The sequence below is a fragment of the Hypomesus nipponensis genome, chromosome 17, assembly GCF_054491055.1.
Source record: "Hypomesus nipponensis isolate SF chromosome 17, ASM5449105v1, whole genome shotgun sequence".
NCBI lineage: Eukaryota > Metazoa > Chordata > Actinopteri > Osmeriformes > Osmeridae > Hypomesus > Hypomesus nipponensis.
The window spans coordinates 5,969,211-6,035,000 of record NC_140377.1 but is presented as its reverse complement, the minus strand read 5'-3'; the positions used below and the strand labels follow the sequence as shown (position 1 = coordinate 6,035,000).

Below are 65,790 nucleotides of genomic sequence, written 5' to 3'. Positions count from 1 at the left end.
CACACACACACACACACACACACACACGCGCGCTCACACACCCCTGTTCCCCTATCAGCCCTGCTCAGCTATTGTGTTCAGATGTGACATTTACAGTAAGTGTGTTATCTCTGTTAAGGCTCAACAAAAGCGTTGTCCACGCTGTTTGTCGTGTTTGTCGTTTTAGAGACATCTTGGATTCATTAAATGTGCACTGCATACTTTATTGTCTGATGTGCTCACAAATATGCATTCTAGTTGTACGTTACTTTCGATAAAAACATCTGCTAATTGAATACATGTAAATGTTGGCTCATTAAATCATTCATTGGGAGACTGGACCTGTAGGCTACAGTAAGAAGGTCAAATCATTTCTCTAGCATAGAGGTTTGGCTAAGTTACCCAATAATGACAAGTGTGTCAAGTTGTCTTACAGGATAATGGCAACTGTAACCAAACACACACCCAGGCCCTTTCACTGCCAGTACTATCCTGCTGTGTGATTGGTGGTGGAAGCTGTCAATCCCAATATGATTGGCAGCTTGCGTGTAAAGGATATTGTTTCTTGGATATAGCTCCAGGGCACCTGCGGTCAGTACTGTATGTGTACTATAAATAATTTGGGTGTGTGTGAAGGGGTAGGTGTGTGTATGCTTGTCAGCAGGTCAAAGTGTGTGTCTATGTGTGTGTGTGTGTGAGGATGTCTGTGTGTGTGTGCACATCAATACGTGTATGCGCGTGCGTGTGTCCCTATCTGCGTGTGTGTGTGTGTGCGTGCATGTGTGCGTGCAAGCAGGTATAAGACCGTGCGTGTGTACAGTATGTATGTATGTGTGCGAGTGCGTGTGCTTGTGTGTGTGTGTGTGTGTGCGTGTGTGTGTGTGTGTCCATGTGTGTGAGGCACCGCACCTCTGCCTCCTGGCCAGGGTTCCCTGTCCTTGTAAGCGTCTGCAGGAAGAGAGCAGGTACAATAGTGAGCATTGTTCAGCAGGCAGGCCCCTGCGTGCCGACTCCCCCTCCCTACCTGAGCGCAGAGACAGGTGTATTTCTCCTAGTCACGCATAGCCCAGCCACACTCTCCCAGCTGCCTGGCTGACAGCACCGGCACGGGGCTGCAGGAAGGCAGCGTTCAAGACTCCCGTCGTCTGGGTGTGCTGCCATAAACATGCCACACACACACACGCTGTTCCTACAGCAGCCCCAGATGTTCCTCTGCTAGGTTCCGACGTTTTTACGAGCGTTGGCCTTTGACATAGGAACCTGATAAAGTGGCGAAGCCGGAGATAAATACGTACGTCAGGACTTTGAATCAGTGAGGGCTGTTGCCACTGTGAAAAACAAACAGGCTTTACAGAAACCCTCTGAAAAACGAGTTTGATCTCGAATTCCGGGGTTTGAGATGAACTCTTTTCAGCTCTGTAAGGCGCTGAAGGTCGAAATCATTCTTTCAGAATTGAGAGTGGATTTGCAATGGATCTTTAATGGTTCTCTGAGGAACCTTTTCCGTATGAAATAGTGCTCCAGCATCTGTTTTATTTAGCATCTGTTTTATTGAGCAAAAGAGTCAGTCACATCATCATTATCATGATCGTCATGATCGGGGTGTCTAGATCTTCTCCAGGTTTCTCTACCTAGAATAGACCTGTAGTATACCCTACAGTGAGCTCCATCATCTCAGCAGTGGTGTTTGAACATGACTAAATAAACACAGTGCACTCCCAAGTAAGTTGATGAGGAGAGCAGGCTGAACGTAACCTTAGTCAGCCCAGGACCTCCTCGCAGACCCCAGCACTGCGGGCCAACTGTTCATTACATTTCTGCCATGTCGGAAAACCTATTTAAGTCAATATCAGACCCCTGCCGTTTCCTGAAGCCCTAATGAGAGAGAGGGAGGAAGAGAGAGAGAGAGAGAGAGAGAGAGAGAGAGAGAGAGAGAGAGAGAGAGAGAGAGAGAGAGAGAGAGAGAGAGAGAGAGAGAGAGAGAGAGAGAGAGAGAGAGAGAGAGAGAGAGAGAGAGAGAGAGAGAGAGAGAGAGAGAGAGACATAGAGAGAGAGAAAAGGAGGGGGTAGACTAAATGATTCGGCCCAAACCATGGGGGCGCACTCTGAACGAAAGCAAAGAACAACAAGGTAGCAGGGGGGTCATCGATCATGTGGTTTCCTCTGGAAGTGGTTCACCCCAGGAGACCAGGTCTCCTTCGTCCCAAACACAGCCCTCCACTGACCTGCCTCACGCTCCAGTGCCTGGACCCCGGGTTATACATGCTGGCCTGTAGCGTGGATGTTTAACTGGATTGGTGAAAGCCAGAATCAAAATCATGACCCTAACAAAGACAGACCATGAGTAACAGCCACACCTACGTTACCATGGACACGGTGTACCATAAAGTCACCTTTATTTAGAAACCGGAGCAACACTGCCTGGGAAACATTTGACTTGTTAATTCTCCCACTGTCGAAAGATTACTTTGAGACCTCTGTGTGACCTTGTGTCAAGTCGCAGAGAGCTCAGCCAAGCCCTCTGTTCCAGAGGGAGGACAAACGGTGGAAGTCCGCATGCCGGCCAACCGTCACGAGTGGAGGAGCAGCCAACATGGAACCCAAGCTCAGGTTTCCTGGTTGATATTTAAATTCCCTCATGGAGGTAGAAATGGTTGCGGCCGCAGAAGGGGACGGTGCGACCTCAGCAAAGGGGAAATGTCTGTTATGATGTTGGATGATGTCATCATCTTGCATAGTAACGGCTCGGTTTCTAGGCTCCCTTTGAATATGCTACTGTAAGGACTGGTTGGTAGGTAGCTATGGTATGCTCAAATAGCCCAGCTTGTATCTCTCTGTCTCTCTATTTCTATTGCTCCCTTTCACACTTTTAGCATCTCTCTCTCTTTCTGTCCCTCTTTCTCTCTCTCTCTCTCTCTCTCTCTCTCTCTCTCTCTCTCTCTCTCTCTCTCTCTTCTCTCTCTCTCTCTCTCTCTCTCGCGCGCGCTCTCTTTCATATGAGAGGCTCGCTTGCCTGACACTAAGGCTAGGCCCTCGGAGCCACATAAGGAAACATTTGTTCCCGCCGAGGCCTGGGTGAATGGAGCCTTGTGAGGGAGGTAGTCAAAGAGATACAAGGCTTGGGACATCTAAACAGTCCAAAACAAGAGCTGAGAAGGCCCTCTGTCTACGAGCTGTAATGAATGAATGTCCTCCAGTCTTAATAATTCCCTCCCTCTCTCCTTCCCTCCCTGCTCTCTTTCTAGTCTTCTTTCTTTCTCTCTCTCTCTCTCTCTCTCTCTCTCTCTCTCTCTCTCTCTCTCTCTCTCTCTCTCTCTCCCTCCCCTACTCTCTTCTTCCTCTCTCTTCTCTCTTTTCTCTCTCTCTCTCTTCCTCACTTTCTTCTTCTCTCTTTTTCTTCCTCTATCTCGCCGCACACAGAGATTTGACTGTCTCCATTGTCCCCCGCTGAACTTCTTGTATGTGGAAGGGACAAAAGCTGTGGGGCCTCGGGTCATGATGCCCAGTTCCTATTCGATTTGTTTCAACCGCACCAGATGATCGTCCATGGCTGCTCCAGGCTTGCCACCGCCACTGAGGATACAGCAGACCATTGGACCACCTCACGAGGCACCACTTACCGTCCTGGGTAGCTGTTTTGTCATGTTTCTCCTCCGCCAATCGACTCGCATGGTTTCTCCTGATTTCTCTGATGTCTTCCTCTTGTTCCTCCCATCTGTATGTGTGTGTGTATGTATTTGCGTATGTGCGTGCATCTGTGTGTGTGTGTGTGTTTGTGTGTGTGTGTGTGTGCTGCATTCAGAGGCTGCTCTCTGGATTGGATTACTGTGGTACTCCAGTCTGGAAAACATTGAGTGCACATTAGTGCATGAATGTGTACGTGAGCTTGTACACACACACGTACACACACACGTACACGCACGCACACACACACACACACACACACACACACACACACACCCCACACACACACCCACACACACACACACACACACACACACACACAGAAGGTCCCCTGTAGCATGTAAGTGGAAGTTACATATCTCAGATCCCAATAATGGCATCTAGAATGAATTCAACTAATGATTATTAATTATAAAGAATTACCACGAAGTTAATGACTTAGTGTCTATTTGCATGATTTACAGCATTAATACGAGAACCACATTCAAAACGTGAAACGCTTTATCTCTATTTCTTCCCGCTAATCGCTTAAGGGAAAAAAAAAAAAACTTTTCACAGCAGCGGTGATTTAGGAATGCGAGACAGGAATGCCGTTGAGTTGCTATAAAGAGGGTTTGATCGTTGAAAACAATGTCTTTGTGTTTTCACCCCGGGCCCTAGTCACGCAACGCTGTGTGCGCGAACCCCCTGCAACTTTTCAACCCGGCATACAACAAAGCGATCAGGTACCTGCAATTGACAGAATTGCGTGCAATCCAGGTACTCCAGGATTGTGCTGGACAGGAGCCAAATGAGGCGCGAAGGAAAAGACGGAGTGGATCTCATAGTGGATCTTTTTATTAACGGGCTCAGCTGTGACGTTTCTGATGAGTGTAATCATTAATGCTGAATTGACATCATTAATCTGGCTCAAACATTATATTATGATATTAGCTATGCGGTGATATTACTAGCTATAATACAATGTATAAATATACTAGACTGAATTACCAATGTCAAACGTAGAATGCTGTTCATTGTATGCTTACAATATCGCTCTTAAGGGTCTGGGGAATTTATAGAGTTGCCAGATAGAGTTCACTTTATTTTGTTTCAGATCATTTTTTGTATTGTCCACTGAACGACACTGGACGTATTATAGCATAACTGTTAAAAACATGTTGAGTGGAATGACAGATCATTACAATTGGCAGAGGAAGAAGTAAATGTGTTTAATTTGACACGTTCACAAAAATCTAAACATGTAAAAAAAAAAAAAAAAAGATTAAAAATACATATTTTTAGTTATAAAGCAGATTGAAGAACAAGAGTAAATGCCCAAGATACAGAATACATAATCCAGATAATCCGTTCCTAAGAATCCATTTATCATCTTCATGTCTCTAGTCTAAAGCAGGCCTGGAGGTGGTTAGGGTTTGAACGTGAGGTGCGGAAGACAAGTGAGTCTTTCATGGGAAGGTGATTCAAAGCACTCTATCTCCCGGTAACGACTGTAGATCATGATTACTCAGAGCCCTGACATCGGCCGCTCACACGCTATGTTCCGTCAGACTGACGCACAGATGAATGCCGGCTGCTGGAAACATTAATTTCGCGTTAAATCATGAGGTAGTTGAAGTAATTAACGTCAATGTCAATTCTAAATAGTTGTTAATAACATTCAGTATTATATTCAAACGAAACCGCTTTTAGGTTACATTCATCATCAAATAGTTGTCTTTTACCAATAAACGGTATTTAGCCTATATCAATATAACAACATGTGCTCGACCTACTCTAGCCTAATCTATTCCCCAAACATAGGCTAAAGGATATTATAATCATATCGCTATAGTAAAAAAGTATTTATAAACTACATTTACCATCATGCTTTGCTCCCCTGCGATTGGTACCTCGCATCTGCGCCACTTCAAGCATGGCTCATTCCTACTCTGACTCTCCGAGAGTACAGTAGGGTGAGTGCACAAGAGGCTGTGTGATTCCAAGGCGCACTGATGTAGACCTACTCTACCATCTGTCGAGAAGGATTCTATTACTCCCAATGATGGAATTGACCATATAGATTTATCCGCTCAACAACAGGAGTTTGTAAAGTGTTTTTTTTTTTTAAAGCTTCTCCGTGATCATACGTGGTGGATTGTTCGTTCCCGTTATGGGAGGAAAACACGTGGGGAGTTGTTATTATTTTAACTTTATCTTGTGACTGCAGGTTACCTTTTGTGGATTGATTTTCTGGATATTGGCTGCTGCTCTGTCATTGTCTACCTATAATGAACCTGCAGGATCGTAGTCTACTCCAACCTCCCGCCAAGAGAGGTTCAGGGCAGGGCAGTGATCCCAGCGGTCAGTCACCACCGGTCTACGAGTCTCCAAAGGGTATCACCGTTGCCGCTGGTTCAATTTCAGCGGAAGTTGTCAACTTATTGATGGGCAATGTCATGTCACGTTTTTTGGTGACTTTCCTGGATGTTCTGAGCGCTCTGGATGATAATGGATGATATTGTTATGAGCTATTGGAAATACCGTTCTGAGGGGATGGTAGAAATTGTACCAACGTTTCATGGATTAGCAGCTGGTGATGTGATCATTCTGAGAGGTAAGTTGACAAAGAAAAGCTATATTCGCAGTTGTCTTTTTACCCATCAAATGTGATGTTCATACTGCCGTATTTCAATCGCTAATTAAAAGGTGTTGTACAACTATCCACTTCAATGGTGTGACCGCTTTGTACGTCCGAAGTGGGAATTTTTCAGACGCTGGGAAGTTCTTCCCGTTCACCTGCACCGTGATCCGTTATTCCACTCTAAACGTTGAGACAGAGCGCACCTGCGCAAGTCTCGAGAATGAAATAAGTTCAACAAATGTCAGACTTTTTGCAAGTGTTTTAAACTTCTACCCATTGTCGGCAGCAGAGTAGGTACATTGTTGTCAGACCTTGTCATAAACTCGTGCGTAAAGTATTTATGAATACACCTGCACCAGGTGTTTCAGTGCTACAAGAGCGAAACCAAAAGAGTGCTGAGTGGTCGGTTGCGGTCAGTTTCAAAACTAGCGGATATTCGCTAGCAAGTGTGCACTCTACTTCAACTGTCCTCAGGTGTGACTGCTTATGTGTGGTTGAAATCAAGGGAAGTCTTTAAGTGTTGGCAATACCAGGGGCAAATGCTTCCCTGAGGCAAAACAACCAGCTCGCTGTTCTGCTCTCATACGCACTCCTGTCATATAAAGATCATGACATCATCGTCAGTGACCCCTGTATTCCCCAGAATTTTATACCAGTATGCTGGTGCTGTCTGGGAGGGAGCTGAAAGCATGAATGGAGCTCTGAGGCAGCTGGCTGGAGATGGTCGTCCATGTGGCTCCCATCTGCTTATGAAGCATCTCTGTCTGGTGTTACACCCTGGTTCACCCTTGATGCTGTGTGTGTGTGTGTGTTTTTGTGTGCGTGTGTGTGTTGTCTGTAGACTTCTGGATATGTTAACCTGCTTTCCTGAATGCACAAGTGGAATCCACATTGTTAGGATGTGAAGGATGTTGTGCTCCTGTCACGCACACTAGAGTCACCCTCGTTAAATAGTTGACAGTGACAACGCGTGCGATCGTGTGTGTGTGCTTCTGTGTATGTATTGTGTTTTAAGAGCTTCCTACATCCTTAAGCCCGAAACACACACACACAAACACACACACTCATTTCTCCAGTTCCTCCGCACTAAATCATTCCTTCTATTGTTTGACGAGGGGACAGAACCCCCACTATATGTCAGTATACAGCACACAACCCCCCCTCTCCCTGCACCCCCTCCTCCATTAAAACCTTCTCCAAACAAGACCCCCTTTCTCCTCTGAAGAGGGACCCTGTCCGACGCCAAGTGACTCTCATGGCCAGCATTGATGCAGGGACACTTGCTCCACAAAAGGAGCTGAAGTGTCAAATCAACTCGGTCAGAACCCCCCCGACACACAAGAATTCCTTTATCTGCCTCCCCGGGAGGAAGACAAAGGCAGACTCTGTGTCAGCGAGCGGGCCTTGCCTCGACACTGCCTCTCTTTTTCACCCAGCACTCGTCTCGCCTCTTCCTCCTACTCTTCGCGTCCGTTTTTTGTTCTGGGACGAGGGAACGAGGCGATGGGCGTCTGTTTACGTGACCTCTCTCCAGCCAAGTCTCTGCCCAGCACAAGGCCTACACCTTGCTCTGACACGCTCTCTCTCTGACACACACACACACACACGCCGAGAGGCATGCTAATACTCATCGAGTATAAGATTGCAGGAGATCTTATTTTGGTGGCTATGTTTTTGTCTTTGCCCCAGACCATGAAATGTCCGGAATGAAGGAGAGAAAGAGGGAGAGAGAAAGACATACATACAGACACACAAGACAGACACACAGAGAGACCGAGAGAGACAGAGAGAGACACAGACAGAAACGGACATACAAACAGAGAGAGAGAGGAAGAGAGAGAGAGAGAGAGAGCGAGCAGTTAAAGAGGAATGCCCGTCTCTCTGTTGCTGAGCTAAGCGAGCTGCTTGCGATGCCATTCGATATCCTTGTGGTGAGCCGCAGAGCAGAGCAATCCATGACAGGGTCAGACTCACTTAACAAGTCTGGATTTACTCCACTCAGGAACTCATTCCCTCATCCCCCGGCCCTCTTGTTCTGAGCTTGTCTGAAACCCTCACCCTACCCCACACAGGATCGACAGGGTTGCCAAGTCGAGCTTGAATCCTTCAGGTGAGGCGTGCTCTCTCTCATGTTCACCACTCCATAGACACAGCCGCATTCCAAACACGATACGAAAAGAAGACGCTCTCTCGCAGGATGGCCAATGGCAGAGTGGACGCACACGCAGTCTGTCACTCATCCAAGTGACATAGTCTTTGAGTCTAGAAAATACGAAAACAACCTCATCTCACAAACACTGGGACAACGTCTTAAGACAGCGCTGTACACACAACTCTTGAACAGGCCAAGCAGGGCCAGATAGAGCTGGGTCTACCCCAGTGACAGGCCAGTGCACCCAGCCCCAGGAGGTGTCCTTGGCTGAGGGTGAGGAGGGGGAGCCCTAACCCTGGTGTCCAGGCACCCTGGAGGTGTCCTGGCCCAGGGGTGAGGAGGGGGACCCCTGGTGTCCAGGACCCCTGGAGGTGTCCTGGCCCAGGGGTGAGGAGGGGGACCCCTGGTGTCCAGGACCCCTGGAGGTGTCCTGGCCCAGGGGTGAGGAGGGGGACCCCTGGTGTCCAGGACCCCTGGAGGTGTCCTGGCCCAGGGGTGAGGAGGGGGACCCCTGGTGTCCAGGCCCCCTGGAGGTGTGCTGAGCTGAGCCTGGGATGTGGAGAGGGAGCCCCTAGCCGTGGCCTCCAGGCCCCCTTAGAGGGTGGACAAGGTAAACAGATCGAGTTCCTGCGGTCCAGCCTGTTAATGATGTGTTTATGGCTTCAGGTTGAGCAGTGATTCATCATGTCCCACCACCTTAGGTTCACCTCACGCCTGGACCTGCTCCTTCCCAGTGCCCTGACTGTGTACGTATTGTGTGTGTGTGTGTGTTGGTGCCACATGACCTCTTCGTGAACTTGGGGTGGCTGTCATGACTGTTTCAAAGGGCTGAGCGATGGAGGAAGAGAACACTTCATGAATGACCTAACGGCCTGTTTTCAAAATCAGCGGGATTTCTTGATGACCTCATTTGAATCGACCGGGGAAATACTGGTTTGACTTGGAATGCAGAAATTCCCCTTGTCGAAGAAATGAGACACTTGTCGAATGATCTCACCCCGGCTTGAATCAACAATCCCATGACTATCAATTGAACTAGCAAAACATATCCGAATATCACTATGTCCCCACGTTGGATATCCACACTATCCATCCATCCACTTGTTCTTTGTATGTTGTGTGTGTGTGTGTGTGTGTGTTTGTGTGTGTGTTTGGAGTAGTCTCTAAAGTCTGAACAGGAGAACTATCATTTATTAGTGGTGGGGGAACAATGGGCAGCTTGTCTCCGGGGTGGTGGGGGCTGGTGGTGGAGTCAGGGGGGCCTGGGGGGGGGGGGGGGGCGGGGGGGGGGATGGTGGCTGAGATTGGGCAGCAGCCTCCGACCAAGAACAAGCCCCTGTCTGATGAAGGGAACTGCTGACCCTTCCTGAGCAAAATGGCACCTTTGTTCTGAGGTGTATGTGTTTGCGTGTGTGTGTGTGTGTGTGTGTGTGTGTGTGTGTTGGAGAGAGAGGGTCTGAAAAGCTGGGAAGGTTGTGTAAAGCGCCTTTTTTCCCCCTCTCCCAGAGAGGAAAAAAGTTTTGTGATTTTCACTCCATTTCGGATTTTCTCATGCTGAGCTGTTAGGTGTGTGTGGGGGGCGGGCGGGGGGGAGGGGGAGGGTAGGGGGGTATGTTTTCTACAGCCTGTGCATCTCAGAGAGCTCTGTCAATCCCTGTCCATTCAGGGCACACAGGAGTGGATAGGAGACATTTTCCCTGTAGAGAGAGAGAGAGAGAGACAGAGAGAGAGACAGAGAGAGAGAGAGAGAGAGACAGAGAGAGAGACAGAGAGAGAGAGAGAGAGAGAGAGAGAGAGAGAGAGAGAGAGAGAGAGAGAGAGAGAGAGAGAGAGAGAGAGAGAGAGAGAGAGAGAGAGAGAGAGAGAGAGAGAGAGAGAGAGAGAGAGAGAGAGAGAGAGAGAGAGAGAGAGAGAGAGAGAGAGAGAGAGAGAGAGAGAGACACCCATCAGAACACTAGACCACAACATCACCCCTCCACCAGAACACCTCCGCAATCACACCGCCAGAAACACATACACTTCCTTATGTTTACACTGGCTGGTTGCCAGACTCTGAGAGGTGTATCCCTCCTTGAAGCTCAGGGAAAACGATTGTCTTCACCTGCTGTTGTTACTCATGAGGGAGTGAGGTGTTGTTTAAACAGGGGTGTGTGTTTGTGCTTGTGTAGCGTCACATTGGTTATTTACCACAGGATAGCACAGTAGGAGAGGTGGCCCCACCTTGAGCCAGCAGGGACATCATGGAGGTGTGTGTGGGAATGGGGCCGGTAATTATAATGGGAGTGGGGAGGATGTGGCGAAACCATAATGAGGGCTTAGAATGACTCTGCAGGGTTAAAACAAGATGCGGTTGGTTCACAGTCCCTTTCATACGGCCCTGGGTCATCGTTTAACTAGCTGCCTCGACCGGTCAACCTCCAGTTCCCCAGACCCATGCTGCCGGGCTAGAACCGTGACCAGGCTGGCTCCTTGGTTTCCCACAGCATCCTCACACACAGCAGAAGCCCCGAGGGCGGGCCGAGAGATAGCAGAGGAGAGAGGGCTTTGACTGGGAAGCTTGTCTCCGTGGAGATCATCTCCTGACTGGAGGAGCTCTTCAGTGTCTCACCTCTCCTCTCTATCACTTACTTCTGTCTCTCTGTCTCTCTTTCTCTATTTCTCTCTCTCTCTCTCTCTCTCTCTCTCTCTCTCTCTCTCTCTCTCTCTCTCTCTCTCTCTCTCTCTCTCTCTCACTCTCACTCTCACTCTCACTCTCACTCTCACTCTCACTCTCACTCTCACTCTGTCTCTCTCTCTCTCTCTCTCTCTCTCTCTCTCTGTCTCTCTCTGTGTCTCTGTCTTGCACACTTGCAGTCTCTATCTCCGTGAATCTCTCTCCCTCACCTCGTCTCTCTCTCTCTCTCTGCCCTCACCCCGAGCGCTGAGACAGACAGTGAGCGAGGGAGAGTACAGGACCATCTCTGTCATGCCGGACAGACAGTGTTTCATTCAGACAGGCAGCGCTGGAAGGGCCCCAGCCAGGGCCCCTGGAACGGAGCTGAATGAAGGATGCTGTCCTGTGCAGCCAGGAGTTAGACAAACACTATCTCTGTCTGACAGACCTGGGAAGAGTCTGGGCCGAGGTGAGCTACTCCACCTGGCTGCTGAGAAACTGTGTGTGTGTGTGTGTATGTGTGCCATGTACCTCCTTATGTGCCTAGTGCTCCTTCACAGTCTGGATAAGACCAAGGTGTTCTGGGAGTGTGTGTGTGTGTGTGTGTGTGCGCTCTTCTCAAGAGACTCCCAGGCCTTCTCTGGGTTAAAGGCATTCTACATACCTGGAATTCCAGCAACACACACGCACAATATATCTCTGTCTTTCTCTTTATCTTCGTTGGTGTCTTTTCATTCTCTTGTTTTGGAGGGAAAATTCCTGTCTTTATATCACAGTGTTCTGCTCTCACGAACATCACATTCCTGTGGACATGTGACCACACAGACACACACACACACACACGCCTCCACTTGGTGTGTTTTTGCCATGGGAAAGCAGGGTAGATAGTTCTACCTAATGTGAGTGAGAAAGCCCCCCCTCCACCCCCCGCATGGCCTCCTTGGCTTCCTCAGTGTCTTTCTACTGATCCCTCTGTCCCCTCCTCGGTCCCTTTATCTCAGCCTCCGTGGGAGCAGAAAGGAGACATTTTTAGTGTGAAGAGGAGCGTGTAATGTCCTGTGCCCCCCCCCCCCCCCTTCCTCCTATGACCTCCCAGAGGACAGAGCAGACCACCCCCACGCAAGAGCACCCACGCCGGCTCATAGAGAGGCCCAGAGCATCCGTGTGTGTGTGTGTGTGTGTGCGCGCGCGCAAGCATGTGTGTGTGTGTGTGACCCATGGTGGTTAGCAACAGGTGTCTCAGGTTGACACAGTCGCAATGTGATCAAGGCTCTGAAATGACTTGACATTCACTTTTAGTAAATACAGTTGGTCATGTGACTGCTTTTAGCGATGTTTAGTACTTGTTGAGCCATGTCTAAGTTGAAATGTATAGTGGTTGAACGAAACAGGAATGCTGGTCATTATTCAGCTCTGGTGATGCGGAGTCGGGTCATTTAGAAGTCGGACATGCCCTGTAGTTTTGCTTAGTTAATGTTAGTCTTTGATGTCATCTAGTGGTTTAAGTTTGCAATAACACTCACTAAACGTTCTGCTGCAGTACCCAGTATGGCCACTACAATATTCAGGAGCCATACCTGTGAAAAATCATCCCTAAACAAATACAGAATGGTTTTATTGACTCTTATAATGTATCCAATTACGAACTCGTTTGGAGAACACCTGTTCCCTGGTCAACACTACTCTGGACGTTTTGAAGGGTTTGCACAACACACACGTGCTTTGCAGATGGCCCACTCCTGCACATGATGTGTCCAAAGACAGGGGTGGACTGACAGAGTGTGAGGCCTATCAGAGAATGTTGAAGGGGAGAACTTCCACTCTCGGGAAAACCTCCAGCTTCTGATCGCCTGCGATCACCCCCCGTGGAACTCTGGTGGAACTGCAACCGAATTCGGTACAATGGGGCTTACAGTTTTTCACGACTGCTAAAACACATTTCTTGAAACAGTCAACCATTTTCTCAAATCTATAAACACAAAACCAAATATTCCAACTCAATTTCCTAAACCTCTGACTATTCTGGCAAAATCAAACACTCGCCCCTAAACCATTTAATGGACCAATCATTAGACACGACACAAATAAACACAGCATCCAGGCCATGTAGTTACATGTAAAGACAAATGTGTTTATGTATACACAGTAAATGCATTTACGTAGCAATAGAGCATATGGATTTTGGATTTTTAAACCCTGGATTTTGGTGATTCAACACCCATTGACACTTCCTTGCTGTGTGACTATGTTACAGTAAGCCTGTGTTCTGCGCCTCTCTTTCACCAACCGTCTCTGGAGGAGGGGATCCCTCACTGAATTGCTCCTTCCAAGGTTTCTTCCATTATTTCTCCTCTAGTGAGTTTTTTCTGGGAGTTTTTCCCTGTCTTCCTTGAGGGTTGAGGTTGGCTGAGGGGCAGTTCTATGGGCGTATGTGAAGCCTTCTGTGACATAATGCCATTGCTTGTAAAAAGGGCTTTACAAATCTGTACATTTTATTTGATTTGCGTAAAAATATTACAGTAACCATCCCGACTGTACTGTCAGTACTGTCAACAATGAAAAACGGGGTGAAAACCCTCTGGTGTGCTGGATCCAGCCTTCAAAACACTCTGCATCTATGTCGCCATTTCCATTGCCTGTAGGAGATTTACCCTGGTATATGGGTTTCGGTCATAGACCTTCCACCGCCACACAGAGAAAAACATTTACAGTAAAAAATGCTTGTTGATGTGGAACTATTATTGTATTCGGACACCTCGGTGAGAGCTGACATTGTTCCATACCACCATTAGAAATAAGAGTGAACAATTTTGAGTCATCATGTTTTACAGATGACAGCTTTGTCGTAGTTGTGGTTACTGTTTGCAGCACAAGTGCATCACAGTGCAAAATGTGTTTAGTGAATGAGAATGTGTTTAGAGTTTTGCCAAAAGAGTGTCTGATTTGACAAATTGGTTTAGTTCACTGAACATTTGAATCAGAGAATGGGTTTAGTCTTTTAGGAATTGTGAAAAACCGTAATAGGACCGAACAGGCCAGGGGTGAATCTAGGTTCCCACGTTTGGGGGGGCTAAACCCCTAGATAAAACCCTAGATAAAACCTATAATTTTTCCTGTGACCCAGAAAAACTAGAGGGGTCTGGGGGCATGTTCCCCCAGAGGATATTTGTGAAAATATAATAATAATATATTCATATGAATCACTCTTCCCTACTTTGGGGATCCAGAGCCCCTGGTGGTCATATAGAATAACTCCTCTTGTGCCGAAAGAGTCTCATCAATCTCCTGAGTATGTAACAAAGTCCATACAGCAGACAGGAAGTATTTACTACCTGGCACTCTTCCACTCACTAACCACTCACACAACAACGTTAGAAAGGTCATATATGTTTGTTTTAACTCCAGTGGACTAAACTGTTTTGGACTAAACAATCACAGTCCTGTAGTAAAACAAAAACAGCAGTGCAATTCTACAATGTTGGTTGTAGGTGAGCTTCCTTAGTTAAGTCTAGTGCTGTTCACTGCTAGCGGACAAGTCAAACGGGATGAATTTCCATGTAGTTTAGTTAAATCCCATTTCATGTTGAGGTGTGCTACAGGAAATAATCCACTAGGTGTCTCTCTTGTTTCACTTCCCAAAGCACCATGCGTTGCCAGGCTGGTTCAGGGGAGTTTAGTTCCAACATTTCACCCTCTTTTCTCAACTGGGCCTCACCTACCTTCCTCCTGGAGAGCTACCATCTAGTACTTCATCAAACTGTATCCAACATGATTCACCTTATCAACCAGCGTATTAGAATCAGGCGCACTAAACCTAAAAAACAGCAAGAACCTACGGAACAGTAGCAGCCTCTAACCAATGTCTGAGTTTTAATGAGGTCAAACCACAGACATAAATCATAGCCCTGGCACATTTGAATAGTTGGAGTCGGGAAATGGTCCAATACATAGTTGGGTGTGTTTTTTGAATTTATTATTTGAGATTTGAACCTTGAGTACATGGTGTTACTACTCATGGTGTTACTGCTGTGGACGGTAGCTCTCCAGGAACACAAATTAAGAGCTGCAGTCTCGAAAGTGACCACTAGATGGCAATGTGGGACCACGGAAGAGAGCTGTGCGCGGCATGGTCTCTGTGATGTATGCACTAATGCATCTGAATTGGCTTCATTATCGTCTTATTGACCCTGATTGAGGCTCATCTCTCTTTGAAGATCAAAGAAGCGAACAATCTCTGAGAGTACCGGCGCTGATAAACCTCGTCTGAAACCACCATAAAGTCAACCGTGCCCTCTGGACATCTGTTGTTGTTCCTTTCTGGACCCCTCGGATCCTTCTGGAACATGAGGGCCTGCTGCCGCTGCCGACACTCAGTCTTTTATCTGGATTGGACCAATGTCGTTCGATCCGAGTTTAGTTTGAACATTATGTCAGGAAGTATAACAGAGGGCTTTTAAAGACATGCTTAGAAGCGAAAGTGTAGGTCTTACAGGTAAAGTAGAGCCAACTGTTCTGTCAGAAACCCAGTCAGGTTGCGCCTGTTTTGTTTGTTCCAGGAAACACACGGAAACTTGGCACCCGTCTGGTTCTCTGTTGGACCAGGTCCAGCTCCTTGTCTGAACTTCAGACAAGAGAAAAGAGAGAGAGAGAGAGAAAGAGAAAGAGAGAGAGAAAAAGAGAGAGAGAGAGTCGATGCTGCAGGTGACAGGGTTGGGAAGCAGGTGGGACAGCTTATGATTGGGTGACTAATAGCTCTGGTATAAATACTGCTGCTCATAGTTTAGTTCCCACAGGTGTCCTGTGTGGGTGTGTGTGTGTGTGTGCGTGCGCGTGTGTGTGTGGGTGTTCTGGAACGGAACCCATTCAGGAGGGCCACAGTGTTCCTCAGTGTACCTTCTATGTAGATCATGTTTTTGTTGTACTCTCGCTCCACTCATAGATTTCTGCTTGTAGATTTGATATGAGCCCATTCTGGCCCTGGCTGCTTCTGTCAAATAGTCCAACCTGATTGGACAGGAAGGAATGTCCTCTTGTGCTGAGTAAACAGCCCCCCCGTCCCCCCGCCCCCCCACTCCATGTTCCTGTGGGAACGATCTCTCTGTCAGGAGTCTTTGATAGGCCCTGAACTCAATACTTTCAGATCGGTTTTAACTCTCTTCAGATTGAGTTTGTGTTGAAACAAGTAACATTGTTCGTGTGACGATGCCAGGGGCTGTTTGAATAAACACCACTGGGTCTCTGGTAGAGTAGACATTCTTGAACGGCGACCAAATTTGCTTTCAACAAATCAGATTTTGTATTATTCAGAACTTTTGGTCATGCCCGTTTTCTGGTGTTTGGAGATTATAAGTAGGGTAAGTGTGGGCATGACGATAAGAGAGAGAGTGAAAGTCTTCTTGTAGAACACAAACAAATACACACACACACACACATATACACACACATATACACACAGATGTAAATGCCGAAAGAAAAAAATCTCTGAACCCAGTCTTATCAACATTCTCTCCTATCTCAACTTAACTCAAAAAACAAATACCACATCATACGGTATATCAGAGATACAGCTTACCAGCATTTGTGAAAATTCTCTCTCTTTTTCCCTTTGTTTTATTAACTATTTCACTCTCTCTCTGTTTATTTCTCTCTGTCATTGTTCTCTTGCCCTAATCAGTAAAAGTACAAACTTGTCTTGGCCTCTCGTATCCCTAAGTCCTTGTTTGTATGGAGAGTGTTGGCAGCTTTGACATACCTGTTCCTTCTACAATGGCTGTTCCAGCCTCTACCTGCATCTCATCTCCACCTGCACACCAACCCTAACCCCACCAGAACAATCTTTCACACAGCCTAATCCCTCTGCAGCTTCACATAAATGCTAGCAAGCTAGCTACTACAGGCTATTCCCCTCAGAACCTGATGGGACATGTCTGTGACAGGCAAGGAGGGAGATAGACAGGCAGGCAGGCAGACAGACAAGCAGGCTGACAGGGAAACAGGCAGGCAGACAGACAAGCAGGCTGACAGGGAAACAGGCAGGCAGACAGACAAGCAGGCTGACAGGGAAACAGGCAGGCAGAAGGGGAGACGGGAAAAGGGACAGGGAGGGAAACAGGGAGACAAGCAAGCATGGAGATTTGCAGGAATATTGTGTGTGCAGAGGCAGCTGTTGACCAGGCCCGTGGCTTGGCTGGTTGCTGCTAGAGCTGCCTCCCTGGCTGCCCTTAATGGGACCAGCCCCCCACCTCCCCTCCTCTGCCCCCCCAGAAAACCCCCTCAAGCCCTGGCTAACCTTCCTGTAAAAGTGGGGCCTCCATGGTGGATGTGGTGGTGGTGGTGTGTGTGTCTGTGGGGGTGGGAGGGGGGTGCTACCTCTGTTACAGGAGGGGAAGCCCTTCCATAATGAACACGAACAACCCCCGTCCCCCTGCACCGCCACCCTCCATCTCCATCCTCAGCAGCCCCAGACGAGGTGCACATGTGGAGGGGGGGAGGAGGAGGAGGGGGGGTGGGTCACAGCTGTGGAAAGGGGTCCTATCCACATATGTGCATGCACACGTATACCCGTTTGATTTGACACAAATCCATACACGCCTGCACACACACATACACACACACTTACTATATGCATAAGGATTAGGGGTGTGCAAGCAGGGGAGGGGCTGAGGTTTTGTGTGTGTGTGTGTGTTTCCTCGTACTCCTGGCCTGTAAACTGTGCCAGCCGGGCATCTCCCATCCACCCACCCATCTGTCTGTCCAGACCCCAGAGTCCTCCCCAGCCTCAGCCTCCACACCCACCTCTCCTCCCCAACACCCAACACTCGCCCAGACAGAAGAGACCCCATGCTAACGCAAATTTAGAAAAGCAGGTCCAGCCGTATCAATTGGGCTTCACTGGCTGTGCTTGGCCAGTAAACACTGGGAGGTATTGGGGGGGGGGGGGGGGGGGGGTGGCGGGTAGCCACTCTGATGTCATGGGGGCCTGATCCTTCCCCCCCCGAGGACCCAACGCAGGGCGGGGTTGCCTTTAGGTGGTGCCTTACTTTTCCACTCCTCCCAGCAGTCCGGCCTCACGATTGGCTGGATGTGCCGTGTTCTAAGAGCAGTGGCTCTGGTTCTGGCTCGGGTTCGGGGGGCCAGGCACGGTCGAGCCTGTTGCGTGTGTGCTGGGAACCTCGGAAAGGCAGCGGGAGAAGGTTCTGGAAAAAGTGAGCGGTCGGACGACGGTCCGAGGGACCGTGATTGCTTTGTGGCCGGCTGCCCTGGCGCTGGCTGCCAGCTTATCGACTTTAACGACGCAGGCGAGCGAGGGGGATCGCCAGACGCCGTGCCCCCGGGGTCTCTGGGTCCTCCACACCCACCGACGCACCACGGAGCCGGGCACAGCGGCCCAGCGCCTAGTAAAGACCACATGGACCTGATAGAGAGCTCCCTCCCTTCCCCACCCCCTATTTCTCTCTCTCTCTCTCTCTCTCTCTCCTCTCACTCCCCTCTTCTCTCTCTGTCTCTCTCTCTTTCTGCCATTCTTTCCCCCTCCTAATCTTCTCTCCCCGCACTCCTTGTTCTCTGTTCACTTTCTGCTCCCCCCCTGAGCCCGGTTCCTATTAACACGCACCCGGACTTGACCCGCTGAAGTGGGACAGCAGCATTTTCAAGGTTTCAGTTGTGAAAAGAACGGAAGACTCTCTCGCTCGCTCTCTCTCTCTCTGACACACACACACACAAACACTTTCTCTCCTTCTCTCTCTCTCTCTCTCTCTCTCTCTCCCTCTCTCTGTCTGTCTCTCTCTCTCCCCTCTCTCTGTAAGCCAGTGCTGGTGTTGTTGAAGTCCCGTTCTATCCAAACACCCTGTTCAGTTCTCACCACCTTACGTCCTTCCAGTCAAACCTTTCTGTTGGGACGGTGATAGGAGAGTTACAGACACCATCTCTTCTCTCGCCATCCTCCAGCCTGCGTTGTGTTAGAAGGAGCTGGGGGTGCAGTCTTTAAGAGGGAGATATAAACAGGCATTAAAAGGCAGCATGGTCTTAATTAGGCGAAGCTGTTCACGTGGTGTGTGTGTGTGTTTCATGTTGATGCCTCTAGTGTGTCTAATTGTTTGTGTATGCATGTGTGTGCAGCATGAGGCCAGTGTGCTAATCACCTAGCTTGCGTTTTATAGCTCAACACAATCATTTAACGATGCCTGAATGAGACATGCTCAGTACGCTCCCTTCAGAGCTGAGGGGTTGAGGCGCCTCCTCCAATCTGGATCTCCAATCCAATGTCTCGCCTTATTTCTTGTCCCTGTCACCGTGGTTATCTGCATAATGTCCCCTAATATTTCCCAACGTTAACATGCCCTAGGTTGTGCATTCAGTTTGTATATCACAGGATCACGGAACAAGTTGGAGGTGAGAAATAAGCCAAACAGCCAGGGAAATAGATTCTTTTTTCCAAACACAAAGAGACAGGCCACAGATTGGTTTCAGGGCCTTTCCAGAAGGTTCCGTTGAATGTGTAGCTTGGCTTTGGTCTTGTTCAGTTGTTTTTGTTCTGGCTTTGACAGGCAACAGAAAACACATGAGCTGGCAGGCTGTGCAAGGCAGGACCTACTGTAAGGCAGTTTGGACCAGCGTCAGATGAGCCCGGTTCCTATTAACACGCACCCGGACTTGACCCGCTGAAGTGGGACAGCAGCATTTTCAAGGTTTCAGTTGTGAAAAGAACGGAAGACTCTCTCGCTCTCTCTCTGTGTCTCTCTCACACACACACACACACACACACTCCTCTCTCTCTCTCTCTCTCTCTCTCTCTCTCTCTCTCTCTCTCTCTCTCTCTCTCTCTCTCTCTCTCCCTTTTCTCTCTCTTTCTCCCCCTATCTCTCTCTCTCTCTCTCTCTCTCTCTCTCTCTCTCTCTCTCTCTCTCTCTCTCTCTCACTCACTCACTCACTCACTCACTCACTCACTCACTCACTCACTCACTCACTCACTCACTCACTCACCCACCAGTACCTGCCCCGTACTGTACTACTGTATGTAAAGCATGACACTTGGCCCCGGAACAAAAGCAGTTCAGCCCCATAAAAACAGCTTACAACGTCTGGGTTTCTGTAGCGGGGCTATTAAGCTGTAAGATCCTATTGTAAAAACCTAGATCAGGTTGATAGAGGCTAGGAGAAGGCAGGGGAGATAAAAAGACACTCGCTCAGCATCACCTTCATAAACCTGGCGGTGGACTACAGTAGGTATGTTTTTTTTCTTTTTTCTCATGAAAACCTACGGTAAATTCTCGGAATTCCCCGTTCTCACACCCTGGCGCTATTTGTGGCGTTGTGTGGTCAAGGCCTCAGGCTTGCCAGTGTTGTTTGTGGAATGTGTTTGACGTCACTAACAGTGCAATTGGATTATTTAAATGGCAGAGCTGGTTTTCCTTCCTGCTTCCTTCTCTGATTGGCTCCCTTGTGTGTTGACCTTGCTCGTTGGATTAGCAGGTTAGAGATTGTATACACGACTGGATGCAGTGTACTGCACACACACACACACACACACATACCACGGTGTGCACAGGTGTGCCCAATCACTTGCGTAGAGTATACCAATGCATGCACAGTGGGTTTTCATAATATCTATCAAATGTTTCCCCTTTTCACCCCCTATCAGCCTTTCTCCCTCCCTCTCTCCCCCTCTGTCTTTCCTTGTGTAGTAGTAGTAGTAGTAGTAGTAAAGAGGGGGTGGTAGTGGTGGTGGTGGTGGTGGTGGTGGAGAAGGGAGGGGGGGAGCATGGTCCCAGACCCAGACATGTCCATAAATAAACCTGCCCCCCACCACCATCAGCCCCGCCTCGGCCCTGTTTATGTTCCAGGACAGAGGCCTGGGGGTGGGAGCCTCTGTCGGGGTCTCAGGAGGGCCTGAGATGGGCCTCATAAGTCCTCATCTCCTCTGGTGGGTGGCAATCAGCATAGGGCTGCATAGACACCTAACCAGGCCCATGGGTGAAAGGTACAGAGGCACAATAACAATACGAGCAGCTGGATATCCCAGATGTGGATTATGGCAGCTTCTTGTGGTGCGGAGAGTGGCTGTTGAGCCCTGCACATCAGGTGAGATGTTTTCCATGACAAATATAGAGATTTAAAGAAGGTACCGGAACCTTCGAGCAACAGCTCCCCTCCTTTCCTTTCATCCCTTCCTCTCTTTAACCACCGTCTGTGCTTCTTCTGCCAAGCTGAAATGAAAGAGAGAACCAAAAGGAGCCGAGAAGGAGATCTGGGTTTATTTACATGAACCTGATGTGGTCTTTGATTCTCCGTTTGGTTTCGTACAGGAGCCAGGCTATTAAAACTAATGAACACTTATTAACAGGAGTTGGATCCTGGGCTCCACACTAAACATACCATCGCTAGCTGTTTGTTTGAGTTGTACCTTATTAGCCAAACACTCCCGAGCTGTAAATCACGTGACCCTGGGCTCTGTTCCTTATTGGTAGCCGAGGAAATATGGTGTGAAATGGAGCAGTCTTGTTGGACAGATTCACAAAGTTTTTCTCCAGATACAAGCAAAATATGGGTGGTCTTCTGCTTTTGGAATCATCATTTTTGATGGAATCCAGAATTTCTGTTATTTACACTGTGCAGTCGGTATGGAACTACAAAGTACAAATGATTAGCCAGTCATGACATTGATTAACGCAATGTGGAAATGTTCATCTGTAGAGAAATATGCCCTTCAAACCTAGTAACTTATGTAAATTTGACATTCCCTCAGGGATGCAAATCTTTTCGGTTCCTCCTGTCGTTGTAGGGGGGACCGAATGCCTGGTGTGCCCTTATCAGGACATCTGCTGAGCAAATGTGAGGGAAACAATGAGTGGAATCCCTGGAACTAAACTAAAGCAGTTTGATGTATTCTGATGTCAAACACAGGCGATATCTCGAGTGGTGTGTTATTTCGGAATAAGCTCCACTTTGGTCGTAAATGTACAGACATAAGATCCAAGTTACAGCTAAGCTTATGATTGGCCTACCAGCACACCAGATTGAATCAGATTGAGTCACAGACCTCATTATATTGATATCTTTACTGTTTGCTGACAACCAGGAGGTGAGATCCCTTATAGGACGAGGAAGATAACCATTAGTAGCCAAGGGTGTGTGCGCGCGTGTTTAGCTTCTTCTGAACTTCCGCAAAGTGTGACAGACACATAAAAGAGTGAGCGCGTTCCCTCCTGCGAGACCTTTGTGTTGCATAAATCACCCTGAACAGCTCTGTCATTGTTCTGCGGAGGAAAGAGGATTTTTTTTTTTGTTCTTTTTCTGCGATCCTCTCCCCTCTTTCGCGGTGGCGAATATGATATGCGCGTACGGAAAGCGTGGTCAAATAAACAGCGTGTTGAGTTTCCCCTGTCTGCACCGATCTGTCAGACAGGGATGGAGCTCCACTTACAAACCCTCCACCACCCTCCCAACCCCCTCCACCCCCCCCCCCCCCCCCCTCCTCCCCCGTCACCTCACCCCCACCCCACTCCTCATCTGGAATTTCCCTAGATCCAGATTTGGCCACTGCCGCCCCCCCCCCCCCCCCACCACCCTCTCGTTTTAACCTAATTAAATATTGTCAGAGGCAAGCCACTTAATAGCACCTTTGTTTGGGAAATGCCAGATAAATAAATGTGTGCCTTTGAGAACAAGGGCAAAGGTAGAGGCGGCAGTGGGGGGGGTGGGGGGGGAAAGAAAAGAAAAGAAAGGAGAGAAAGAGGGAAGGAGGGGAAACCGAGGGAGAGAGGCATGTCAAAGAGGGTGTGCAATATAGACAGGAAAGAGAGCGGGAGAGACTGATTGAAGAGTAGATAAGGGGGGCAGAAACAGGTACGATATTCTGGAGCTTTCCTGTCTGCCAGGGAGGTGGAAGTACGGCAGGTTCCTTTGAAAGAAGGAAGGATGGTCCTACCTCTATGGTGAAACTCTAGAACTATACGTTAAAGGACAGGGAGGAATCCTTGGGTTGCCATGTCTAGGTCACGAGTACGTCTCTTGTCCTAACACTCCTGTCTAACAATTCACCGAACATGCTGTCATTATGAAAATCTGTAATGAGATATAAAGCCCAGCGCACCACACCTATAAATCCGGGACAATTATGAAAAGCCTGTTTTGGCTTCAAACCCAGTCTCCTCCTATGTTGCTGCTACAGTTGGCAGTCTGTCAGCCCCTGTGTTTGTTTCCCAGTGTGTGTTTGTGTGTACACAGGTCATTACGCTCGCTAGCTGGTACACTGCTCTCTGAGATCTCACAGCCGCGCGGCTATTCTGTTGTTCTAAGCGTTATTTGGCCCGGTTCTGCTCCGTGTGTTTAGAAACAAGGAACAAACTGCGCTGGCAGAACCAGGTAAACAACGGACATGTGAGACAGAACGCAGGAGCGCCCTCCTTCTGGAGACGGGTGACAGAGCGATGGGCTGTGAGGCTGGAGCAGGTGGGCCTCGAACCAACAACCTTCCGTCTAGAAAGCCAAGGACCACGAGGTCTGACGATGCAACGCAGACATCCCGTGATGGAGGAGCTCAGCAGGGGCCCCTGCCGGGTCCTCAGAAGGCCCCAGGTCACCGCGAGAGGAAGAAGAGGCTCCGGCCTCAACACAGGGTCCTTCCTCTGCCCCGGGCCCCCCGAGAGAGGCTGTCCCCCACCCGGCCAGATAACCGGGGTTTGTCTTGGAGCCCTCACAAAGGCCCCCCCCCCCCACACACACACTCGGGGCCCCCCCCCCACCTCCATCCTCAAACATCTGAGGAGTTATTTTGAACCCGGAGGCAGATGACAGAGCGCTGGTCCTCCAGTGTCTTGCCGCCTCCCGGCCCACACGCTATTTCCTGTCTCTCCTTTTCTTTCATCCCGTTTCTCTGTCTCTTTCCTGCCTCCTCTCTGTTTCCCAGTCTCATCCTGTCGTCCCCTAGAGACCGGCCAATTAAGCAGCTTAGCCAATTGAATCAGGCCTCGTTTTGGAATGCACGGAACGCGCGTGACCAGGCTGTGGAGCGCGGGGGGGCGGGGCGGGGGGGGAACCAACGTTTCGCGCTTTCTGTCCACATCAGAAGTCCTGGAGAAGGCCTCGCCTCGGCAACAGGCAGTGACACGGGGAGGAAGAGAGCCGACCGTATCCTGGTACGCAACTGGTTCGGCTTGAAAGGAGGTTCAACTGAATGTGACGGTTGGCTTCCCGGGCTAGGTGGTGAAAGCGTTTGGTGGCTCTGTACAGTGGCACTGCAGTGGGTCACACAGCAGCAGATTTGGAACAGAGGGAGTTAAGCTGACGCAAACAAGCTGGCGTCAGACCGGGTGCATGCTAGGCTACGGCTTACATCTAGGTTCCATTGGTTTCACAGTATTTGTTCCTCAATCTCATGTCATGTGGCTGTACTGCACGGTGAAATACACATCTAAACCCTGTACAGACCCGAGTAGATAACTGCCTTCGATTGTAGACTGTCGTGTTAGTTAGCATGTGCTGTGTAGCATGAGTTGGCTAGCCTGATGGCCACACATCATTCGATAAATGAACGAGCAGTTTTCACAAGCAATCGCCCAGCAATGAACCTATCCTCCTCAAGTCAAACTTCTCCCATGCTCTGGAATGAGCAGCAGCAGGCCCTCTGCTATGAAGTGGGGGTTTGGGGTGGGGGGTAAAAAATGATTTCTGTCTACAAAACAAACATTTGATGTACCCTGGAACAGGCCCTGCACTGTGCTGTGTTGAGGAGGGGAGCAAGGAGGGGGGGTGTAATTGCCACATTAAGGAAAGGAATGCAAAATAAAGTTAATTCCCCTCAGCACACACACACACACACACTCACTCACACATACACACACAACCCCGGGAGGTGTATGGTGAGCGTGCTCTGTCTTGTTTTGAGACACAAGGGGAGCTCAGAGAGAGTGGAACAGAGATGAAGAGGCAGAAAAAGCGAGGAGAGAGAGAGAGAGAACATTCTGACCTGGGCTCCAGTGTCTGGAGCAGACCGAGCCTTTATGAGTTTAGACTGGACGACCTTGGGTTTCAAAGTGAACGCCTAAGCATAAACACCTCTTCTAAACACCTCTGTGTGCCGCTCCTGTATCTTAGCTAGTTATCCTCGAAGATACACTCACAATACGCCCTCCTCCCTGTGCCAGTCTCTTTCCCGTAGCTTGTCATTGTTTAACTTAGTTTTAACAGGCCTAAACACAACCTACGCTTCAAGATGTCTGCCCCCCCCCCCCTCTCTTCCTCCTGCACACAGCCTTGCTGACTAAGCATTTACTGTCAAGTTGTTTTATGTTGTCTTTTTTGGGAGGTTTCACCACCCACGGTTTGAGTATAAAAGTTGGGAGAGTAGATGTTTCAGGTGAGTAGGGACCACAGACAGACCAGGCTTCAGACAGAGGGAGTCTAGTTGGTGTGTGTGTGTGTGTGTGTGTGTGTAGGGGGGGGGGGGGTAGTGAGTTAGAATACCATCCCTGCAGGCTTCTACTGTGTCATTCCGTGGTCTGGCCTCTCGCTAAAGCACATGGGGCTGTGTGTTTTTATAATGTCATAATTTTTGCAACCCCCCCCCCTCCCTCCCCCCCGCCATGCAACAACACTGTTAAACTTTCTGCATGCTGGGGCAAGAATTCTGACCCAGGCCCAGGCCCAGAACCAGTCGCAGATCTAAGCCCAGGCCCCGGCTGGACTTGAGGGATGTGTGGTCACACACAGCACAGTCCTTCAGTCCTCTTTGGTCAACTCCCAAGGCCAAAGTCACTCATGTGAACTGGTGGATGGACGTCAGTGTCAGTAAGGTAGTATCGGCGGCATGTTTCAGTCCAACATGTTGCACCGTGAGTCATCCACGAGCGTGTGCCAAGAGGAGGGACAGCCAGGTCAACCTGAGGTCGGTCGAACGGAAGCAGTCGCCCTGATAAGTCTGTCACTCATCTCGCGAGGGTAATAAGATGGTTGCTCAAGTCTGTAATTACAGCTGTGCGTCACCTGCATGCCATCGTGTCTTTCGACAGCATTATCAGGAATCAGTATCTTCTGTCTGGCAGTCATTGAGGCTACGAGACCTCTCAAGGTGTTGCTCAAGACACTCAGTCTCGACGCCCTGGGTTTCTTAAAGGAGCCCTTCTCCATTTGCCCTCAGTGAGCAATTCTTGCTGAGCACTTCTCCCCCATCGCCCTTAGTGAGCATCCTGGGGGTGGAGGGGTGGTGTAACTTATACCTCTGTTCCCCCCCCCCCCTCTCCGTTTAATTCTGGTCCGCTGGGTTTGAAAAGTGCTTCCTGGAGCCTACGAGAGGCTCTGACACGCCTGTCACCTGACCTGTTGCCGTGGCGCTGAGGGTATTGACAGGCTGATTGAAAGTGATTGTCTCCGCCCCCCCCCCCCCCCAGGCTCGTTAAGCCAGCCCAGCCTGTCCTTCCAGGGCGCTGACAGGCCGCTTCAGTGGGACTGGGTGCCCTTGGCGTGCCTGCTCCGCCCCCCCCCCCCGGCTGCCCGGGGAACACTGCCTCTGTGTTGACGAGGACGGCGCGCCGCGCCGCGCGGATCGCCTTTCGGCAGAAGCAGGAAGTGAGAATTGAAGGCTTCCTGCTAGCGCCAGAGCCTTCTGTGCTCCTGCTCTTACATGGGGCCAAACTCAAACCATGTGTGTTCGCACCCTGTGGACAACCATACTGCCTGCCTGCATGGCTGTATGTCTGTCTGCATGCCAGCCAGCCAGCCTGCCTGTCTGTCTGTTCCCTAGTCTTTCCAGCAACATGTGATTCCAGGATACATTTCAGCCCCTCCTCCTGTCAGTGGTACTGGTACCCCTCCCTCTCCTGGGAACCATGGAAACCACATCTCCCCGTGTCCGGTCTCCGTGTCCCCCCTCACTCCCCTTCACCACATGCTGGATCTGACAGGGAAAGTACAGTAGCCCGTCCCCAGGGTCAAAGGTCACTTCCTGTTCCCCAGACTGTGTCGGGTTGACTCGGCGCAGGCTGGGCCGAAATGGGTTAAACTCACAAAGACGAGTGCAGCGATCCACTGATAAGATGTGACGTGTAATGATTTATAGGGACCCCCTGGGCTTGGCTGTGTGTGTACCCAGATGCTGATACAGAGGATGTGTCTTGTCAACGGAAGATTCTCCAATCTTCCCAGGGCCTCGGCCGGGTTTGCAGAACCCAGATCAAGTCAACAACACAGCGGCGTGCGTGAAGGAGTTAAACTGTTCCTGTTCCACTGCTTACTGCTCGGCCACAGAGCTATCTGTCAGCACTTGACGTGTGGATTTATTGGTTCTTTAAGAGAAAGAAGGGTGGAGGAAGGGAGAGAGGCGAGAAGGAGGGAGGGAGGGAGGGCGAGAGTGAGAGAGGGGGATAGAGAGAAGGAGTGAAAAAAATAGAGGGAGAGGTGGATAGAGAAAGAAAGAGAGGAAGAGAGCGAGGGAAAGGCGAAGAACGACAGAGAGAGAGAGAGATACAGACAGAGCTGCAGCTTACCTCCACACTTCTCCTCCATGTTGGAAAGTGAGCCTCAGGCTATCCCCAAACAGTCCAAGGGCTCCCTTCCAAACACATCACCACTTTAATAAGCACTTGTGATTAAAACTCATAAAGACTGGAGCACAGAAACACCACTCTGCACCAGGCCCCAGTCAGCTCTGAGGATCGCTGGACAACGCACACAAACAGCAACACACACCTCTACAGCCGACGCACACAAACAGCAACACACACCTCTACAGCCGACGCACACAAACAGCAACACACACCTCTACAGCCGACGCACACCGACAGCAACACACCTCTACAGCCGACGCACACAAACAGCAACACACACCTCTACAGCCGACGCACACAAACAGCAACACACACCTCTACAGCCGACGCACACAAACAGCAACACACACCTCTACAGCCGACGCACACAAACAGCAACACACACCTCTACAGCCGACGCACACCGACAGCAACACACCTCTACAGCCGACGCACACAAACAGCAACACACACCTCTACAGCCGACGCACACAAACAGCAACACTTTACAGGCCACACACACACACAGTCACAAACACGCACACAAACAGCAAAACACACGCAAACGGCAACTCACACCCCTGCAGCCACACACACACACCTCACCGGTGGCGCACTACGCACAACAAAGCTTTTGAGTTGAACCTTTCAATTCATCAGAGCTGCTTACTGTTCCAGCGCTGGTATACAGACGGTGTGTACAGTAGCATATTTGAGTGAAGCTGAGGGGAATGCCCCTGTGGCAGCACCATGCCAGCGAGCACCAGGCCATGGGAACGTTGATGGAGAGTTGAGGGCGTAGGTATGGGTGACGAGGGAAACAATAGACCTGTCTCTTAATCTCTCCGTCTTCGACTTCAAAGTTGGCTGTTTATAGCAAGTGAAAACAATGCCTCATTCTTCTCCTCTCTCTCTCTCTCTCTCTCTCTCTCTCTCTCTCTCTCTCTCTCTCTCTCTCTCTCTCTCTCTCTCTCTCTCTCTCTCTCTCTCTCTCTCTCTCTCTCTCTCTCTCTCTCTCTCTCTCTCTCTCTCTCTCTCTCTCTCTCTCTCTCTCTCTCTCTCTCTCTCTCTCTCTCTCTCTCTCTCTCTCTCTCTCTCTCTCTCCCCCTCCCTCCCTCCCTCCTTGAATTCCCAGTCCTATTCCAGGTGGTTAGGTGTGTAACAGAGGCTGTGTGTGTGTGGCTGTGAGATCGGTGGTACAGGTTGATAGGGCCATGCGGCGGCCCTGCTGTGGGCCATTCAAACTGGGTTCGTCAAAGCGGCCGACGAGGATGGAACGAGGAGCTTTCCTGGAACATCGATGGGACGTCCTTTTTCTCGGTCTCTCTCTCTCTTTGTCCCTCTCTCTCTGTCCCTCTCTCTCTCTCACATTCACACGCACTCATACACACACAAACACATACACACACACACACACGTGAAAGTCATCCCTCATTCCCTTTAATAAGGTGCGTTGTGAGGACACCTGTGGGCCGACATTGCAGGAGTGGGGGATGTGTTGGTGTTTAGGGAGGACGGTGAAGGGGGAACCACGGAGGGGGGTGGGTGGGTGTTGTGGTACGATAGGGCAGGATTTTAATTGACACGCGTTGACTAATGGCCCGGGGATTAGGCTCTTAGACAAGGCCTCTTTCATCCTGACACAGCACACCACCCAGCCCAGAGACCTGAGACCAGGACTGGGCAGGCCGGGGCAGAGAGACTGGAAGTTTTCTCTGAAGGGGGGTGGGGTGGGGGTGGGGTTGATGGTGGAGAGGGTGTACAGCTGGCATACAGTGCCTCTGTATGTGTTTGGTTTGATCATGCCCAACACCCCCCACCCCGCCCCCTCCTCCTCCCCATACAGTTTCTCTCTTTCTCTCGTTTACTGTGCCATGGGAGACAGTTCTGCATATTTCTCACAGCACTCACATGCTGGGCTTTCATCGGCGGGCGGGGGCGGAAGGATACGTTGTGTGTGGATGACCGGATCACGCCTGTCTTCTTATACAGCATGGTGCTATAGAAGTCCCCCCCCGAGAGACAAAGGAAGACTTGACTGATTGGAAACAATACAAGCTTTGTGGTGTTTTCACCTGATATCTATGAAGCAAGCTTTCTCACCAGCCTGCAGGCGAGGACTCAGATTGAGTTGAACTGTAAACTGTGTGTGTGTCTGTCTCTGTGTGTGTGTGTGTGTGTGTCTGTGTGCATGTGCAGTGGGGCTCAGTGTATATTGTTGTATGTAAATGAAGCGGGAAACTGGTGTTTGGAGGCATGGGCTTGATACAGCCCAGACTGTTCTGTGTATTCTCCATGATGAAGTCATACATCACACACACACCAGTTGCCACTGAAAAATATAGAAACATGCATGCATGTGGTGACACACATACACCGACGGTAAGCCCTTCGAGGGTAGGAAACATAGTGTGTGTGTGTGTATGTTGCATATGTGCGTGCACATTGTGTTATGACAATCAAATTGAATTGAAGTGTGCATGCTCGCATGTCGTAGGGTATGTGTGCTGAGGTCATGTGAGGCAACGAGCAGTTTGTGCGTTGTGGGCGTTAGGGAACGAGAGAACCCAGTTTGCCCACATGTTTCTGAGCATCACATCAAAGGGCAGAGAGCTTGTTAAAGAGCATTATACTGTAGAACTAGGGGGACTGGCAGCTCCTAGCCTCCTCTCTCCTCTTTTCTCCTCTCCTCTCCTCTCCTTTCCTCTCCTACTCTCCTCTCCTCCTTCCTCTCATCCTCTCCTTTCCTCCTCTCCTCTCCACTGACACGCGAGCAGAAGAGTCTGTCTCTCTAACACACGCAGACAGGTTCGCTTGTGAGTGGCTGGACTTGCCAGGCCATTGTTCCTAATAATCGGATTGACGTCATAGACCAGCTCAAATGCAACATGTAGCGCACCCCCCATAACCTCGGCTACCCACCAAGCACATCTTACTCGAGCACTGCTGCCAGTGGCTCAGAGTAAGGGACCTTCCTGCTACTCTGTCCTTGGCATCTGTTGCCAAGTGAGTGATAGTTGCAGTGTGTGCCCGTGATTGGCTGGTGGGGCCCGCGTGAGTAAGTGTCCGCCAATCAAGACGCGTTTTTAATTTGTCCTTCTTTTCTTTTTCCCCCTGGAATCTGGGCTCACTACTACACACTAGACATGCATGCTTACACTGTTCATGTGTACTCAACACTATACACTAAGCTGCCCTGAAAAGAAGGTTCTGCTGAGTAAGCACCGAGTCACACAGCCACACAAAGGACAGCAAACAGCCTTGTCACTTTCTTCTCTCTACAGCACTCTGGTGAACTGGTGCATTCCGGAATTCTCCATTGTTCTGTGATTAACCTTTCCGGAAGTTTCTGTTTGTACGGTTGCCTGAAAACCAGCAGGTCAGGGTCTTAAGAGGGTTGGAGTGGTGCATCTGTCAGATTGACAGCTCTGAGAGCAAACCTGCTGACATGAGCAATCTCCTTAGGTTCCTACGGTCACCTCTCTGTCTCTCTCTCTCTCTCTCTCTCTCTCTCTCTCTCTCTCTCTCTCTCTCTCTCTCTCTCTCTCTCTCTCTCTCTCCCTCTATTTCTCTTTGGGTCTCTCTCTCTCTCTCATTCTCCTGCTCTCTTTCTTGCTGTCTTTCTTTTTCATTCTCTCCCCTCTCCTTTTATCGCTCACCCTCCCTCTCCCTCTTTCTCTCCCACAGGTACACACCCTGTGTACATACGAGTTAGAGTAACCTGACTCCAGCAAACATGGCCGTGCCTGTACAGAAGAGATCATATCAGCCCTGCTGCCAGTGTTGTTCAATCCTAAGAGGAGAAACACCAAGTTGCTGGAAGACAGTGGGGTTTTACAGTGGCCTGTTCCTCATATCAGGTGAATGACTTTCTCACTTCTCAGATCACGTTTTCGCCGAGGACTGCAGAGTCCTGTCCTGTCTTTGCTTCGCAGCAGCGGCCCAGGCAGTGCAGTGGCTGCCAACCTGGCAACCTGGCCACCCTGCTCAGTGCGTGTCATTCCTCTGGTACGGAAGACCATAACAAAGGAAACAAATTAAATAGCACTCGAACATTTGCGGTGGGGAAGGGAGAGAAAAACGAGACATACTTTGAAAGGGGGGGAGGGAAGGGCGCTGATGCTTCAGGATATGAATAGGTGTGTGTGTGTGTGTGTGTGTGTGTGTGGGTGCAGTAGGCCATGTTTATGAATTGCAGTGCTGGGAACAGAGTGTCGGGCCCTCCAGGTGTGTGTGCTGGTGGTTGTTGGGGCTTGTGAGGCTCGCTGCAGAGGTGGATACGTGACAGGCATAATGATACGTTTCAGCGAGCAAGCCGACGTGTGTGTGTGTGTGTGTCTTTCTTTGCGTGCACTCTTGTGTGTGATTGTGTGTGTGTGTGGTTTGGTTCACCTGCAGGCCTGTCTTGGTCCGGCCTTTTAAAAACACACGTATCAACTTTTTCGCACACTCACGCCCACGCACACACACACACACACGTCCTCGCCCACACACAAGTCGAACAATGCAGCCCTATAGCAGTCTTCACATCGCAAGTGGTGTGTGCAATTACAGGAGTGACGAGGGGATGAGCAAGAACTCCCCCCTCACCCCCCCCCCCCCCTCCCGCCCTGCCTCCAGCGCTGAGTAATCCGTCAAGCCACGCCCCAATCACGGTGACCCAGCTGGGGAAAGGTCAAGCCTCGGTGGCCTGTTTGCTTCCCTGTCACCTGTGGACTGTGACAAGCCAATCTGCTGCCTCACACCTGGAAAGTCCCGTTGGAGATTACGCATGTCCTCACACACACACACACACACACACACACACATTAACCTCCAGGTTTAACATGTGGGCTGTCAAAGACAGATCACATTAAATACCATCATGGTGAGTTACTTAAGATTAAGAAGAAGCTATTGCCAGTTATGGATACATCCTCAACCCCCCTCCCCCCCTCCCACACACACACACACACACACACACACACATTTAAGATGAAGGGTGATGGAGCAGGCCAACAAAGCGGTGTATTGTTGTGGCCCGCCCAGAGGCTGCATGGGAGGGAAGGAGGACTCTCTGTGGTGGGTCACCTCATACCAGAGAACTCTCAGGTGGCTCTCTGCTGCGCCAGGGCCTTCCGCAGTGGGCCTACCACGCCAGCCGCATCCGCCCGCCCGCATTTCCCCGTTTCCCTTTTCTTGGGGATGCTCGCACCACCAAACACACACACACACACACTCATACGCAGAGACAACAGGGACGCTATTGTCTTGAACCTCGAATAGGGAAGAATAAAAACCATGCATCTGCTTGTCTTTCTGTTGGCTTGTACTGACAACCGTCTCCCTGCCTGTCTTTCTCCTCCGACTCGCTCGTCCGTCGCTACGTAACGTTAATCACTGCTTCGATGACTCTCAGCTTGATCGTAATCAAGTCAGACATTCCTTATGTTTCTCATTAGGAAGCAAACTAATGTATTTATTCTGTAAAGTCTTTGATAGTAAAACGTCAACACTAATAGCCGCAAGTAATGGACGACCTTGTCTGTAAATTTAAGTAACAGCCGTGCCAAAATCGGATTATCTCACACGCTGGGACAGTGGCTGGGACTGTTCTGATTGCGACATAGGTTCAGGGGTTTTCATGATCCGTTCAAATATATCCTGCTTCTTTTCCATTTCTGCATGTCTCGAGTGGAGATATGAGCGTTTTCCTCAGATCTTCCAAACGGCTCAGAGCCTTCGCGCGGCTGACGCTGGTGAGCTCCCTGCAGGAGCAGCGCCAGTCCTGTACAGAGGTACCATTCCTACGGCACTGGACCTCACATGACTCGATCCCCCGCAATGCAACACCGCAGAGGTCTCTCAACAGAAGGGATCTTTATCATTCAGAGGGTATTAAACTGTCTGGAGAGGAATCAAAACTTCACCCTCCCCCCCCCCCCCAACTCTTGTTTTCCCTCTCATCCATCCCTTCATCTCACTATTCCGTCCTCACTGAGAAAGTGGCATTCCCGGTAGGCTGCCGACAATTATATGAGTGATTTTCTTGGCGTCGGAACAGCCCTCTGGTTTAGGGGGGTGCATTCCTACTTTCTGACACGGTCTGGGTGAGGAGGATCACCGCTGCCTCCTGCCTCGTCTGCCTCCTGCCTCGTCTGCCTCCTGCCTCGGCTGCCTCCTGCCCTGTCTGCCTCCTGCCTCGTCTGCCTCCTGCCTCGGCTGCCCCCTGACTCGTCCCTCCTCCTCGTCTGCCGCGGACACTGTGAGCAACACCTGGCTGTGTCCATGGCGACCGCGGGGAGCCATCACAACAAAACAAGGATTTTGCCACCAACCGATTTGACGGAGACCCTTCGGGGGAATTGTGTTTGTGTTAACACAAGGGCCTGTGAGCGAGAGGAACCACTCCGAGAGGAGAACACAAGGTGCTTATGGCTCTGTGTTGCTAGGCAACGCATGATGCAATCCTTTCGGAAATCCTCTCCGCTTCAGAAGGAGGCCGGGGGTGCAGTCTGGCTTCCAAGATGTGGAGGCGCCCCTTCTTTCAGGTGACCCGTGGCGAGGGCCACAGATAGCTAGGACTGAGGCTGCTTTGTCAGAAAGAGAGGGATCGAGAGGAAAAGAGAGAGAGAGAGAGGTCAAGATAGAGGAAGGGGAAGAAAGCGTCAGACTATCAAAAGCAAGCCTCCTCAGTCTTATCTTCAGGATCCCCTCAAGGCGGCGCTATCAACCTCAGTGCACTTCTGATGTCACATCCTCCCGGTCTCAGTCTGTCTGGTCGCAGGTCCACGTTCTACATTTACATAAAATTTAGCAGACGCTCTTATCCAGAGCGACTTGCAGTAAGTACAGGGACATTCCCCCCCGAGGCAAGCAGGGTGAAGTGCCTTGCCCAAGGACACAACATCATTTGGCACGGCAGGGAATTGATCCAGCAACTTTCTGATTACGACTCCCTCACCGCTCAGCCATCTGACACCCCACGTTCTCCTGATGCCCCGTTCCACCCCTGCCAGAACGTGTCCATCCACCTCTTCCTGGTCTTCAGCATAGGACAACAGACTCCTTCCCAGTCGAGTGCAGGCCTGTGTCCAACAACTGCTCCCTTATCCCAGTCCAGTTGAGCTGAAGTCCAGAGCTATTCTTGCACAATGTAGGGTGCAAAGACAGGGTACACGTGACCACAAGTCCTCCCCTGGAAGATGGAGGAATCCACTGTAAACATTTGTTAACGTCACATCAATGTTTTTCCCCCCAGTGTAATTGCTGTTGTGGGAAGCCATATGATGCTATCAAGACAATTCAAAGGGATTTTTGGCATGCATATCGCTCCTCTCATATTTATCCTCAACCACCAATCATTTTCCAATCAGTTCCCACTAGGGCTGTTGTTATTGTTTGAGTGATCGCTACAGGTTTCAGCGGTCTCTGACATGACATGAATTATGTTTTGTTTTAATTTAAAGAGCATTCCTGCATTCAAATCGTTCCTGGCAGACACCCAGGAAGATTCCAGACTAGGAACACACCCCGTGTGATTGACTGCACCAATTTATAAAGTGCGGTCGCATTCCACAACAAGATCGTATCATCATTGTGTCATTCTGAATGTTGTTTACTGTAATTGATTAATTGTATTAGCGCCTTTTATTAGGTTGACATTTCTGTTGGTCACATACTATACAGTAGCAGGGAAGGCTGGGATATGGAGGAAGGGTCGCACGGACAGCTAGCGTTTGAGGGGCACCTTCCTCACTGATCTTCTCAAGCGATCTCGAGGTTTCAGTGAAGAGGGAAACAGACGCGTTTTTGAGGTGCACTCAAAACGAAAACCGTCTTGAGACTAAATGAAATGAAGGTCTCTGAGAATGTCGGGAAGGCTGGAGTCTCGAAGACTTCAGACAGCTATGACCACCTGCCGAGCAGGAACACAACCGTCTCCGCGTCCCCGGGGTGACTGGAGGGCTCTGTACAGCGTATGAAACTACAATGCTGCTGAGGGATGGGCAAGATAGGCAACGAGGACTTATATGAACTCAGTGGTGAAGTTCATACTACTTGGCGAGCGGGCTGACAGCTGATTAAGTAAAAAAAACAGTATTATTCTCGGAGGATTCTCTGACTCAATGGAAGATGGCAATCTGGGACTTGTTCAGGCCTTTACCGGATGATGCCGGTTGTAGTTAACTCTGCAGTGTTTAGTTGATTGGTTGATTGGTCGACCTTCTCATTTTCCCCATGGTCCTTGGCTTCTCTCCCCCTCTCCCCCCCCCCCAGCTGAAAGCGAGAGTGGCAGCGGGCTGCCTAGGAACGGGAAGGTGCGGTCGTCTGGAGCCGTACTGTTCAAACGGCAGCCTTCGGTTCCTCCTTCTAAAACGCTGGTCCACTTGTGGTTCAGGAGGCCCCTGCCCTCAAACAACCCCTCCTCCCCCTCCCACCACCCACTTACAGCTCCAACTGCCTTCAGGGCTGTGGCCTAGTTTACCCACAATGCACTGCTCCTTCCGTGTGCTGAAGCGACGGGCCTTCAATCCTGCCCACGTATTTCCCACAGAAACAAGCATGAGAATCACTATTTAAAACAATACACCTGGAAGAATGGCGATGATAGAATGTCATGTATTGGAAAGAAGGAGTGTAGATAGCTGCCTGAAATAGAAAACAAAACAAGTCCAGGTGAAATGAAAACATCTCATGTGTTCTTCCTGACAACTGGCACTCAGTTCAGGTACCTGCCTCCTTATGAGAAGTTGTTTGGCTGCTTTTCTTTGTTAACGCTGTCAAGTTCTCATGCATATTAGGATGCTGTTGATGGGCTAGCGGGCAGCAGGAATACACGCACCATTCCACAGAGCCTGGCACACACTGTAGCTGCCAACTCTTATCGCCTACTTGCTTGGCTGGGATGCTTGTTCCGGAACGTTGGTGACGCTCCCCAGTCTTTACTGTCAGAGCACTAAACCTGCATTCTACATGTCATCATGAGTAGTAGGAATCTGGTAAACCGAAAAGTAAGTCACTTGATAGCAACGTGGCAGCATTTTACTGGACAGGAAACATGATTGTTTTTGGAACTGAGAAATCTTTTGTGTGCCAAATTCCCCTCATCGAGGAGCCACGTGAGTGATGTGTGCCACGCCATTTTTAAGAGGAAGCTGCATTTTTTTGTTGTTGTCGCGGCCGCTAACAAAGAGCGTTGTTTGTTGAGCTGGCGAGGGCCTGGCGAGGGGAAGGAGGCGTGGGAAGTTTGGTGAACCTTCCTGACCCCGCACATCACCGCCGCATCGACCCCCAACGTCACATGACAGGGGCACGGGGAGGAGGGAGGGATTCTTTGCTCTGTGTCTTTTGTCCGCTGGTCTATGCTCCACTCACGGAACGGAGGACCCGGTTCACGCGTGTTACGGAGAACCACATCAGGGTTCTACGTTCTCCGGGCTGCTTCCAAGACGGATTGTTCTCCTGTGCCCTCGTCTCCCTAAATCACTTCATGTGCCGCTTAAAAAACACCTTCACCCAAAATGGGCACCAAGCTAATGGCATCGCTCGGGGCCCGCACACACCGAGGGAAGGCGGCCTCTTTTCTCTCCGGGGCCGGAGGGTTTCGTGAGCGAGGGGGTAAAACAAAGGGCCGGGCCCAGTGAAGCGCATCTCAACCTGCCTTGATGAATAGAGTGGGCCCCTTGCATGGCTGTTTATGAGCACCGCTCTTCCAAAAAAAAACACACACACACACATCACAGTGAGCTTTTCTCTGATGGAGGGGAGGGAGGGGAGGAAGAGGGGGGTGTCTATGGATGCTTATACTCTCTCTCTCTCTCTCTCTCTCTCTCTCTCTCTCTCTCTCTCTCTCTCTCTCTCTCTCTCTCTCTCTCTCTCTCTCTCTCTCTCTCTCTCTCTCTCTCTCTCTCTCTCTCTCTCTCTCTCTCTCTCTCTCTCTCTCTCTCTCTCTCTCTCTCTCTCTCTCTCTCTCTCTCTCTCTCTCTCTCTCTCTCTCTCTCTCATGAAGCAACTTCATCCCACCTGAGGTAAAGAGGATGGTCAATACTGAACTGTCCCACGGTATTTTATTGATCGTTTATTTGATCTTTCTAAAGCAAATGACGTAGACGTGGTTCTCAGTATAATAACACAGTGTGTGGTTAGTCACGTGGAGTGAGTGAGACCAAACATCCCTGCTGTAGAAGTATGTGTGTGTGTTTCTACGTTTGTGTGCATTCCTATGTGTGTGTGTGTGTGTGTGTGTGTGTGTGTGAGCGTGTGGTGTATCTCCATGCATCTATACTTGCTGTCCCGGTGTGCATAGCTACAGTATCGCTGGGCCTTTGAATGACAGACATACAGTTGCACAAACACTGTATCACACATGCGTCTGACTTGAACTCGTCCACGTGACAGATACCCTAGACATGTTCTCTGTCAGACTCCGTAAGGCATGTTCCTGGAATGTTCTCCAGCTAGGTCGGAGGTATGGAGGCAGAGAGGTGTGTTTGGTTTTGTGGGCCCATTCTCTGGGTGTTGTTGAGCAAACAGAGAAGAGCCGCGTCCTGTTGTTACTGGTTTAACACGTCACTGTTCAAACTCTCCAACAGGCAGTCCTCTACAGAGCAAACACAGCTCGAATACTTTACTACTCTGACCTTCCTAGGATGAACACACAAACACACAGGCATACGAACACACGCACACACAAATGAACACAAACACACACGCCGCCAAATTCAACGCCACCTCCTTTTTTAAGCTTAAATGCTACGTTTAAAGTTAAGGTTTGTTTGCTTTTGACACTTTTAGTTTGATTTAATGGGCTTAGTCTCGAGAGTCTACAGGTAACCAACTGTCAACTGCCACAGTTGCTAATTAGCATCTGACAGTTAGCATCTATGGACCATCTATTAGAATGCTGGCCGTACCACTCTCTGCAGGGCCTTGCGGTCCAGCCTAGCCTTCCCCATACCAGGCGGCCATGTCCCCTGTCAGGATGCTGTCTGTGGTGCATGTGGAGAATGTCCGAAAAGGTCCGGTCTCTGCTCTGACGTCTTCACCACGGTGTCTGTGTTGCATGACCAGGTCCGGCCCTCGGCAAACAGAACACCAAGGGATTTAAAGATGACCGCGTCAACGAGCATCTCCTTTGTTTCTTGACTTTCAGGAGGAGGTTGTTGCTATGTTGCCCTGTCCCTAAGGTTGGTAGCTGTGTTGTAATGCAGGTGATCTCTCTGTGTCCACAACAAGACACACACCAACATTATGACACGGTAAGCCTTCCAGTAGGTCCATTCATATAAGGGCCAAAGGTCCTGAACTCTGGGCAGATGCTAGTACTGTCTCCTGGCACTTCTAGGAATGAGAACAGCCTTTGGAAAATTGAGGATTTTTTCCAGTGTGTGCTGAAGAAATGTAACCGATACTTACTGCAGCACAGGTCTTTTAAATGTGGGTTAAATAGCAGGTCACATTTGTCATTCTGTGTGTGTGTGTGTGTGTGTGTGTGTGCCCCATTCTGTGTCCATTGTGCCAGCCTAATTGAGTGCTACTTTAATGTGGGTGGGTCACATGCATGGAAAATCGGGGAAAACTGTGGGAAAGTTTCGCAAGCTCATAAAAAGATGTATTTTCTACTCGTTTCTAATTTCCAAAAAACATATTGAAACTCGACAATGTCCAATGTTTTATTAGTACCATGGAAAAATCTGAGGAAGCGAGTGGTGTTGATGGTGTGTAGACTGCAGCATTGCCTGTTCTGAGTGCACAATATGTCCCCAACACTGTGTGAATAGCTTGTGTGCGTCTAGCTTGTGTGCCTTTAGCTTGTACAGTAAATAAGTCTATATCTTAAATGTACATAGATTATATTTCTGCTCTCATGGCCATGTGGTCTTTGCCATGCTGTCCTGTCTAGAATCAACAATGTTTAATCAACACGGGTTCCTCAGCCCCGCACGACGCCCGGCTGGGTTATCCTTTCCCCACTACCGGTTTTAAATCGGTCTCAGATATTACAGGCGTTGCTCCGAGGTTGTGTAACATGGTGGTTTAAGGAGACAAACAAACATAATGCAGCCCGGAGGGAGAAGGAGGGAGAGGGGACTGGGAGGAAGAGAGACGGAAGGAAGGAGGGGCAGGATTGTGAGAGAGGGAGGGAGGGAAGGAAGGAGAGAAAGGGAAGGGAAAGACTGGAAGAGAGAGAGAGAAACAGAGAGAGAGCCTAGGAGAGACCCTAATAGAGCTTCAGACCAAAGCCTGTAGCAGGCTTATCACTGGCCCCGGCAGCACTAGCTACACGCACGGCCCAGCCTAATCTGCCCTGCGCGTCGCAAACCTCTGCGAAACACGCTGCACACGATTCAAGCCAGCGTTAGGTACTAGGCCGCCCCATTGCGGGTGCACAGTGAGAAGTTGGCGCTCGGCGTTCCTCCCTTTCCTCCAGCAGTTTATGGTTCCTCACAACCCAGGCCCCCGGCCTCCCTGCTGTCTGTCATAAGACAAGGGACGGATTATAGTTAGGGAAACGTTGAACATTTCTTTTGGTGTGTGGATTTGAAAATGGCTGTGATTGTTTCCATACATGCGCAGGACGGTTGTGTACGTTGCACTGCTTTGAAATGTTTTTTTTTTTTTGCGCTGATGAAAACGGTCAGAGAAGTGTGTTTCAAGAGCGAGGTAGGAAGCAGGTTGCCCGCGGAGACAGAGACAGAGAAGGACGGGGCTGGAGAGGTGCAGAACGGGGAGAATGGAGGAGCTGCTCTAGAGGGAGCTGTTTACTGTGGGATTACAACACTGCCTTTCTCCACCTCTGCCTATCTCTCTGTCACCCCTTCCTCTCTCTTCCTTTTTCTCTCTCTTCTTTTTTCTCTCTCTTCCATTTTCTCTCTCTCTCTCTCTCTCTCTCTCTCTCTCTCTCTCTCTCTCTCTCTCTCTCTCTCTCTCTCTCTCTCTCTCTCTCTCTCTCGGTCTCTTTCATCTATCCATGTAGCCTATATATATATATATATATATATATATATATATATATATACACAGTACATTTTTCGCTGTCTCTCTGTCTCTGTCTGTCTCTATTGTACACGTCATCTTTCAGCTTTTCTCTGGTTCCCTACAGTGTGTCATGTGTTTTCTGCACCCGCAGTCTCTGTCCTCTCTCCCAGAGGGCCGGGTGCTGGCCCTCCTGCAGGTTATGAGGGGGTACGTGGGGTATTGGGCTCCGAGGCTGCAGAGGTGTCTGATAAGACTTCCCAAACCTCTCTCTGTGTGTGTCCCCTCACCTGCGTCTTTTGAACACTCACACACACACACACACACACACTCAAACACACACACTCACACACAGCCGCACACACGCAAACAGACACACACCGCCCGCGGTTGTTTACACAAGGTTCACACAATCAACCAGAGGAGATGAGGAGCTGTCAATCACATAGCTCTTCTTGGAGGAATGTATCCGTTGTCGTGGATACACCTGTGCTATTGGCGGTTTCCTGCGGCAGTATTATGGGGTGTAATCCCTGACATCACCTGTGTTTATCTCTGTGTGTTAGTTACAGGCCTGGGAGGTGCATGCTTCAGAGCTTAGGTGGGACTTCTGCTTGGTTAGGTTGCTCAGTCAACCCTTAGGCCCCAGCCTCCGCTGCCACACACACACACACAGACACACACACACAGACACACACACAGAGACACACACACACACAGACACATACTAAAGTCAATATGAATAGATAAATGCACAGATTCATCCACAACCTAAACAAATGATCAGGTCTCAATGAGGTGAAAAAAAGTTAGTTTCTTTTACATAATTGCCATCGACTGCGTGCAGTATCAGTTTGCAGAATAAGTCTTCATGCTGTTGAATTTCACCCAAACAGTGTTATTTTGATGTTCTAGGGTCAGATTTAAACCTAAAGTAAACCTAATCATACGGGACATTAAACAGAGGCTATTTCCTTATGAACTTATCAGTATTTGGTGAGGGCTTATTTAGATTTTTTTATACGGTCAGTATTTCGTCATTAGTGACGTGTACTGAGGTCATGGACAGGGAGGAGAAAGCTTTTACTTCTGCCAATCACAAAACTCACTTTTTATTTTAGGAAATAGTCTAAAAATAGACTCTGGCTCGGCCAAATGTTGCCCCAAACTCCCTCAGTGACACACATCGAAGAAGTGACTCCACACATCTGGCTTTTTTATTATAAAGAAATCGCTCTCTTTTTGGGCTCCTCTTTCTTTTTTCCTCCTCCTTTTTTTTCTTCTTCTTTTCTTTTCTGACAGCCGTCCACTAAAAAGAAATAAATAAAAACTCTGCGGTTCTGTTTCTCATTTGTACGATTTGTTGGGTGGATTAGATAGAAAGAGCCCTAATTACAAGTAAAGGAAGGACACGCTTCAGCCGTCTTTATGAAAACACTGTGTTCTGAAGTGGAAGGGCAGGGAGCGGGGCGGCATCACCCCTCAGCTGGCCCACCCCACCGGGCACTGCCCAGACCCAGCCAGGCTGGGGCGGAGCCCTCTCAGACCCGGACCGGATCACTAACTCTGCCCGCTGTTCCTCCCAGAGGCCCGTACTCCAACTGGAATGACGATGACGAGGCAGGGTGGAGCAGAGGGTGACGGTGCTGGATGTCTTGTAGATCCAGTGTGGCATTAAAGCCGTGTCGGAATGTGTGCTAGTGAGGCCAGATGGCAGGTCAGTGACAGCCTCCTTCCATCATCATCATCTACTGCTATTTCAACCAGCGACCCTTGCTTGTCGAGCCATGCTCGGCTCGACAGTAAAGTGGTCAAAGCGCTGGGCCGTGGTGCTGTGGTTTGCGGCTGTAAACCTCCTCGCAGGGCCATCCCCACTATATGACTTATTTTACCTCCGTTCCGCCAAAAAGCTCCCCGGCTGAATAAATGGTTAGGCAGGAGTTAAGCATATATAAAGCAATGTAACGCAATACTGTTGGTGGGTCTGACATTGGCCCAGTGGTACTGTAAAAGAAGTGACGTTTTACCTCATGTTTTTTTTTTTCTTCTTCTGTTTCTTTCAACAGCCAAGGAATCCAGATTCCGGGAATAAGACGTGCTCTCCTGTTTCTCATGGATTCTTGCGGTGAGTATATATATGTTTCCAGAGACAAATGGTCTCAGTTTGTTGGTGGTGTTCCAGTGATCCAGACCTGGTGTGTTAACCTCAGCTGTGTATACCTTAGCGTTTGCTACGTAGCCACTCGGCCTCACAGCCTGTTAGCTTAGCTTCCTAGTCGCATCCTAGCAACAAGCACCTCACCTGCCTTGTCACCTTGAATCCATCAATATGGCAGTAGCATGGCACTGTTATATGGCACAGTAATATGGCACATTTTGTTGCTGTTTTACAGTTGTAAGGACTTCTCTTCCTCACCCAAATCAAGTGGTCTTAAACTCCTTTCTTTCTGTGGGGACTGAACTGGCCTAAAGCCAGAAGATTATAGTGTTACTGTGGTTTAGGCTTATAAAACTCTATCTCCTGACGCAACTCATACTTTGCTGTTGGCATAATTGTCAGCCAAACCCTATTACCTATTTAAATTGTTTTAATAGCAAATCTCTCCTGCCAGTTCAGACCTACTTCAGAAACTGTAACGAGCAGAGATAGTGCCTGGAGTTTCTCCCATTGCTTGGGAGATTGCTCTTGAGACTTCCAGCTGTGGGCTTGCTGTTGCTCCCAGGGCAAAGCATCCGTCACAGGCAGCCTCCTGCCGTCTGTCGTGTCATTTCCACGAGCCTTATGGCCCTCACCTACCAACAGTCAAAGTCTTTTTCGGAAAAGAGGGGAAAAAAAAGGAACATGCATTTCCGACTGGAGCAGGTTCAGCTTAGAGCTGACATCCCCTTCAGGCCTGTCTGTGAGTGTGCAGGACTGGACTGAAATACAGGGTAGTACACCCCCCCCCCTCTCTCCCCCTCAGCCAGTGTGTGCCTGTCACCATGTCAGCGTGTCCCCCCAGGGTGACGGCCCTCGCTCTGCCCCTCTGGGGCCCTTTTGACTCCGCGGCGCTCTGTGTTTGCCCAATCATTTGGGAGCCGGATACGAGGATGAATAGTTAACTACGTTCGGGTCAGGCTTCGCCCCGCAACCCCGGCCCTCTTCCCCCCCCCCTCCAAGACCCGCTGTTGACTCATCTCCATGGCGATGGGACAGGAATTTGTTTTCTCTCGTGCGTTTCGATGCCAACCATCGCCAGCCGCCCTCCCCACCCCACACGCCCCAGCCCACCCCACACGCCCCAGCCCCTTTACCCCTATGTCCCTCACCCACACTGTAACCAGACTCCACCCCCTCTCCCACCCACCAGACCAAACCGCCAGGCTCTCCCCCCCCCCCTTCGCCCTCCGCCTTCCCCAGCTCCGTCAGAGGAGAGCCAGAGGGAGTCACATTGCTGGGCTGTGTTGGAGGCAGAGTGGAGAGGTGCTGTCACTTGGGCTTTGCTCTGCTTTGCAGCAAGACCTCAGGGGAAAATGTGTGTGATTTGTTTGGTTTGGTTGGAAAGTCAGTGCAGTCAACTACAGTTTCCTTCCCTCTGGACACGCACACACACACACACACACACCTTTACACATGCCTGTCCTTTTCCCAGGCTTATTTTGCAACATTCGTGAATTCGGAATGTGCATCATACGCAAAATGTGGCGACGTGCCTTCCCCCCGCGGCCCGACAGCGTCTGTGCAAGTGAACTTAGACAACAACCTTTTGACATGTTTATTTTGTCAGTGAACTCAACGAGAGAAACCCTGAACTTGGGAGCGAAAAACCCCCCCAATGCATACACCATAGGCTACCACAATGCACACCAGCACACTTCACTGAAGACACTAACACACCACAGAACAACACACGCCCTAATCCCCAAGGCCCCATCCCTTTCCTGTGTGTAGTGCTTGAACAGTATCCAGAGACAAACATATGCATGTGGTGGGTTTGTTAGGAGAAACGCTACATGCTCCGTGTGGTGAGATTGATGGTCTTGTAGGCTGTGTTCAGAGGTGAGGCCGCCCTCGTCTCCACCGAAGGCCCTAAACCGGCACTGTCTCAACACGCTTGACTAGCTCAACTGTGTGTGTTACGACATGTGTGTTCCTGTGTGTGTATGGGTAGGTTTCCTTGATATACAGTATGCGTGCATTCCTGTCGGTGTGTGTGTGTGTGTGTGTGTGAGCGTGTTCCTACGTGTGCTTGTGGGTTCCATTGTGGATCCTACCGCACTGTGTATATGTGTGTGAGTGTGTGTGTATATGTGTGTGTGTCTTTCTCCGTGTGTATGTCGGTTCCCATGTGTGGTCCGTGTGTGTGTGTGTTCCTGCGTGTGTTTGTTTGCGTGTGTTATTAGCTCAGGGCAGGTGAGTGTTTGCCTGCCTGCCACCCTTTATGACTGTTTGTTCAGTGAACGCACCACGTCCGATTTGTCATTGGCTCCCATTGTTTTGCTCATCCAACTGGTGCCTAGGGCTTGTGCTATGCTCTGCCCCGGCAAGTGAGAAATATGTGCTTTTCTTTCTTTTTTTCCCCCTTCCCGTCTTGACTCTGTGTTTGTGCATGTGTCTCTGGATGAAAATGTGACTGGGAGGAAAAGTATGAGAGATGGTAAACCCATTCAGCCTGCTAGAGAGGGAGGGAAGGAGAGAGAAAGAGAGAGCGGAAGAGGGAAAAGAGAGAGGTGATTCCTTGACGTCAGTCAAGAGGCAAAAAGGGATTCGCGTGTGGCCGGAGGGAAACTCTGAAGGTCCTGAGGAAGGGGTGGTGCTGAGCGCGACCTGTGTTCAGGTCCTGGTGCCTGCTCCCCATCTGCACTGACATGCAGGGTTGTTGTGGTGGATGCGGGTCGACGCTTCATGAAACGAGGCAACCGTGGGAGTCGCAGAGGGGACCGGTGTGATGTCATGGCAGAAGTTGTCGGTTTTCTTAATGAACTGGCTCGTAGTTGCCGACAGTGGCTGGCAGGCGGGTCGTCATGGTAAACTGTTTGTGTGTGTGTGTGTGGATTAGGGTTAGGTCTGACGCCTTCCCCAAGTCCTATGTGTGTGTTTTCAATGTGTGGTTGTTACTATGTGTATGAGTATTGAACGCGAGACACTAATACTATTTATTTCTCTCCAAAATGGAGGTGATTGGAATGAGCCGAGCGCATGTGGGTCATAGACTTAGGTTGTGTGCGTTACCCAGACCTAATATGTGTGTGGCTGTTCCTGTGTGTGTGTGTGTGCACGCGTGTGTGTGCGTGTGTGTCTGCTGTCCAGTGTCACTGTGTGGGTGGTCCCCATGGCTGGTTTGACGCTAATCCCCTGTCCCATAAAGCGGTGTCCGAGCGCAGGCCGGGGGCTGGCGCTGTGTGACCACCGGAGCGCGGGACTTCCAGCAGCCAAGCTGAGCCCCTTGCCCAGCCCTGACCACACGTCAGCACTCCACACAGCCTCTAAAACAACTTCACATGCATGGCTACCCTTGTAAACCCCAGCCCTAGCCATGGCCCAATCCTCAGCCCCAGCCCTAGCCATGGCCCTACCTCAGCCCCAGCCCCAGCCCTAGCCGTGGCCCAATCCTCAGCCCCAGCCCTAGCCATGGCCCTACCTCAGCCCCAGCCCCAGCCCCAGCCCTAGCCGTGGCCCAATCCTCAGCCCCAGCCCTAGCCATGGCCCTACCTCAGCCCCAGCCCCAGCCCTAGCCGTGGCCCAATCCTCAGCCCCAGCCCTAGCCATGGCCTTACTCTCAACCCCAGCCCCAGCCCTAGCCATGGCCCTACCCTCAGCTCCAGCCATGGTCCTACTGCCAGCCCCAGCCTAATGACTTCACATCAACCCCAGTGAGTCAATACAACAACATTGTCCGTTCAAGCCTTTGTTCCAAACCCCACACTCCAAATATTGATCATTTCCTGTTATTTCCTCTGCCTTTGTGCGTCTACAGTAAGTCCACTCTCCTAGGAGCTGAAGTGGCCGCTGGGATGACAGTGGAGAGAGGCGTAAGGTTCAAACAGTCCACTCTGAACGGGACGTGTCAAGATGAAAGCCACAGCAGAGGTCGTAGCTTGCTCCAGGCTTCTGTGAGGAAGAGGAGGGTGAGGGGCGATGAAGGCTCTTTTATCTAGGAAGATTGGAGGCCGCACTGCCGTGCAGTGGAGAATGACTCAAAGGCCGGTGGCATTAATACATATAATGCTGTTTGGTATAATAACAGCAGGCTGGACAAGAGAGAGCAGGAACAATAAGCAATGGTGAGGAGGAAAGGGCCTGAGATTAAAGGCAGATAGGTATCCTGTACCTCTCTCTCTCTCTCTCTCCCTTTCCCCCTCTCTCTCTCTCTCTAGCTCTCCCCCTCTGTGTGGAATTGATGGAACTCATAAACACATGCACCGCGAGTGGTCTGTCCTGACCCCGCCTCCCCGGGTGACTCGACCCAGCCCGCACCGCCATGCAGAAACGCAATTTGTTCTTTTGTTTGCAAGGATCAGAGGGAGAGCAGTGACTTGTCTTTCTTTCTTTCATTCCTCCCCCCCACCCCTCCTACCGACGCTGTTGCTGAGTGCAATTTAGTTTGATGAGCAGGTGCTTTTTTTTTTTTTTTTTTTTTTTCTTCTTCTTTCTTCAAATCTCCCAGCAATGCTCTTGGCTTCCACCTCTGGCGTGTGGGCCTTTCAGACAGAGCCAGTCCTGTAGGGCAGGATTAGAGAGCGGGGAGGAGGAGGAGGGCGAGAAGGGGGAGGTGAAGGAGTCGGCCGTGGGGTAGGTCGGAGACGAAGAAGAAGGAGGAGAAGCTGGGGGAGGTGGAGGTGGGTGGGGTGGTCGTGGGGGATGAAGTCAACAGGGAGCAGGAGGAGAAGTAGGCGGAGGAGGAGGATGAGGAGGAGATAGGGGGTCATGCTACGACCTCACAGCCCTGTGGTCAGAGCCGTGCGGGGTGGAGAAGAAAAAAAAAAGAGTTATTTTGTCCCGACGTCCCCTGTCGCACCGCAGATGTCTTTCGAGCAGGCCTGGGAGCAGCCCGGCTGGGGCGAGGTACTGGTCCCCTGGCCCAGCAGGTACAGCATTGTGGGCCCTCATAGATTGGGTCGGGTGGAGGGGGCGGAGGGGGCACAGGGGCGCCGTGTCTGCATTTCTCCCTTTTTTGGTGGTGGTGGGAGGGGGGGGGGGGGGGGCATCAGAACAGTGGATGGAGCGCAAGAAAGGGTGGATTAGAGCGTAGGAGTGAGGGGACGGGACTATGGTGGCTTCAGTTCACCGCGTGCACGCACACAGGCGCGCGCACACGCACGTCTGACCCGTGGGTAAGCAGGCGTCTGCTGGGAGTTAGCCTTGTGGAGAGATCCCCTCTCTGGGGAGCTGGAGTTCTCTGGCTGATGTCACTTGGAGCACAAAGGAGCCAGCAGAAGCAAGCAGAGAGGGGATGGAATGTTGCTATGTGTGCTGTTCTCTGGAACACCCATCTACTGTGCATCTGTTTCAGACAGGACTGACAGGGCTGGGCCATTAGGCTCTGTACATAAACACCACATACAGTAGCTAGCTTTTTTTTTGGTGAAAATTCAATTCCAAAAATACTTTCTTTTCCTTATTGAAGCGTGTTTATTGATAGGGGTTATTCTTTGGAGAAAAAGGTTGCAAATGTGAAATATAACAACGTTATGACTGCTGTAACAAGATAGAACATGGACTGGCTATGGGGAACCAAATGTCCCCTATGGCCCACCGTAGCAGTCTAGGAACACGTACAGATCTCCATCAGGTTCTTTCATCACAGTCTCATCCTGCTCTGCTAATCCCCTACCTGCTACCGGATGTGCTTTACAACACAACAACTTTATCTACAGGCAGCATTCCTCACAGATAAAAACCATGGAAACTATCAACAGTGACAACAAGCGTCAGAGAAACCCAGGCCGGTTAACTCAAGTCTGGAGGTCTGCTCGCTGAGTCATTAGCGTGGACACTGCTGGGAGATGTTGACCACACCAGACCAGACCAGAACCTTCTGTGTCATCTGAAGCTCTGTGTTCAGGTACTGTAGGACGTCCCCCTGCTCTGGTCCAGGCCCCTCCCAGCTGGTCAGGTTCCAGGTTTCAGGAGTAGCTGGTTCCACTAGGGTCTGGTGAGGAGGGGAGATTGGATTCAGACCGGGCCGTGTTCTAGAGCCGACTGCAGCCGGAGCCACAGGAGAGAATGGGAGGGAACATGAGTCATTTGTTTATTAGTGATGTTTGCCCGGTCCTAATCCCTGGTTGCTCGGGATTAGCTGTGCGTTCCTCAACCCACCTTTTTCCACCAGGCTCCTTGACATTTACATTCAATCTTAAGGGTGTGTGTGGGTGTGTATGCACGTGTGTGTGCACGTGTGTGCACGTGTGTGTGCACGTGTGTGTGCATGTGTGTGTGTGTGTTTAGGGAGATTTTCAGAGATGCCCTACAACTCAATGCCACACAACTCTAACCAACGTCAATAGGAAAACTCTGGGACTACTTTGTGCTGTGGAGGGTTATTTGTGACTGATATTGATCCTCTGCCTGCTGGGGCTTTCGTTGTGGTCGTGACAAGGCCAAAGGCGGGATCGGGCCTAGTGACTCAGTGATGTCGGAACCATTTATCTAACGGAACACTCTAGAATCCCTGTAGAATCTCCCTAATCAAAGACACTGGTTGTTCGACTGGCGTCACGGAAAACGGAAAGTGTGATGTCATAGAACATGGAGGATGAGTGAGAGTTGAAGGTCGGGTCTCTGTTATACATCCATGACCTGAGAGTGAAGTGACACCGTTCACCCTTAGTGGAATAGGGTTGGGTTGCATTAAAGACTCCGGCATCTGTCACTGCCTTCTCGGGTATTGATCCTAAACAATCCCAGGTCGTGCACACTTTGTTTGGGCTCCACACAGACATGCACCCACACACACGCTCTCGCCGCACACACACGCACACTGAAACTGACAGATGCGTAGCATATAATTATGGGTGTTTATGTGTGTGGGCTGTGAGGTTGCAGGGTTGAAGAGGCCCACTTGTGGCTGTTGGAATGGTTGACCCCGGCCTGGCGAGGGGATCCAGGAGAGGAACTGAGGAGGCTGTTCCACTCTGGAGCTGTGGCTTGCAGGCGTGATGAGGCCTGATTCTCACACACACACACACAGACAGGAAACCAGCTGAAGCTATAGTCCGATACGCCCTCATTTATAGGATCATGGGGTTTTACGAAAGGAATGCATTCTTATCTTTTTAAATGGAGACGGTCTCTCTGGGCGTGATGGCAGCCTGCTGGTCTCTCTGCGGCGCTCCCCCGCCCTGTTGTAAAGTCAGTCAGACGTTTGACTCAGCATTCGTGGACTCTGTCCAGCCGAATCACAGCTGAGCTTCGCAGGGTAGGAATTAATTGGCCCGAGGGAAGATCCGCTCTGCGATGCGTGTCTTGGTCTGTGTCCCGCCTCGACCGGCTGTGCGCCTTTTAAAAAAATGCTCCTGTAATTGGCTGCACAGTCACAGTCCCCTGCGTCAACGCTGTCACCCTATGGCTGCTCAGTGGGCCCTTTCTGCCCCTGCCACACCTGACGGGAGACCCCTTTAGAGCCTGACAGGCCACCCATTTCAGGAACTGCCCCCCCCCCCCTCCCATGCCCTCCCCCCCTTCCACACACTCTCCATTTTTTTGGGTACATTTGTTTGTAATTCTACCTTTCCTGAGTTCAGTTTCTGCCTCTTTTTGATGTCCTTTATCCAAGCTTTGAACTGTTTGAAGGAGATTTTTTGGGGGTAGAAGGCCTCTGAAAACCCAAATCCGCTCAGTCTCAACACCTTTTCATATCACTTACCTGCTGAGTGTTTGTGTGAGCGCCACCCTGGAGCCTGGCGCTTCTGTCAGCGAGGAGCCATGCCTGGCTCCGTTAGCTCCCAGACCGGAGCCCCGACGCCGGGCACCACAGGGCCCCGGCTAGCCCCCTCTGATGGAGCTGACCGCCAGGTCTGCAGAAACCCTCCCCCCCCAGCCCCAACCTCCCCCATGGCCGTCTCAGCAGTGCTGCGAGGGGACCTGCGAGGGCTGTGTGTGATCACTCCATGGGGTATGAGTGCGCGGCTCCTCCTGCTCTGCCTCTAATCCCCCTTCCCTTTTAACCACAATGGGAAACATGTGCTTACTTTGTGTAGGGTACGGGCCCACCATGGGAGAACCTGTTTACCTCTGCGCTAAAACTAACATTTCACAGCTCCTGTGACTGCTCAGAGTGGGTGGAGGAGCGGAGGGGTAGGTGGGCTCAGCCCAGGACAGGATTGAGCTGCTCCCGTACTTCTGTTTACGGACAACATCCAACCACCACCCCACCCCCCCCCCCCCCCCGCCTACTTCATTCAAAGACTACTTTCGCACTTTTTGCGAAAAAAAAAAATAGCCTAGGCAGTTATTATACAGTGAACGACATGTGCGTTTTTGGACCGGAATGGTCTCGTTTGAGTGACGGTATGAACAAAAAAACGCCATGCTCATTCCCCCACTCCTCCTTCTCTGTCCACACCTCGTTGAGTTATGGGTCCGAGTTTGACGTTGATAATTGCTGCTCTCTCCTCTACTGAGAGGGGATTAAGGGAAGCGAAGAGCCGCACTGGTGAAAACCATCTCCAAAAACAAGATAATCCCCCGTGTCAGATGTTTCCAGATGTAGGACATTTTTCCCCAAATCAATCCTAGTTTCAACCCCTTAAAACTATAGCAACGGGTCCAGAATGTTGTTCCTATCCCTTCCTGTGGACTTCAGAGTTTCTGGAGAAGTTATAGATGTCCAGTTTGACAACTCAGCAGACAGACAAGGATCCCCAAAAGAAGACAGGTCATTGGTTTACTTCACAAAGTGAGAAATGTCCTTTGACGACTGCAACTAAATACCTCTGCAAGCATGTATTTTCTCATATGGAAATTCCATTCAATTATCAATGGAGGTGTTGTGCAAAATACAGACTCCCTGTAGCATGTCCCCTGTTCTGGTCAGTTGGTCCTGTAGTTACCGTAGTAACTGTAGCTGTACTGAATTTAGCTGCCCCTCCCTTCCCCCCCAGTCGTGACCTGTAAGATGAGTGAGACCTTCCTTTATCCTGTGAAGGCCCTGTCCCCCTATCCGTGTCCCTGCTATGCCCTTTCCTGTCCTCCCTCCCTCCATCCTCCTCTCTCCTCCGGCCCTGTCATAGACTCACCTCTTATCTGGACATCCACTGCAACCCAACCCGCCCCCCCCCCCCCCCCCAGGCCCCCTCGACCCCCCATCTATGGGCCTCTCAGATGACCCAGGGCCCCGTGGAGAGAGAGTGACCCAGTGACTGAACTCCTGAGGGGCTGACAGAGTCCTCACGCCCTCCCCACTCCCAGGAGAACAGACAGACAACCCCCAGCCTCTAGCCTCCTCCCTCCAGCCTCTAGCCCTCAGCTTCTGGTCTCCACATGTTTGCCGACACGGGGCCCTGGAAGCCGGTTTGACCATCCAGCTGCTATGGCTGGATCACTCCGGATCCTCAATGATGATATGAAAAACAGGGCCCTTTCCTTCAACAGAGAGGCCTTCATAACCCTGCTGGAGGGAGACTCAGCCTGGCCCTGTCTCTCTCCAGGCTGCTGGTCTGGTTGGAGGGCCTTTACGGTGCGTAGCCTGCCGCTCAACAGTGTGGAACCTAATGTACATGCTGCAGGAGAAGGAGACTTGTAGCTCTTCCAGAGGTCTGGGATTGATTAGCCAGCCTAGCCCAGAGCCAGGCAGCTGCTCCGGAGCTTTGGTTCGGCTACGAGCCCTGAGAGAAAGGCAGAGCAGGCTGCTATGTCACCTGATGGTTGTGATACCGATGCAGGGTTTGTACAGCACTGATTCACACACACACACACACTGACACACACCACACAACTCCCAATACACGGACACCATACAAGTGCACGCACAGTAATCAACCGAGTGTTTCCGTTTCATCATTTTCAAGTGGTTCTGTACCGATAACAAGCAGGGGGCCGGTGTTGTCCATGAGGCTAATCAACTCAGCTCCTGGAAACCCTCTGACTGGGAGTCGATCCTGTCATTGTTTGGGAAGCACAACAGAACGCGCACAGCTCCCTCCTCACACCTGCCAGACGCTCTGGGAACGTGTTCCCACATGCGCCCGTGCTGAAGAGCAGTGTGCCAGCAGAGGAGCGGTGCCCCCTGAGCCCGGCCTTCTCATGGTTTTCCCACGTTCTCCGCGGAGGGCCTCCGGCGGGCGTCTGCGACGAGGCGGGCTGTAGAAGGGGGGTTGTGCGGGAGGAGCGTGAAAGGCCACCGGTTTGGGCCTGGGGTCTGTGGATATCGGACGGGGTGATACGGAAGGCAACATGTGGAACACAGGTCAGCACGTGATGAAGCCTGGAGCCTTCATGCTTCAGTCCAGCTGAGAGAGGGAGAGAGGGAGATAGACAGAGTGAGAGAGGGGGAACAAGGGGGAGAGAGAGGGAGAGAGGGAGAGAGGGAGAGAGGGAGAGAGGGAGAGAGGGAGAGGGAGAGGGAGAGGGAGAGGGAGAGGGAGAGGGAGAGGGAGAGGGAGAGGGAGAGGGAGAGGGAGAGGGGGAGGGGGAGGGGGAGGGGGAGAGGGAGAGAATGCAGGTTGTGAAACACACTCTCTACGTGGAGCTCTACGTGTTGGGCACAGTCTGATTAGAAGCTGTTGCCTGTGTGTGTGTGTGTGGGTGCATTTGTGTAAGCATGTATGTGCTTGTGAGAGTGTGTGTGTGTGGACGTGGACCTGAGCCCAGAGCTCTAAGTGTGTGTGGACCTGTAGACCGCAGCTCAGAGATGTAATCTGATTTGCAGAAAGGAACGGGTCGTTTCACATGACTGGTTTAACGGAGCACAGGCGCAAGGTTGTGCCAGCGTCCACCGTGTGTGTGTGTGCACTCGCATGTTTGTATGTCCATGTGCCTGTTTGATCATTTATGTGTGTGTGTGTGTGCACAGGAAGCACATTACTCCGTACTTATATTTGTATTTTTGAAAGTGTGGAAGTGCGTGTGGTGCGGCCAGATGCAGACACCACCCTTCTGCTGTTGTTTTTGCTTGGAAAAACAAGCGCACCCCACCGATTTACATGACAGTTATAAGACTGACAATCAGCTAACAATTAGCCATCTGGAACAAAGTAGAGCTACGTTCGCCTGCGATGCTCACTTAGTAGCAACCTTTGTGTTTACACATCTCCTAGAATCAGAGCTTTATGTTGAACTAATGGACCATCAGAAATGATATCAAATAATTGGTCGTCTTGTTCCAGGACTCCCGAGAGGAGGGCACAGGCCTCTGGGACTCCGGCGCTCTGCTCTGGGTTTGGTTGTTTGTTTGTTGGGGTGGAGATTCTCCCTGTCTCAGTCCTGGATGTGGTCCATCAAGTGATTTTCATCGGAGAGTGGCTCGAGGAGCCGTGTGTGTGTGTGTGTGTGTGTGATCTTGGTGATCTGGGCGGATGGACGACTGCAGGTTGTTTTCCATCTGTGGGGGATTATTGACTCGTTCACACAAACACGCATTCACACGTATATGCACACACACACAAACACACGCCATGCCCAGTGATTGTGAAAAGGCCTAGGGAGATGACATGTGTTTGCGTCTTTATATTCGTTGTGTGCGCGCGTGTGTGTGTGTGCGTGTGTGTGTGTGGGTGTGTGCGCGCGGAAAGCTCCCCAACACTAGGATGCAGTGTGCAGGAAACTCGGAACCCAGCAGAGCCAATCAGCAGGGCCGTTTTTCATAAGGAAGCAATCTAACCACACAAAGGGGTGTCCCAAAGGCGAGGGATCCCCCACCTCACACCTAATCAAGACCTGCCCTCCTCGCGCCGAGCCCCCAGCCACTCACCCCTCGTCCCCCATCCCTCACCCCTCTGAATACGTCCCTATAACAAGGCCTAACAAGCACCCCGCAAGCCTTAAGCCTCCTCCTTGAGGCGGACATGATGACTCCCTCTCATGCTCACTGAGAACTGGGACAGAGAGGCAGCAGTAGGGAGTTTCTTTTTTTTGTTTTTACCAGACTGGCATGCAGCTACCTGCAGTGTCGCATGCCAGCGTCCGATACTTAAACACAGGAGAGGGAAGACAGAATGATTTGACCAGGTCCTCCACAACTCTGGGATTCAGTTTCCTTCCCTGCCGTCCTCTTATTGCCGTTTCCTCTCTTCTCTCTCTGGTCCACAGCTGAATGGAGGTTCTTAAGTTTAGGCTTTGTGTCACTTGGAAACGGTGCATTTGTTGCCACGGTAACTGGCCGGGGACGGCAAAACTCTGGAGCAAGAGAATGCCCCTGTTTGTGATTGGGCAAGGGCGGACGGACCTGTGCTGTCATTGGTCCAGTGAAGGCTACTTGAGTCAAGGAGCTTGTTGAAACACATATTTGAAACGTTGACCTGATAAGCTTGGAGAACGCAGGGATGGAAAAAACGGCTTTCAGTCCTCACAGACTTCTGAAACCCCAAAGTGGAATTACCCTGAAACTTAAGCTTATACATTAGCGTTTTACATGACCCAGTTGGTCAAATATATAAAAACATCTGTAAATATACATGGGAGTTGGTCCTAAGTCATGCTATCTTTATGAAGGTAGGCAGCCAGCCAGCCAGCCAGCCAGCTAGGCAGTCAGGCAGTCAAGGAGGTAAACACACAGATAGGCAGGCAGGCAGACAGACAGGTTGTCAGCAAATAGTTTGCACTGTAAAACATGACTTCTTAAAACAGGCATTGCAACACAAAACACACATAGTAAACCCAAGAGGAAATAAATGGAATGTTGTAATAAAACTACCCCCCCCCCCCCCATAAAGGTATGCAGGAGAGTAGCACAGGAAGTTCACATGAGATGGATCAAATATCAGGAAACTGGTGGACACCCTGCATGCTCTCTGACTCCTGTCTTCTCTCTGTACCTGTCTTTCAGGAGAGACCAGAACAGAGACCAGAGGCTGACCTGCGAGAGACCAAGAGGAGAGACCAGAGGCTGACCTGCGAGAGACCAAGAGGAGAGACCAGAGGCTGACCTGCGAGAGACCAAGAGGAGAGACCAGAGGCTGACCTGCGAGAGACCAAGAAGAGAGACCAGAGGCTGACCTGCGAGAGACCAAGAGGAGAGACCAGAGGCTGACCAGCGAGAGACCAAGAGGAGAGACCAGAGGCTGACCAGCGAGAGACCAAGAACAGAGACCAGAGGCTGACCAGCGAGAGACCAGCGAGACCAGGCCTGCGAGGAGTCAACAGGTAGGTGGAGTGTCAGTGCAGCAGCCCCATTGTGGCCCTCTCCAGGGTCCTCTAGGTGGCTTCCTGTGAGACTTGAGCAGGGTGACATGGCGCGGTGGCAGCCGGGGGTGGGGGGGGGGGGAGCGACAAGCTCAGCACCATGATCTCCGGGTTCTTGTGCTGAACGTCGGCGGTGACAGGGCAGGGGAAGAATGCAGAGCTACAGAGATATCACTTCAAACAGACCCAGCGTCAGATCCCTTTCAGAGGACTGGAGGGAGATATGCTTTGATGGGCCACCTTGGAGACACTGACCCACAAAGGGACCTGTGTGTGTGTGTGTGTGTGTGTGTGTGTGGTGTGTGGGTGGGTGGGAGGGAGGGAGGGAGAGAATGAGGGTTGTTCTTTGTGTGGCATTGCTAGGCTGGTGGTGGGTGAAGGACCATATTTGACCCCCAGCTCACATTCAAGACTGTCCACATACCATCTCTCCTCTCTTCCTTATCTGCCTTCCATCTCCTCCACCACTCCCACCCTCTCTCTCCTGCCCCCCAGCCCCCCTCCCTGTCTCTCTCCAAACGGGAACAGTGTGTTATTGTTGTTGTATATGTTGAAGTAGATGGCAGAGTGCCAGCAGATGACTAGCTGATGTGCTGATGGAGATAGTAGATGGTCCCAGCCTTAGCCCAAGCCCCACCTCCAGCCCTACCTAGCCTCGCCCTAGCCCTAGCCCTAGCCGTAGCCGTAGCCCTAGCCCTAGTCCCACCTCCAGCCCTACCCAGCCTCCCCCTAGCCACAGCCCCAACCCAGCCCCAGCCTCAACCCAGACCAAAAATCCAACCCTTCAGCCTCCACTGGCAGACAGGTTGGGGCCTGGTTCTGCAGGTTGTAGCTGCAGGTCTGGCCCAGGCCCAAGGTGAAGCAGACAAAACATGTAGTGGGAGGAATGTGTGAGGCGGCAGGAGGAAGGAGGTGCAGCGAGAGAGGTATCATGGAGGTTTGGGGACATGGAGAGAGATACTGTAGACAAGTGAACGAAGGGAGAGGGGAAAGTGAAGGGAAGATAGGGGGGGTGGGGGACAGACAGACCCGCACTGGAAAGAGAAGGGAGGGTGTGAGGTGAGGCCTGAGGGAGAGGGAGGGAGAGGGAGGGGGAGGTGGAACGTGACTGGCTGCAGGTCATCAGCCGAGGACGCAGACAGGCAGAACACCGACGGATGACTCACCCCTCCCCCGCCCCCCCCTCCCGCCTCAACCCCATCTGTCCCCCGGGGCGACACCTTGGCCAGCCGGTCTCACAGCTCCACATCGTCACCGTGAGTCATGTGCTAATATGTGTGTAAGTGTATGGTGTGTGTGTGGGGGGGAAAGGTGGGGGTGAACAACATGATGTCAGACGGTCGGTAAAACAGAGTGCAGGTTGTCAGGCGCCCACCCACCTGCGCTAGCTCACTCTGGGTCCCCCTAGCTCTCCCTGGCTCCTGTCCCGGTGCCTCCCAGGCCCCCAGATAACACTGGCTGCTGTTAGAGGAGTGTCCAGCCCTGTGTTACCCCCACCCCCACCCCCACCCCCTCCTGCCCACTGGAGGTACCCCAGGGCCAGGCCATGTTCCCCTGGCACACCACCGTTTGTACCAACCCCTTCTCCTGCGAGCTGGCGGACCTGTGTCACTTTGAAGTCCGACGCTGTCCTCGGTTTGATCATTACGTCTCTCATCTGATTGTTTTCATCGAAAGCAACCGGCTGCAGAGAAGGAGACGGCTGCCTTGCCAGGTTTTTATTCGACTCTGTTGTAGTCTACTGCGTTCTGCTGGACTGTGTTGCCTCAGCTCCAGCTAGTCAGCACGGCTCTGCCTGGCTGCACTTGGAGATGCACACACACACACACACACTCACACACGCACACACTGTCCTAACCTCGATGTTCCTTGCTCTGGTAATGTGATAATTTTGTGTGGCGGTTGAGTTCCTGGATGAGTCCGATTCATCTGCCACGTTTGACGTCATGTTGAATTTGAAGGCCCAGCCATGGAAACCATCTGAAGGCAACGTGATCCGCTCTGCTAGATCCATCAGTGTGGCTCGGGTCTTGATTGATCTGGTCTGGCTCTGGGACTCTGCAGTCGTCTGAGTCTGATTTGCTCTCTTAAGACAGTCATTCCGAGCATTTTTGGGGGAGGTGCTGAGTAGCCATACTGTGCTCTGTTATATCCTGTCTCTTTAAGCTGTCAAATGAGGACGCTGTTTTACGGACCCGAGCCAATTAGCAGATATTTCTCTTGTGTTTGCAGGAGTGTGATGGCCTGGCCTGGACCGTACCATTTAGGAGCTGCACCAGGGGTGTGATGGCCTAATCTTGACTGTACCATGTTGGAGTTGCACCAGGGGTGTGATGGCCTGATCTTGACTGTACCATGTTGGAGCTGCACCAGGGGTGTGATGACCTGACCTGGACTGTACCATGTTGGAGCTGCACCAGGGGTGTGATGACATGACCTGGACTGTACCATGGGCCCTACCATTGAGGAGTAATAACAGGTGGAGGCCAGGAGAGGTCCAGTCTGGTATGGCTACTGTCAGAAGCTACCTTGTTAGAAAAATCACAGCTAGGATCCATCTCTGCTGGACTCATTGACAGGATTTGTCCTCAACACCATAGGACAGTCCCCTAGCTGTTTTGGAACGATCCACTCCACCATTTCTGGAAAGGTAACTTTTTGAAGATAGAAATCAAACCCCTTTTTGGAGAGCTACAGTATTAGTGGAACGGTCTGTTCTACTGCTGTACATGACACTTTCTATGAGAGACTCACTTTTTCCTCCAGGGAGACTATCTTTTGGGAGTTAAGGATCGTTCATTTCACAATATCTTTGTTTTAAAAACACTGACATACTGCTTATTCTGTTGTTAAACACATTTGCAGTTGTTTGAGGACACCACTCTGCCAATCTTCCAACAAGTAAACATTAAAAAAATTCAGAAACATTATTCACGACTTTTTCTTTGATTCATGCTTACTATCCCAACATGTTTGACTTTTGAGAGCCGGTGGGTAAAACTTTTCAAAAATCTTCATAACCAGAAGACTAGAACTGAACAGTTGACATCACCATTGCATATTGACACACAGTGTTGAAGTTAATAAGGTTGTCAGGTGAGATATTTATGGAGCTCTTGTTGTGTCTGTGGTGAGACAGGAAGTGGATGAGGAGCAGGTCTATCCACATCACATCCTGTTTGGTCTATCATCACCACCCAGATATATCATACTGACAGCTGATAAGATTGCTGATAAGAGTGTGTATGTGGATATATGCTGGCTTTTGCTTTTGTTGTGTGTGTGTGTGTGTGTGTGTGTCTGTCTGCATTTGATTGTGTGCACGTGTGTGTGTGTGAGACTGTGAGGTGTCTGGTAACTTGATGCACCACTCTGTGTGTTTAGGCCTTGTTCCATATTGTGGTGAGTTTGAGGTGCCATATCACCAAGACAATACAAGCTTTGTTGATCGCATAGTCAGGTGATGACATGCTGAGCAATACTGAACAATCAAAATGACTATAGATTTTAAAATAAAGAAATGATAGAGTATAGTAATAAACGTACAGTATATAAACTTGAGTGAACACCAGATTACACATCATTGAATATCTTTTAAACTTCCTCCTTCCAGGAACTCGAAAACTTTTAGAGTTCATCTGTCTAAAAATGCGTCAAGATGCAAAGATATGTGTCATCAAAATACAGTATGTTGACCTGTTTTGTTTTTCAAACCTATACGCGGTGGGGAAGTGCTAAATGTCACAGAAGTCCTATCCTGGTCTTGACAGAGACCTTGGGGAGATCTTGGGTTGTTGGAACCGCCCACAGGGCCAGTTTCAACACCTTAGCATCCAGCAAACCCCCCAGAAACCACCTCTACATTTAAAGAACATAACCTTGAACCCTCAATCCTAACTGACTGGATTGGGATTACGTGTGTGTGTGTGTGTGTGTGTCTGTCATGTGTGTGTATGAGAGAGGGAGAGAGAGTGAGCGCGGGGCCGAGAAAGAGGCGGGAGAGAGAACGAGATGGAGAGAGCGACAGGGAGAGAGGGACGATGCATGTGAACGTTACACATCGGAACGTATCAAAGTGGTTTCTCGTCATCCCTTTCAGATGCCTCTCTCTGTCAGCTTCAACTGGGGCTCCATACTGTGGGTATCAGTTAGCAATATGCACTCATCGGAGGAAGGGTGATGATGGATTGTGTGTGTGTGTTGTTTGAAAGGGGGGGGGGGGTTGGGGGGTGGGAGGGGGTAATCTTTCGTCAAGGGGGTTGCTTATTGTCGTCTTTCTCTGTGTGCTAAAAAAACAAAGTGAACCAGTCGAGGCTCCATTGCACTGTCCTTAGCCCTTTATGCTAGCGCTTGACAACTTTCTGACAAGTTGTTCAAAGCATTTAGGGGATCCTATGAAGGATCTGGCTTGTGGGGGGGAGAGGTCACGAGGCTCTGAAGAGAGGGACTGTGAGGGCCTGCCACTGATGTTTTGGAAGTTGAGTTTCATGACATCTTTATGGTTGTGGCCACGGTCAACAACATTAGCATGTCCACAAAGCTCTCTCCTGCTCGCCTGCCTCCCTCTCCCCCACCCCCCTTGTTGTTATTTTTTTTCTCACACACACAGCTCTGAGTAAGAGTGACCCCTTTGCTGCTCTCAATTCACTGCACTTCTAAAGCCCTGAATGGACCCCGGCAACAAAAGGTGACATAATTTTCTCAGGGTTTGATTGGCCCCCACCGTGCCACAGAATGACATCATTCCTCCCGCCTCCCCCTCCTCCAGAATCTCGCTTTTTTCCAACCCCCCCCCTTTCACCCCCCCCCTTTCACCCCTCATCCCAGCACCCTCTTGGATGCTGGGTTGCCATGACAACAGCCTTGGGTCCGGGGCCTGTGGGCAGGACTTGGCAGCAGCCTGCTTGGCCAGCCCATAATGAGCCCAGCTAGCGTCGCCCTGGTGTTTGTGGTAAACAATCCTGGGAAATGACGGGGGAGGAGGAAGAGGGAAGGACATGTAGTGGGACACTCTGGTGGCTTTCTGTTCTCCGTCATTCTCTCTCTCTCTCTCTCTCTCGCTCTCGCTCTCTCTCTCTCACATCCTTTTCCTCTTTCCGTCTCCCCCTCATTATCTCTCTCGCTCTCTGAACCAGTAACAGAAGACACCATGTTCTGAATGGGACAAGCAGCAACAATTTGGATGTGTTCAACCCAACCCGCTCGACCATTATGTGTACAGCACTTCAATCTGAAGCTCTGATAATATGCCGATTTCTTTTTGGCATATGCAGTTGCAGTTAAAAAGACCAGTTCAGTTTAGTCACTCCAATCTTTTTTCCCTCCCCCCACCCCTCCTCCTCTCCTTTGGAGTGTGTGTGGGTGTGTGTGTGTGTGTCTGAGCAAAGTCCTGACGTGATTAATTTCTCCTGAATTAATTAGGACTTGGTCGGGCTGAAGAGGGCTTGCTCCCCCCCCCCCCCCCCTTCCTCCTCTGCTGGCTTTTGTGTTTCCTCATGACTTCAGCCAATCGCATGACAAGAATTAGGAGCCCAATGCATATTTGCAAATCCCTGGCGCCCTCGACGGGGCCGCGTTCTCCCGTCTGAACCAACAGGGCTGTTTGCTGTGGAGTTCACCTCCCTTCCCTACTCAGGTTTTTTCCCATCACTGGTTAAAATCCGACCCACAAAGGCAACAAAGACAGGCCCGTGAACCGTTAAAACTAAAACAAATGTCAGTGCATAACGGCGGGAGTTCGAGCGAAATGAAGGAGCTGAATGTGTTGAATAAGAGGAGTTGAGCCCCCCCCCACTCTCCACTCCCAGGTCTGTGACGTCAAGAACACACGGTGCCGTCCGCCACTACAACCATCTGGTGCTGGAGATACTTTACACTCTGGTCTGTCTTCTCTGTTGGGTCTGCACCACGTGACCTCCGAACCCCTGGCTAATAAACGGTGGTTTTCACGTTGGGATGCGTCCAGGTTCATAACACCATAACGGCCCTGTACAGGGCAGTATCACACACAGACAAATGGCCATTTCCCCTTGGAGGAGTCCTTAATGGGGGATAATTTGAGGTGAGGTTGATGCGAGGCCGCGAGCCAAAGCACTACCGCTTCCAAACCTCTCCTCCAGCCGGCTTTAAGCAAGCTCCAAACCATTTCCTCAAACGGATCTGCATCCCAATGAAAAATGGCACACTTACCACTCAGTCCTGGATGAGGACCACATTCTGGAGAGCTGGTTTAGGGATTGTCTCAGGGACGTACAGTAATATGGAATAAACAGGGTAGGTCCATAAGCTTTCAAACACACTCAGATGAAGACCAGAACTCCACGCTTCTGTTTGTAATGGAACTATAAACATTAAAGTCCTGTGTTGTTGTGTGTTTTTTTTTCTCGAGGGACTGTGAATTCAGCGTTCGCACGGGCTCTGGGATCACATGGATAATGGTTCCCAGTGGGCGTCCCTGCGTCTTGGCTCTGACTCAGTGTACTTGACAGTCGTCACCCTCAACCACTGTGAACAACTTTCTCCCTCCCTTCATTCCTCCCTCCATCTCTCTCTCCTCCACCCTCCCCTCCTTGTGGCTAGAGAGCGTGGGCCTGTGGTGAGCCTTCCTCAGAGAGAGGGCAGGCGGATGCCAGCCTGGAGGAGCTCTCCCTGGGTATAGATTACAGTTGGCAAGGCCAGGGTGTGTGGGCATGTTGGGGCTATGACGTACGCTTGCTGTCACTGAAGCTGGACTGGGCAGACAAACCTGTGGGAATATACTTCTTCTCCTTTTCTTTTTTTCTCAGTTCCTTAATTACCACCTTTCATGTGGGAGTTTAGCCCTCTAAATTTACCTTTGTTGTAGGGAAATTATTCACCAGATTTGCACAAGATATGTTTGTGAACTTTCTTAGGAATATTGAGGGGACTCATAAAAGAGGAAAAAAGCTTTTCTAGTGCCTTTGAAGTGATCAGAAGGAATATGTAAATGGTCAGCACCGTTTAATGATTCGTCGCGTATACGTGATTTCAAAGTTGTCTGTCACTGTGCGTTGTGGGCTTTCATCCGCGTCGCTGTTTGAATCATTCACGGAGACGTCGCAGAGGTTGGCGAAGTGACACGGCTGAGGCAGTCGCACAGAAAACCATCCCCCATCAGGGCAAGCGCCTCTCCCTCACCTCTCTCCTTTTTCCATCTCCCACTCTCACTCTCTTAATCCCCATTGAGGAGTGGAGGGGGTGGGGGTGCAATGGAACAGGCCAAGGGCTGCCCTGACATCCATGGGAATCTGTGGATCCATTCAGGGGTAATTATTAGCATCTATACAGAGTGGTAGCGGTGAGAGAAGTGGCAGGGCGTGGGGGGGGGGGGGGGGGGGTCCAAGATGGAAACCATGAAGTACCAGCAGCCAAGAGTTGGGGGAGAGCAAGGGAGGGGGGGGGGGGGGGGGGTGATTGTTTGTGAGAAAGGTGGCGAGGAATAGAAACCGAGAAAAAAAAAGTATATATATATATTCAAATATATGTTTTTTTGGCACATTTATTTGAACACATCAAATTATGGTTTTATAATAGTTTGCATCACAAAGTGAGTATTTCCTGTCTGTTGGGTTTCTGGAGAAGTGAACATGAGCGAGACGTCGTGTCTGGATCGGTGGACATGGACTCGCAGTGTCAGCGGCACACACCTGTGTCAAGGATCTGTTTCTCAAGCTCATCCCACGTTGACCTCTGTGTGTGTGCGAGAACATGTCTGCCACATGAATCTCTTTGCACGTGCTCTTTGGCACGCATGCGTGCCCACTGTACGTGCGTGTGAAACGTCGGGGGGGGAGAGACGGATGATTGAGACATCACTGCCACCCTGTGACCTCCCCCTACACCCTCACTCTCTCTTACCATCCATCACTGGAGCAGCTGAGATTTACTCCCGACCTCAGCCCTATAGAACTCTGTCTGGGACGCCACCTCAAGCGCCCAGGGTCATCTCAGCTTGGCAGGAAACCCCCCCTCCCCCATCATTGTGAGCACCGACGCCCCTTGTAGAACCGCTGCCAGTCCACTCGAAGGCCAGGTCTGTCTGAGGAAATTATGACGAATGATTTTCATTTTCTTTTCTTTTTTTACTGCTCCAAAATATGAAAAGTTTCCAGTCAAGAGTGACTCAACACAGCAGCCTTTGGTGCCTGACCTTTCGTGGCTGGCAAAGAGGAAGAATCTGAGTGAAATGGAAGAACCTGAGAGTCTGGTTTGGTTTCCCCCTGCGTGACTGCTCTGACAAGGTGTCGGAGGGGCAGGAGAGCGCAGGTCACAGGCCTGTCACCGTGGGGACACTCGTGGTGTTTCTCCTGGGGAAGTGCTGGGTCCTGGGTCACTCAGAGGTTGAGGGGGCTCCACTCTGGTGACTTGGCCCTGGGGTCATGCATTGTGCTTCATTGCGCTCTTACACCCAATCAGATGTAGGAACACAACGTAAAGGACTGGGACTTTGTCAAAAGAAATAAAATGCTTAGGTTAGGAACATGACATTGTTTTTGGACAGTGGTCTAAGGAAGCCTGTGTGTGTGTTGCTACTTAGGAGTAAATGAATTCTGATTGGAGTGAGTCTGTGTCGATGCCGGTCTGTGTCGATGCAGGGTGCCACAGTGCCGCGGAGCTGCTCTGTTTTCGACAGCTGATGTGTACGTGCTCGACGTTCGGTCCTCCGGTTCTTTGTCCTGGGAGTTCTGTGTTCACAGGGCTTCTCGGGTAGATGTCTATCTGATCGGCTGCTAGCCAGCCGGCAGGCAGGCAGGCAGGCAAGCAAGGAGGCAGGCAGGCAGGTAAGCAGGGAGGCAGGCAGGTAAGCAAGGGGGCCGGCAGGTAAGCAAGGGGGCCGGAAGTCAGGTAGGGAGGGAGGGAGGTGGGTCTGTCAGGCAGGCAGGCAGTCAGGCAAGCAGGCAGATGGACAGAGACATCCATCCATCCACCAGGTTTGGCAGGCAGGTTAGCAGGAAGGGGGTCAATGGGGGGGCAGACAGAAGAGGTGAACTCAATGCTTTACCTGACTCAGTCTTCCTTGACACAGACACATGTTTATACACATACACACACACACACTAAACCACTCTACCACCCCACTCTAGTAACAACCAACAAATATGGGTTATCTCTCAGCATCTCTTCACAACGCAGTTCTACAGCCAAGGAACATTGACATAGTGTCTTCTCCTAGCTGAACAGGGCTTGCGATGTTATCCCCGCTCCCGAGTGTCGGAACGGCGAGGAATCTTTACTGCGGTGCCCAGTGAATGCCCTCATATACCTGGGATGTTATCTCCCTCTCATAATATGGGAGAGCAAGCCTACACAACACGATAACACAGGATACAGCTAGCTGATGCTATCGCTGTGTGTCCACCAAGCTGTACAGGGGGCTTGGTGGGGGTGAGTGGTAACTACCTGCTACTTCACTGCGTCCCACCAGGGAAAGCCTCCGGTCAGGGAACTAGCTGACCTCCTGACCAAGGCACGCTCAAATCTTTTTTTTTTTTTTACACACGGGGCTTGAATGTGTAGCTGACGGAGGGGTGAGGAATGGGGAAGATCTTCTCGGGTTATCTGTCACCCCGACAAGTTGTGTGAGGCCACATCTCACACACACTCAAACACACACACACACACACACAGACAGGATATCATCACAAATACACAACCATACACAGACAGGATTTCATCACACACACACACAGACACATTCATGCGCACGGACAAAGATACAATCAAATATACAGGTACATACACACACCAAGATAGATACAGACTGAGACTTGTTATGTGTGCATATATATTACATTACAAACACACATGTGTATCCAAACACTGCAATGCAGCCATGGCAGTTAGAGTTGAATACACACTTTCATACAAACGTCCGAATGCACA

At 50.6% G+C, this 65,790-nt stretch overlaps 1 long non-coding RNA gene across 2 annotated transcripts; it reads left to right on the top strand.

The window, feature by feature from the left end:
* The first annotated feature begins 5,598 nt into the window (after positions 1 to 5,598).
* LOC146253168 (uncharacterized) lies at positions 5,599 to 58,817 on the top strand. Of its 2 annotated transcripts, XR_014731648.1 has the most exons (5): positions 5,599 to 6,259; positions 31,299 to 31,471; positions 42,635 to 42,693; positions 55,532 to 55,848; positions 58,120 to 58,817. It is a non-coding gene; the product is annotated as an uncharacterized LOC146253168 (long non-coding RNA). The 2 variants fall into 2 exon arrangements; XR_014731647.1 differs by lacking the exon at positions 31,299 to 31,471.
* Positions 58,818 to 65,790: the final 6,973 nt, after the last annotated feature.